Source organism: Poromitra crassiceps (genome assembly GCF_964638095.1).
Source record: "Poromitra crassiceps genome assembly, chromosome: 9".
NCBI classification, from domain to species: Eukaryota; Metazoa; Chordata; class Actinopteri; order Beryciformes; family Melamphaidae; genus Poromitra; species Poromitra crassiceps.
Window position 1 is genome coordinate 44,129,629 of NC_139630.1, and position 72,089 is coordinate 44,201,717.

The window sequence follows — 72,089 nt, forward strand, 5'->3', positions numbered from 1 at the left end:
ACTCTATAGTGTGAAAATGTCACTGTGTTCCTGCCAGCTGAGAACTTGCTGGAAACCGACTGGAGGGCTTAATGTTAACCCAAGGGAGCCATTTTCATGTGCATGAGCCACAGAAATAAGACAATACACCTTTGCATACATTTTTTTAAATGCCAATTTCCCAGTACTTTGTGTATATTATACAAAATAGATCCATTTTGAAAAGCATTGTATGACACAGCAAAATGTGCATAATAAAGGTTGGGTGAATACCTTTTACAAATGATTTCAAGTGATGCCCTTTGAAAATTCTTACCATAATGCAATCAATGTCATCACTGTCTGGTAACTATTCTTCCCTCCGCACCGACATGACTGGCAAAAGCTGCTTACATACGGTTTACATATGGCTTTGATAAACATGCTTAAATAAAGACAAACAAAACAATGCTTCTTAATAACAGCACAGATGTATGCCTTATTTCCCCCCAAAACAAAGGTATTGTGAAATGCACTAATGTAATTAAACAGGGCATCGCACACTACTGCATTGATTAATGATCACAGTCACAGACAATGGATGTGAATCTGTAGATGAACTGTAAGTAATGGATAACATAACAGCAATAGCTTTTACAATCTTTATTATTAAAATGTCTACCAACATAGTAAAATAAGTTATACATCTGGCCATCAAATTACACATTTCATTTACAGTCCATTCTGAAGCAACAGCTTTGGGAGAATGGTAGATATGGTATTCCTGAAATGCTAGAACCCAATCCTCCCTCCATTTTAAAATAATTTCCACAGGAAATGACATTTAAAAACAAAAAAACGTTGCCCCTTAAAAAAAAATCAATGCTATTTTTTTTTATCCTAAAAAGAACTGAAAATCCTCAGGCATAATAAAATTGTTATTGCACAATAAGCTGTTTTTCAAAGTGGCAATCCTTGCTACTCTTCACCATTTCAATTTCAGACACGTAATTGATTTATGGTGCTTTAAAGTAAGGACATGTTTAATAAACTTTCATTGCACAGGTTTTCTTTAATTGAAATATGAAAAAATAATCATGAATTATAGTTGCATCTGGGTTGTTATTGTGGTGGTTAGGGTAAGGGGTTGTTCAAGTCCTCTGTCGTGTTTTTTTTAAGGCTCGGCCATGGCTGGCCTGACTGAGTCCTGAGGGGCTGGCTCTTGCTTCGTGGACAAGTCCTGCCCCTGTGCGGGGCCGGGGTGGGGGCCCACAGAGTTTTGGAGGGCGCCAGGTGGAGCCTGAACAAAAGCATCGCCGTGATGAGGATGGAGTGGGGCGCCTCCTGGAAGCAGGTGTGCTGGTGGGTAGGCGTGGTCACGTGGTCCTGGGAAGCGCACATCAGGAGGGAATGGTGGGCGTGGTCCCATGGGGCCACGGATACCTAGACGGGACAATTGTAGAGGGGACATGACATGAGGTAACGCATGCTGAAAAGCCTGCAAAGTGGTCAGTGACAGTGCATAAATGATGAATGTAAAGACTGGCTTGAACTAGGTAATAGTTCCCATACCGTGTGGTGGAGGCATCGGTCCAAAATGATGAGGTGGAGGGGGACGGAAGTGTGGGGGCGGCGGACCCCGAGGATCCAGCGGAAGGCCAGGGCCCAGCCTGGGGCGAAAAGCGTGTCCGTTGGATGGACGATGTGAAAAGTCTCCTGCCATGAGTCCAGGTGGGGCCATACCTGGGTGTCCGTTGGCTGGTAGCGGAGGCCCATGAGGAGGTACATTGGGAGGAAGGGGGCCGTGGGGGTGGTGGTAGAGGGGGCCGTGGGGTCCCAGGCCAGTTCGCGGGGGCCTGGGAGGCCCAGGAGGTGGCAGACGGCCATGGGGTCCAGGAGGCGGCAGAGGGTCATGAGGGGGGCCTTGAGGACCAGGGACAGGTGGGGGTCCTGGGACCATGGAGGCAGGCGAGTCCCTGATTGGAGAGGCTATGAAGGATCCGGGGCCCTGAAAAGTCCACCAAGGCAGATTGTGAGACATCTACACCAGTCAGAGACATTAGCGTTAGGGGTGCACCGATCGATCGGCAAGCAATCTGTATCGGCCGATTTTGACCTCAAATATGCGATCGGCTGATTGCCGATATTTCTTTATATTTTTTATTTTTTTATAAAAAAAAGCCCTATCACTAATCAGGCTTTCCAACGATATAAAATACAATGCCAATTGGTATTATTAAAGGGGAGAAATAATCGACTGAAATAACATTTCCAAACTTTTTTTGAGGAGTTTATATATCGGTGATCGGTAATCGGTCGATGATCGGTTGGGCAGATATTTCCCATAGGCGATCGGCGATCGGTGGCAAAAAACGTGATCGGTGCACCCCTAATTAGCGTGCTGCGTTTGATTGTGGCTCATGAGCAGTCACCAGCGACATGAGATGCAATAAAAGTTTAGTCATGCAATGAGAAAAAACACACGCAATGAGAAAAAACACACACGCAATGAGAAAAAACTCCCAGCAAAATGTACAGTTAGCCAAGGGTCAATCACATTACCAACAACCACACACCGTGATCTTTTTAGAATAAAAAAAAATCAAACCGCCTCCACAAATCCTTTCAATCATGATCTGGTTCAGTGCTGTGAGCACAGGTGAAACCACACATTCAGACAGAAAAGTTTAGTCAAACAGTGAAGCAAAATGGCATTGATCTCTCCCCAAGTCCATATCCAGCTTTAGGGAGGAGGGGGTGCAATGTGCACAGACACCTTCACACCAGAGGGGGTGCAATGCGCACAGACACCTTCACACCTAGCACCTAGACTGGACAGCCCAGCCTCTTTACTCACTGGCTCTGGACTCTCAGTGGAGGCCTCAGCCTGTGTCTCTGCTTGTGTCTGTGAATCTACTGGTGCTGTCTGTTTCAGAGCAAGGACATACACAAGGGACATGAGGGTAGGAGCTCTAGACCTACAGACGGAATGACAGAAGCTGTAGTATCAAATCTGATTTAGAACAGACTTACAGATACGTCCATATTGGCAGGTGATGAAGTACGGGGGGCCATCATGTCTAAAAGAGGAGAGAACAGCAAAGTATTTACAGGCAGGTTGACAGTTTAAGAAGCAAACATGAGCCCTTTGATGAAGTTGAATCTCGACGTACCGATCCCGGAGGGGTGTTTGTTTTCAGCGTAGCGGCCATGTGGGTCTGACGGAGGCCGCGGTCCTGAGGGGAAAAACACAAGACAACAAATCATCAAATTCCTGAAAGATGCTGCCTGCACGACTTTCTCATCAAGACATTGCTGTGAAGCCAGTAATTAGGACACACTGTAATGATAGCAAGAAGCCAAAAGCCTCTACAAGCAGCAGAATTGATGATGTGAATTGTGCTTTCATTGCTTCATCCCATTCCTGTATACTCAAATGTGCTTAATGCCTATTAACAATGTAATAAGCATGAGAGAATACTTGGAAGTTTACAGCAAATACTCAACACAACTCGTTCATAATCACAATGATTCCTTTGAAGGAAAATACAAATGTATTTCATTTTTCTTTTCTTCAAACCTATACTTTACATCGTCCCCACTCCCCAGATTATTGTGTTATTGCATTATGTTTGTTGCTGCCAATAGCACCAAACCAGCATAAATAAGAAGCAAAGACAGAAGACCAAGTATTACAAAAGCATAGCTAGGTAATCCGTACTCCATGAAGAGACCAGTCAGAGGAATGGAGGAGAGACCAGTCAGAGGAATGGAGGAGACACCAGTCAGAGGAATGGAGCATTGTGGATTTGTTTCTGCCACATAAAGGTGGGGTGAAGCAGGCTTGAACAGGTGCAAAATAGTTCCACCACAAACGGAAATGTGTGTATGGTTGAACTGAAAAGGAAGAGAACAGGAGGAGGAAATGGAGAGTTGAGGACACAAAGGAAGAGACTCAGAGTCAGACCCAGCAGGTACCAAGGAGATGCGGGATGAGATACGCACTGGAAAGAAAAAAGGAAAGAAACTGGAGGAGGTGAAAGCGGTGAAAAGAATCAGGTGAGGCGTGCAAGAGGAGCGGGGGGGACGCAAGTTTGGAACCGAGGGCTGAGGTGCAACCGCTCGGCCAATCAGCGAAGGGGAAGTCATCCACTGGGACTCACCATACGGGTCAATTCTTCGCCCCACAGGGGCAGAGGGGGGCCGCCTGGGACCCTCTATCATTGGAGGGGGGGATGGTGCACCCCCACTCACAGGAGAGGGCCCATATGAATCACCTGTTATGATCAAACCATCCATTTCAACGATGGAAAACACAGCCAATTATTGCACAAGTGTTCATCTAATTAAATCAATTAATTATTGAAGTGATATATATATACAATCAAACCAATCAGAAAATGAATCCACGTATTAAAAGATGCCTTGTATGACCCCCACCTGTGGAAAGTAACTACCCAAGCTGGCCTGGGATGTATTCCCAGCCTTCCTACTGTGTAAAAAAAGAAAATATAGTATACAGTACTATGATGTGGAGTGGACTGCTCATTGTCCTGGGGATGGGGGGGATGGGGGGGGGGACCCAGGGTCTTCTTGCAAATGCAACCCAATCTACTGCTCTTTGGGACGGGCACTGTCCCAAGCTACGGCAACATAACAGCAGGGAAGGAGTGGGAGGGGCTTACCTTGACGAGGGCCCAGCGGTTGTCCAGAGTTGGGTCTGAAGAGGGGGGCACGACGCTCGTTTAGCTGGGAGGTGAGCACAGCCAGTCTGCAGGGGTCAAATAATCATTAGTGAACATAGGGAAGTGAAATTCTGATATTTACTTTAAACTGTAAAACAACCACCACCAAAACACTTTACTGATATTTACTTTAAACTGTAAAACAACCACCACCAAAACACTTTACTGATATTTACTTTAAACTGTAAAACAACCACCACCAAAAACACTTTACTGATATTTACTTTAAACTGTAAAACAACAACCACCACCAAAACACTTTACTGATATTTACTTTAAACTGTAAAACAACAACCACCAAAACACTTTACTGATATTTACTTTAAACTGTAAAACAACAACCACCACCAAAACACTTTACTGATATTTACTTTAAACTGTAAAACAACAACAACCACCAAAACACTTTACTGATATTTACTTTAAACTGTAAAACAACCACCACCAAAACACTTTACTGATATTTACTTTAAACTGTAAAACAACCACCACCAAAACACTTTACTGATATTTACTTTAAACTGTAAAACAACCACCACCAAAACACTTTACTGATATTTACTTTAAAGTGTAAAACAACAACCACCAAAACACTCTACTGATATTTACTTTAAACTGTAAAACAACCACCACCAAAACACTCTACTGATATTTACTTTAAAGTGTAAAACAACCACCACCAAAACACTTTACTGATATTTACTTTAAACTGTAAAACAACCACCACCAAAACATTTTACTGATATTTACTTTAAAGTGTAAAACAACCACCAAAACACTTTACTGATATTTACTTTAAACTGTAAAACAACAACAACCACCAAAACACTTTACTGATATTTACTTTAAAGTGTAAAACAACAACAACCACCAAAACACTTTACTGATATTTACTTTAAACTGTAAAACAACAACAACCACCAAAACACTTTACTGATATTTACTTTAAACTGTAAAACAACAACAACCACCAAAACACTTTACTGATATTTACTTTAAACTGTAAAACAACAACAACCACCAAAACACTTTACTGGCCTTGCTTACTTTTCACGGAGCTTTGATGTTTCCACCTTCTCTTGATTCAGAGCCCGCTCTGCATTTCGAGCATTCACCTGGAGACACCATGGAACCCCCAAATATTCATCATAATGCTTGCAGAGAATTAGGCTTATATATTAATTTAATATACTACAAAATTATGTTAAATATCAGACACTCTGCAGCATACCCAGTTTGAGTGAGTTTTATTTTCCTGTTCTTTTATCTAGAAGAAAGAGAAAAAATATCATTGAGGGTACAGTAAACATTTTTCACTGATTGTTAAAAAAAATAAAGCTGGCATGTACTGACCTGCTCTTTATAGACCCCCTCAGTCTTCTTCATCTGATCCTCCATTTCATTAATGCGTTGCCTTAAGACTTTGACCTGCTCCTCGGCCTCCAGAGCTTTCCCTCCCACCTCAGACAGCAGACTCTCCTTGCTGCGGCGCTCCAACTCCTCCTTGGTTAATCTCCTGTGAGGCCACAGAAACAACACACTCCTTTCAACAACAGTAACTCCCAGTTTTCCCCATTTGAAAATGAAAAGGGAAAACAGGCCAGCACACAAAATGTCCTTTCAAAATTGTATTGGCATCTGGGACAGACGGCCCAGTTTGGTCAGTGTTTAAGTAGTGTCAAGAAAATATGATACTAGATGTTGGCTTAATTGGATTCTTCCACAATTACCATTGTGAAATGACAGCAAGTCTACAACTAGGGGTGCATTCGGAAATAGCACTCCGAGCGCACACTGTAATGTACCGTACCTTCGCGCTCTCATTTCAGTGTAGAGCGTCAGAGTGGATTTACGAACACACCCTAGATAAGATGCACAGTCAGTTTTTACACCAGTTGTTTTCCCCATACTTCTGCAATTGCAAAACTTCCCAAACGCTTGAAATGATCAGAATTGTCCCAGCAGTTCCCAACCTTTTCCCACTCATGGCCCACCTGAAAATCTAAAAAAGAAATTGCGGCCTACATCTGACAAACAGTGTGGACTCGGAGGCCAAATAATGTGTTCTGAGAGCACTTTTCTTAATGATGAAAGGAGCTGTCCCTCAGCACCACACAGAAATCAAAAATTAAAAGTGAGGGGCTGTCTGCAATAGGCTAATTAACAAACCACTAATTACAAATTAAATAACGGGATCATTCAACAATGGAGAAATGCATTCTCATACATACTAATAATAAAAATTCATTTTTTCTCACTATGATCGTAATGTTTTGCAAATGGTTTGGCGCCCCACTTGCAACATCTTCGCGGCCCACAGGTTGGGAATGGCTGGTCCATACAATTCAAGACTTCCAACAGTGAAGGAAAAGAACATTCATGTACTGGAAGGTCCACTTACTGCTGCAGAGCATTTTCCTTCTGTTGGTACATCTCAGTCATGATTTCATTCTTCTGCTGGAGGATCTTAAATTGGTTTTCAACATGGCTCTTATCACTTTTTAGGGTTGCGATGGCATGCTCAAGATCCTGGTGTTGTTCTGTAGCAAAGCACAATTGTACGTTTAGAGAGAGGGAGAGAGGTAGTCATCTTCAAAGGTTACATGCTTACCTACTGTATCTGCTGGAGGGTAAAGATAAAATAGTAGATTTTCAATGCTGCACATATCATTGTGCAACTTTTTTTTAAATCTTTCAGCAGTCAAGCTAAATGCTGACCTACTTTGTAATATTTTGTGAAAACAAACATGACCAACATACCCTCCATTGTCTTCCTAGCCTTTTCCTCATTCAGTAGTTTGGTCATGAAGCGATCACGCTCTTCTTCTACCACTATGAGCGTGGTCTGGACCTAGAAGCAAACAAGTGGATGACCAGTTATTGGAGAAGTCCACTTTCCTGGACTTTGTATTTCTATTCTTAACATTTGCCTTTCAGGCAGAAGCAGAGTGATCTTTATTAATTTGGTTGGCATCTTACTCGAGAAACATCCATCATTTGTTTAACCCTGTTCTTAATGGCAGTCTTCTTATCTGGAAAAGAAAATGGAAAGCCCATGAAATACTTTGTGTCAGGGAGTGAATGTGGCAGCCCTTTGAAGACTGCTGCACGTGTGTTGAAGTCTCTTGATGTCGTGATAGAGGCCAGGAGCAAAAGCAGTAGTCAAGCAATATGTGCCACAATTCATTTTGTACAAGTAACAAATATCAAAGAGTAGTCTAATGAATCCTGAATCTATTTGCATTTGTTCATCTGCTCAAACCATTAAAAAAAGTGTACTATTGCTTTCACCAAACTACTGACAGAGTTGGACTTACCGGTGGCCACCTCACCATTGGCTAAAACTCTGCCGTCACTTTTTTGCAAATCACAAGCGTCTAGGTCTGCCAGAAGATCAGACAGCACCTGCCAGGAGGAATTTTGAGGTGGAGTACGTCAACAATTTGATGCAAACCAAAGTTGAACGACTGTTTGCAAGGTAAGGACTAGGTATGAACAGTTGATTATGATCACTAAGAAAAATTGTGATTTTAAATTAAAAAAAATCAACTGACCTCCACATTGTGATCTTTGATAACCAAAATCAACTGACCTCCACATTGTGATCTTTGAGAACCACAGAGTCCTCCAGCTCTTTCTGGGACTTCTGGTAGATTTTGATCTGCTCGTTCAGTTCCTTATGTTTGGCCTCCCATCCCTTAGTGGTGGTCTTGAGCTGCAAGAATCGGTGGGATGATCAGGACAGTGTTTCAGGAAAATGGATTGAGTTTGCTGAAATTATCTGATTTGTGTGAACCTCTTCCATTGATCCAAACTCTACTCAAAGGAATCAGTTAGCAGGTGCAGTGACAGGCAGGAGAGACCGGTGCTCATATGTGTAATATATGATATATCAGAATAATGGCAGGATCTGAGACTTCAAATATCCACCAAGTTAGACCATTTTTAGGAAATCGACCTTAGTCATTAACAAAACACCCAAACAAGTTCAAATATTATCTTACCGTTTTGTTATCTTCTTTTAGTGCTGCATAATCCTTCTCAAGACACTTGTGCTGGACATTTCGAGCATCCTCACGAATCTTGGCCTCGTCCAGAAGAACAGTGGTCTGTGGCAGATCATTGCAGTTTAGAGTTATATGGAGCTGTTTGGTTACAACACTTAACAGACGCAAACAATGCACAAATCATTGCAAGAGGACGTGGGAGTAAATGACATTCACCTTAGCAAGCGCTTCCTGAGTCTTCTTCCTGCTGAGCTGCAGCTTATCATTCGACTTCTCCAACTTTTCAATCTGTGAAAGAAACCATTCAGCATCGTGAATTTAAGAAAACAAATAATGGAGTTAAGATACAAACGCAAGAGAATTCAACATACCCGGGTTTCATTTTTAAGATAATTTGCCCGCTCCTCTTCAAGGAGCCTTGCATATTTGTTCTTTTCCTCAGCAATCTGTCGATTCTGTGTTTCTGCCTGCAAAACCTTACGCTGCAAAGATAAGAAAATACAGGGTTAACCAACAGCCCCTTATCAAATGAAAAATATGCACAGCCATTGGACTTTCTTTCCCAATTAAAGATAAAATCCATAATCCCAACATACAATGGTAAGCGGCCATTATCAAATGCCAACACCAAAATATGACTGGAGTCTTGTCCTCATTCTTAAATTGTCCGAAGGCGGTCTTCAAATACAAACACTCAACATAAGGTGCGCTAAAGACAGCATGTAGCACCAAGCTAATAATATACCAGGGACACATGTACGGGTTCGGGGGTCTGCATTGTCAGTCAAGTTGACCAATCTCCCAAAGACGTGGTGTTGTGTTCATATAAGAAACAATCTACAGCTGCATCTGTGTCTTCATTCAACATTTTCTAGTTGTCAATCTACAGGTCAGACTCAACTAGACAAACAGAACATCTCAAAACAAGAGGGCACTCGGTAGAGTGCAAACCTCCACCAACATTTCTACAAAGTTTAATGGCGTTACGCCAGTGCCAGTGGGCGTGGAAAGTTAATCAGGTTTAAGTTGGCCCATGACCTATTTTTCTACAAAGTTTTGTGCAAATCTGTTCATAACTTTTTGAGAGATCCTGCCGAAAACAGACAGACAGGCAGGCAGACAGACAGACAGGCAGACAGACAGGCAGGCAGACAGACAGACAGGCAGGCAGGCAGGCAGACAGACAGACAGACAGACAGTCAGACAGGCAGACAGCCGGGGCGAAAACATGACCTCCCGGTCAGACAGCTCCATTGCTGGAGGTAAAAAGTCCTCATTTCCTTAGTACTTACTTCCAGGTCTTGGTTCCTTTTCAGGGCACAACTATTTGTTTCCACAGACTGTTTTTGCTTTTCTTTCAGTTCTTCAGTCTAAAAAACAGACAAAACAAAAAACTAAAGTTTCATTGACTGGTAAAGAAGATACCGGTACTTCTAAATTTGATAGAACTGAAAAATGTATCTTACCTGTTGCTGGAGTTCAGACATCTTTGAGACAGCATCGTTCTTTTCTTTTTTGAATGCCTCCATTTGGTGCTTGAGTACTTTTTCATCCACTGAACAGACAAAGCACAGTGCACAATCAGACAGTTATGATGATATATTTACACAATCTGTTTTTTGTTTGTCATGTGAAAAAGGAGATGAAAAACTTACCAAGGTATTCTCGCTTTTTTACCTACAGAAAAAACAGGTTTAAAAAGAGAATCAAGAATCATACATTTGACTACATTATCAGCATTGTTTGGCCATATGATTTCCACAATGCAGAAAATACGGACAGCATCATGGAATTTAGTAATAAAAATCTACTGCAAAAAATGGAATATTGTAGAATTTTCCATAATTTGGCTGAAATGGGGGGGGGGTCCAAAAGTGGGCATAATTATTGTAGTAACCTCAACTATTGCATTGTAAAATATGCGTAGAGAATTCGGTTTTTGATTTGGGTGTTTCGGGGGGGGGGGGGGGGGACCCTTACGTCAACTTGGTTCTCACTTTGAGAAACATGTTGAAGAGGCTGTCTGTGAGAGGGCCAAGTCATCAAACAAACAACACAAAGTGTCACGACTCACAACAGGATAGACATTATGCTATAGTTGTATTGCGTTACAAATAGTTTTTTAATAACGATGTGTTCAACTGTTATTCAGATGAGGACTAGAATATTAAATATATTGCTTTTCTTTTTCTACTGGCAAATAACACAGAATATGAGGCGGGATGAAAGCAGCAACATCACAAAGCTTACTGCCAATATGGTCCTCCAGAAGAAGAGAGTGAATGTGAATACTCCAACCAGTGCAGTGATGACAACAGCTTGCAAGGGAAAGCCAAACACTGTTTCCCCTGGCTTCCACTCTTCTGGCAGAAGGGAAATCATCTTAGGACACACAAACGCACTGTCAGGGATATGATCACGAATGCAAAAAAGCTGGGAAAAAGGTTAACAATCATAATGTTAATCAATCATGGATGTGAGTTGTTTGTCAGAAAAATAATGTACTGAGCGATAGAGAGGGATAGATACACCATTGTCTCTATTCAAATTTAATTACTGTACTAGACCTTGTGAGGGCAGCTGGATTCACGCGAGATCATGAGATCACAATCACACGACAAATCCATCTCGCCACGCTCCAATCTATTGGTATGAATCTGAACCACCAGTGGTTGGCACCATCAGAGTTACTATTTGAAAAGTATTGTTATGTCAAAAGTACTACAGTCAGCGAGTATCACAAGAGCTTAGTGTCTTGGTACTTTAGTGCAGGATAGGACTAACTTTTACATCCACCTACCACTTTAGGAAATTGTATCATTTAGGTCAAATTTAGGATGTGTGATTATTATTTTTTTTACAATTAAAAAGAACCTTTAAACAATCATTGGTTACTGCAAAAAGACTGGTTGAATGGATAAACTTATCATGAAGTCAACATTGACCAGCATTCGACTGCTGCAGTAATGTTAAAATAGTGTGTGCACTGTGCAGTCATAGAAGAGATCTGCGTATCAGACCAACCAAAACGAAACCTTTGAACTGAGCTTGTGGCAGCAAAAACAAGAACAAACATACAGCCTATGGCTCCTAATGAAAATAACTGACAACCTATAGCATCAAATAACCTTGAGAATATGGACATTATGTGTTGGGTGGCCTTGTCTGGATTGACACTGCATGTGCCCTTTAAGCCCAGTGCAAACCAACAAATTGGTAATCGATTTATGGGTCCATTCATAAATTATATTGCACACAGCAAAAAGATCACCGTGGAACTTAGTGGAAGTGAGTGATCTTGTTTCTGAACACAGAAGGGGAAAGATCAGCGGCAACTGTTACCACAGACAAGTCTGGTGAGTAGACTTCTGGAGCAACGTTAAAGTCAACGAACTTCATCCACCATAATGTTCAATCTACCCTTTACCTGCAGGCCATGTAACGTTAGCTTGGCAGCTAGACACCGGCATATAAATAAAGGACAGAAAGACTAATTTCCCACTTACATGTTGCAGCTTCTTCAGAAAAAGCAGATACATGTGATCCAATTCCAATACAGGCCGATATGTATCACCATCCATGACAGTCTCTGGCACTGACTAGATTGCAAAAACAGGAACGGAGCGCTAGCCAATGCTAGTTTGACAGATGTTGATAACGCGTTAGCTAGCCCCCAAGCAAACTGCACTGATACAGTTAGCTAAGGCTGGGGGGAGTTCAACGACAACAAATACACGTTATAAATCCTGACAACGTTAGATAATTAAGACAGTTGTTGACTCACTGACAATAATTATAACTTGACAACGATAGCTGACTAACGTTAAATGAAATTGAGTCGTCGGTCGTTCGAACCCCTTTCACAATAAAAAAAAAAAAACACAACAAGCTGGCTAACGTCGCTAGCAGAGCTGGAACCTTGACTGCGGATAGCGATATTTGTGACATAAACGAGCAAGAAGCCAAATGGATTGACGGCAACATACGTTAGCTAACACGATACAACAAATGTGTCTTATCATAACTGTTTTCCTTATCAATCTTAGGCCCCGGCTAGCCAGTAGCCAGCTCACCACGGCACCGGTTGTGTTGAACTTCAGCCTACTACACTGGAACACGTCAACAGAAGAGAGTAGGGGTGCATTCAAGTCAACTCGGAAATTGTAAACACGTTACTTTACTGAAGACGCATTGCAGCAGTGGCCTGGGTGGGTGAGTAGTAACCTGGTAGTAACCTGTCTAACGATCATATGGGTGGGCAATTATTTTTCCTGGGGGGGCCACATGAGAAGCCCAGATTGTTGCCAGGGGCAAAGAAATTGTTGTCATGCCATAACCTCTAATATTATCACTAGATTAAACTCTAGAAAACATACTGTGCACTTATTCTTCAGCATTTATTATATTGAAAATCACTCTAAACAGCCAATTTAATTCATCTCATTTGATGTTTTAGCCTCATAAGTAAACTGGTGTGGTTTGTCTTAGACCTCCCATGCCAGGCAGAACCATCATGAGGGCTGGTTCTGGCCCCCGGGCCGTATGATGCCCAGGTCTGATATACAGTATATTAATTTACTACATTAAAGACATTTAGGTGATAGTTGAAGAAGCAGAACAAATATTCAGTGAAAATGATACCTACATTTGTCATTATCATGAATTTGGGTGACAAGGCTATAATTTATTTGCAAATGTATTCTTAGACTTACCACAATGGTCCACTCTGCAATTTTAGTCCTGATCATGGCAAGAACGCAGACTGTGTATAACATTCCGGTTGAGAATAAACCCAATTCTTCCTCATGAATATCAGACACTGGTTCCATTGAGTCCAGCGATCCTGGATGAACAAAAATGTGGAAACGATTATGAAAAGATTATGGGAGAGCTTGCAAAGGCAAACAGCTCAATCAACACCTGTTTTCTGCCAAAAGCCAGAGAACCAAACTAATCTAATCCATGATGTTCCATGAAAACTTCAAGTTGCTCAACTAGCAATGGGTTATGAGACCAATTTGTAGACTCTAATAATGAGCTTTTAAACCCAAATTAGCTATACTTTTTCTAGTCCTAACAGGTACAGAAAGTGTACCATTGTCAAATAAAGAGTTTAACATTTTCTGATGAAGCCACGATGTAACAGACTTTCTTTTATTGTAAAATAAATAAAAAATAAAAATGTTGAACTCTGGTGACACTACAGTTCGGGATCAGGTTAGGTTCACAATCAACTTTTTAGATGAAAATTATGATTTCTGATTTAGTAGCTTAACAAAGAAAAAACAACCCATAGTGTAAGACAATAGAGCAGCTCGTTTCAAATTTTAGGAGAATTGCTTACGTGGACCAAAAAAAAAAAAAAAAAGGAAAAAGAAATCTGAGATCATAGACATAAGTGAATTCTGTTTTGAGTTCAACTTCAAGGTGTTGATATCATCAACCTATTTCCCATGTAAGGTCGCTGAAGGTTCATATTTCCACTGTATTTTTGTTTGCCCTGCTATTCATGACTTCTGGGTCAAAGTGTGTAAAGAAGTTGATACCATATTCGGGAAAAAAATTACACTTGACCCTATCTCCTGCATTCTGGGACTACATACAGCAGCATTAAACCTTGTCTCCTCTTCATTGAAGCTGCTCAAAGTGCTTCTCTATATGTGTTCTTCTTCAGTGGATCTCAGACTCAGCCCCAACAGTTTCGCAGTGGATTCTGAGTGTTATGGAACTTCTCCCTCTGGAAGCTATCAGCTTTTGGCATTCACATTTTTTAAAATCTGGATCCCCTTTCTGGACTATATTGGAGAGGATAGAGCCCGGGCCCTTCGGAGTGTTCTCTGCGGACTGGCATGGTCTGACATATGACATGTGGTGGGCCTTTATCTATTTATTGTGTCTGCATACCCCTGCTGTACTACTTTCTACAGTGTTAACCTTCTGCCTACTGTAGATGCTCTGTGCGTTTGTTTTTGTTTGTGTGTTTGGTTTTATGTTTTGCTGTTATTATTTTTGTGGAGATTGTGTGTGTTGTGTTGTGGGTGACTGGGGACGGAGGGCATATTATTTGTTATCGCATTCTTCACTGACTGTTTGCCCCTCCGATAACTAAAAAATGAATAAACATACTTTAAAAAAAAAACATATTTCCCATAGTTTTATAAAGCTTCTAGACTGCCAACCTGAGGATGAGTGCTCCATCTCCACACCAAGGCCCATGTCAAAGGGATTTTCCAGGGTGGCTTGCGGGACTTTCTGCAGTTCCTCTGGTGCACTGAAACTTGGCTGATTGTCTTTGTTTTTGTTGAAGTGCTCTCCATCCTCCTCCACACTGACATCTGGTCCCCTTTGCACTTCATCCACGACGACTTGCTCCTCTTCCTTTTCTGCTGGCCTTTCCACTGGATCTGTTACTGTGAGGTCATCATGCCCGTCAGGATCTGTTACTGTGATGTCATCATGCCCGTCAGGATCTGTTACTGTGAGGTCATCATGTGCGTCAGGATGTGTTACTGTGAGGTCATCATGCCTGTCAGGATCTGTTACTGTGAGGTCACCACCCCCGTCAGACCCACGGAGGATATCTTCATGTTTTTCTTCAGCTGTGTGCTGGAGCACTTCTTCATCTTTAACGTTCAATTCATGGTCATCTACAATGAAAACATTGAAAAACACAGAGCAATAAGGCATTAATAAAGGAAGTTTCTTTACAGGTACTGTATAATTCAAGATTTCTGGTCAGAAAATCCCATATTCCTACCTATTAGAAATCTGTTTTTCAGCTAGGTGTGCACACGTTCAAATCTCTGGCTCACACTGTAACAATGTAACTGATCTGGTGACAGAAGGTGTGGTCTCTCATGCTCAAGAGATCACTATTTGCCAAGCAGGAGCTTTGTGTGACTACTTCTTAACTCTAGGCTTCTTAACTGAAAGGCTATTGTAAGACTATGGCAGCGCTGCAAATGTTAGTGCCTGTATCACTATAAACTAGGGCCAAACTATTCTAACCAATGATTTTTAACACTGTAATATCCATAACTGGGCTGGAGACTGGATGAAAACTGTCAATAAATGTATTTCTTAAATATGTAAACAATAGACAATACCTTTTTAAAAGTGGCCACTAGTTAGTTAGAAGTTAATGTAAATGTTTAAATGTACCTGTCTGTCTTAGCCTGTGCATAACCACCCCCCCCCCCCCCCCCCCCACCCGAGTACATTGTGAGCAACGTAAGCCAGAGTCAAATTCCTTGTATGTACATACTTGACCAATAAAGCGGATTCTGATGAATGCCAAGTATAATTGTTAACACAGGGCTGCTATCACTAATGGTTATACACCTGTTGTGCGATATCAAGTTCTGCCTTAATGTTATTAGTGGAATGTGAGCTCATGCAATACATGGATCTCTGAAAAGCCCATATCAGTGGATAACACTGGTGCACTGTTACATCTGCCTGACTTTGCCAATTACAGAAGAGCCATCAACCCTCCTATTACAAAAGTCAAAGTTAAAACAAAAATACCTCGGTCAGTATTTGATGCTGTGTCGTCTGTTGCCAAAGGTGTGCTATCGCTGGCCGCTGAATACTTCTGTCGCAGGTTGAATGCAAGCTCCTGGAAGGCATCCAATATTTCAGCTTCCTCTACCTCTGCCATACTGTTGTCCCTTTGTTGGACGTCACCGTGTTTTAGGTTTAGACTATCCAGCATCTTCTCGGTCTCATCCAGGATGGTGTTCTCAGAGACTTCCAAAATGCCCTCGAGTGCCTTTTCGATGTCTTCAGTAGTGCCTACATATGAGCGACGGGCAGACTGCAACTCCACGTCCAGGTCAGAGAACATGGCCTCCACTTTGAAGAGATTATTCAGACCTAAAAGCTTTTGGAAGCGGACCATGTCCTCCTCCGTGAGGTGGTCTCGCAGCAGAGTCAGTCTCAGGACGCTGTCGCTGTATTCTGGCTCTGAGGGCGTTGGCAGACTTGATTCTTGTGAGGGTTTGTCAACATCAGTGAGTGATGTGTGTGACTGGGTGAAAGAGATGGCATTTTCGTCTTCAAGCAATTCTTCTTTCTCCCCCCCCTCTATCCTTGTGTGTTTTGATGGCGCTTCGTCCCCCTTCTCACTTAGCCGCTCTCCCTCGGCAGATAATTCTGAGGAGCTATGCTTTTTTCTAGCCTTTTCTAAATTTCTAGCTGTATAGTCTTGGAATTTCTTAAATAGGCTGTCATATGCTGTGTTTTCATCAAGATCTTTGACTTGTGAATCCTGTGATTTCTTCTCCTCAATAGGCAAGTCCTCTTTTGGTTCAATTTCCATAATGGGTTCTTGATGGGTCAAGGTTTTGTTTTCTTCTAACGTAGTGTCTAAATCCTCTCTATAATCATGAGAAGTGTTATAGTCCTGTACATATGCAGTATCTTGACCCTCTGAATCTTCTGACACCTCCTCCTCCTGAGTGGGTTCATCTAGTGTTTGAGGCTGGGGGTCACCTGATGTGTTGTCTTTTGATATAGGACTCACTGGTGCCATACTCTCTTCTGTTGTTTGATGGGATCTCTGCTCACCAGTGGGAACGACTATTTCATCCTGGGCTTTTTCATGCCTGGTCATTTCTCCATCGCTCTCATCAGCTAAATCAGGCTCAGAGTCCGTATGGGTTTCTTCATTTCTTGCTTCTATGGAACTGGATGTAGGAGGATCTTTAGGAACTAGCTCTTTGTCTTCTGGCTGCTTCAGTGATTCCACAGATAGCAACTGAACCTCTTCTTTATTTGCATCCTCAGTACTTGGAGGGCTTTTTGAGATTTCTTCGACGTCTCCTTCATCGTCGTCTTCCTCAGTAGTTGCAGGGGATGTTGAGGTGATCTCTTCCACATCCCCTTCGTCGTCATCCTCCTCAGTACTTGGAGGGATTTGAGAGACGATTTCTTCCACATCACCTTCGTCGTCATCTTCCTCAGTACTTGGAGGGATTTGAGAGACGATTTCTTCCACATCACCTTCGTCGTCATCTTCCTCCGAACTCGAAATATCCGTTGTCGTCTCTCCACCGCTGACTATTGCAAAAACTCTATCTCCAAGTGATGTCCACATGTTCTTATCCTCTGCAGTCTGTTGCTCATCATCATGTGTTGTTGGCAGACTTTCCTCCTCATTTAGAGGATCGCGTTCTGGAGCGTTTCCTCTTTCCTCAAAGAAAGACAGCAATGGCGTTTCTTTTTTGACATCACTGTCATCATCATTATGATATTCCAATTCTTTGCTTTCTTCCTCTTCGTCTTCATATGGCGTAACTTTCCAAGTGTCTTCATCATCGGTGGTGACAGCATCAAACGTTGTTCCAAGAGTAGTTTTTAACTCGGGGATTTGCATCCCTGCAGAAACCGGGGCAGATTCACTTTCTAAATCAGGATCATCTTTGGCCAGAACTTCAGTTTTTGCAGGGGTATCTTTGGTTTCACTCTTCTCTGAATCAACACTTTCCAGAATAGAGTCTCCTGTGGTTTGCTGCTCCTGCTCTGCATCTTCTGCAGCGGTCTCAGTAGCATCAGGTGCAGCTCCTGTATCAGACTCCACTGTTTCTGCAAGTGATCCAGTTGCCATGTCAGATGGAGGCAAAGAGGCACTTAAATCATCTGGGACCCTATCAAGATCCTCAGTGTGTTGTTCATGCTGGTCATTTTCATTTTCACTCTCAGTTGTCTCATCTGTTGATGGCTTTGTTTCTTCATCTGAGCCCTCCGCCGTTTTGATTTGGTCAGGTGTGTGTGTATTTTCACTATCATTCTCCTCCGTTAACACAGCAGAGCCCAACAGTAAATCTACATCGTAATTGTGAAACTGATCAAATCCTGTGTCAAAACAGACAAAATCTGTTTCCTGAAAGATGAGAAACAATTAAATGAAATTAAAATATATATCCTTTACATTTTCAATTCATGCACAGGAACACAAACTGGCAAACTGGTGGGGGTGGGGGGCAGCTTTTTGCATGCCTACCAAATTACATAGGACCACACAATACATATAAATTACATGACTTTATGGTGTTATTCTAATATGCGCCATGCTTTTTTTAGATTGTGTTTTAACTTGTCAAATCATTTAAAACCAGCAACTCATTTCAATACCTCTGCGTTTATTTCCAGTTCTTTTTCAGCATATATATGGTTGAGTGCAAGAAGGTCCTTTGGGAAATAGCCAAAGCGGTTAGCAACCTATTGAGAAAGGAGACATCACATTGACGATTACAACTTAGGCAAAACTAGATGCTGTCCAGTAACGATTAATTATTAACCACAGTATACTTACACTCCCCGCCCATAGGTCTGTTCTTCTGCCTGCCAATTTGTAGTATACATAGATAGTTTCAGATTTTTTGAAGGACAGGAACCGACAATCTGGTCCTGAGAAATCGCTCACTGCTTTTCCCCGACACAGGAGCACTGTGAATGCAAATGTGCAGAATTACAAATACATCCAAGAGGTAGGCTAAATCTGTTATATTTCCTATACAATAGATAAGAGATAATTAAAGGAAAGTCAAGGATCCAAAAGGCAACCTGCCAGTAACTTTCCAAGTCTTAGTATCGGGAAAAATAACGGTATAATGGTTCAACAATAACTAAGGCTTGCCCGCAATTGCACAGGGCAAGTACAATGCCATGTCAGGCTAGTAAATGTAGAGGCACCACTCCTGGTGCCTTGCCTGCCTGACAGGTCAGGCAGGCAAGGCACAAGGAGTGGCCAAGTGCAAAAGTGTTGATCAAAGCCCTGCCCCAGGTCCAACATAGCAAGGTATGGGCAGACTCATAATCCCACTATTCACCTGTGCTTCAGTGTCATGGAGTGCATTAAAACAGATTGGCGGAGCAGCTTCTCAGTTGAAATGCTGTGGAAACTGTTAGACATTAGCATTGAAGGGCAAGCAGGTGCCAATTTCGATGCTGAGAGCAGCATGTTGTATAAAGATGGTTGTCAGCAGGGCAGAGAGCATGTCATGTTTTATTAGGCTTTTGGATGTGAATTATCTGCTATAGCCTGTACTTTCACTCACTGTTAACAAGTCCATCTCTGGGGAGAAGGAGAAAGGCTGGGTCATACCATTTTCAATATGCAAGAATGTGTGTTGCTTTGCATCTATGACAATCTGTGTCCTGTTCTATTTCTAACGATTTAACATATGACAGTTAACTTTAGTCTTCTTTGTTGTTTGATAACAGCGAATACATAAAACAATTCGCATAGGTGCAAGTAGATTTCTGACAACAAAAACATTAACTTTGAACCTTCTTGCAACCACAACAAAATATTAAAACGTGTATTGGATAATTCCACAATATTGCCGTTTTTGCAAAAAGGGAACGCATGAAAACTGATCCTATAGGACGGCAAACAAGACAAGAACTCAGCTTCAAGTATCAGCACTCTTTCTTAGGTGCTGCTGCATCTAAACAGTTAAGTTAAGTTGAGTTAAGTTAAGTTATGGTTAGGTTTAAAATTATTTCTGGAACTCTGGAAAATGAATGAACCAACATATTAACCTATTTCTGTCCAAATTGCCATATTGGTTTGTTGCTTTGACCAAGGTTATTTGATCTACTGTGTCTCTGATCTAGATCCAAATAAGTTTCCCTTTCCAACACTTTTGCTCACCAAACCTTGACATCGGGTTTAACATCTATGTTAACATCACTTAAAATTCTGTAGAATTTCGTTATTGTAACCATGTTATTATTGACACATTGGCTTTCAAAGACTTTGCTGGTTGGATTGGTGGTAGCCTGCCCTACAGTTTGTGAATAGAATCGTTTGTTTTTGTTGTTAGTAGCCACTAGCCAGGAGGTGAGAAGTAACAATTAACTTTATATAACAGTTCCAGCTTACACTTAGGCTAACCAGTAACCACCTAAAATAGAGATAACGTGGGTAACGTTTAGTAACTTAGCCAACGGTGGCTACAGATATATATCTTTTTTTTTGCCAAAGGAAGGTCGGGATACAACACCGGCCGCTATTAGCGGCTAATGTTAGCTAAAGCTATGCATCCAGTCCAGCAAATGGTTACAGTAGCTAGGCAGGCCGGGGCTGCCAGTCAACACAGGCTTCGCGTGAAAGAACCTACCAATGTACAGACTGATAGTTGTCTGCCCCATTTTTTTTTCAAGGTGTAGCACATAAGCATCACTACAACAACCATAGGATGTTATCCAGTTGGAAAATATCGACTGGCAACAGGTCAAAGATAAGGCGCAGTTTATGGCTAGCTGGAAGCAGGCTGGGGAAGCATCATGATGAGCCAGTAAAACAATCCACAACTTACTGCTGCACTCCTCGTCCGCGCATCTTTTAAAGTCAGAGAATGTTTTATCCAATGCTGTAGCTGAAATGAAATTAAATAGCAGTAATAGAAAGCCTTTTCTGTAAAAGAGCTTTGCTGCCATGCTGGCAGTTTTGTAAATTGGGTTGGATCTGCTTGAGCAGGAGCACTGGGTGGGCAGAAGAAGCCGACACGTCAGCAGATCCTGTTGGCTGTGGGGTGTAGCTTACATCAGGATACGGTTCGGGTTTGGCTCGTTTGGCTGGAGGTGTCCGTGTAGGGAAACAAGTTAACTGCTGTAACGATAAGACAGAATCTATACAAGTAGCTATACAATGCACTGAAAGATTAAAAACAAGTTTCCTTCGTCATGACAATTCTTAAAGCGTTTTTTGATTGGTAGGCCTCCATGAAAAATCAGCTTCCCTCCACCCCATACCCAGCATGGATCACCAGCCACTCAACTTCTAAAGAGTTTGTTAAGAGTGATAGAGCAATAACATTTTGTTACTTAATAAAAATAACAGTTTGGGTGGAACAATTTCTTATCAAAATAAATCAAAATAATTATTTTTATATGACCATGGAAAGTCATCTTATACGAGGGATCAGCGTGACGTCACTTGCCACCCAGAAATGCGGAGGCCCGCGGCAGTATGAGTTGTGCCAAACAAATTATTATCTCAAAAACTATAGATCACATCGCTTATATTTTGACATTCTGAGTGAGAGGAGAAGTAGCTCAAGAGTTTGATGTATAAATTATATGCATGATGTCATGTTAAAGTTGTGTGAACTGTCGCAGTTTTTAAAATGTAAACAGAGTTAACTGGCTAGAGTCAGACACTCCACCACTTGTGCTCCATTGGGTTCCATTGCCGTTGCCGTTGCCACCCAGTGAAGCGGTTTGTTTACCAAAATGCTGCTTGGCTGATCCCTCATATAGCCTAGGCCTACAGCAAAAAAAATAAAGGTAGGCCTAAACAAGATAATGTACAGCCTACAATATGCTTCAGTAACCGCACCGACTTATTAGTATATCCCAGTGGTTCTCAAAGTTACCATTTCACATCCAACTCAATGGTTCTCAAAGTGGGGTCCGGGTCCACCAAAACCTTTACCACAGACTGAGCAATTAAATTGTTTATCTCCTGTGTGGATTATCATGTGTCTCTTAAAATTTCCTTTTTGACCAAAACCTTTACCAAAGACTGAGCAATCGAGAAATTGTTGCTCACCTGTGTGGATTATCATGCGTTTTCAAGCTTGATTTATAACCAAAACTTTACCACAGTTTGAGCAATTACATTGTTTCTCTCTTGTGTGGATTATCATGTGTCTCTTAAGTAGCCTATCTCTCTCTCTTTTTTGTTACCAAATCTTGCCACAAACTGAGCAGCTGAAGTGTTTCTTCCCAATAACGTTGTTGTTTTTCTGAGTCTAAACCTGACCGAGGAGCACTAGTTCCATCCATTCATCATCACTTTCTTCAGTCTCAGGTTCAGAAGTCTGGAGTCTTGTCACTGGTTGGTTGTACATGACTAGTTGGATCGTGCGTTCCTTTATTGCAATATAACAGGGAGTTCCTGGCTGGTTCTGATACGCCACAGTCCGCTCCATCAGCTTCTGTTTTCATCTGTTCAGTTGAGCTGCTGGCTAGAGGCTCGAGGCTACAGATCACGTGATCTGTAACTGTGCTGCTTTTCTTGGCCAGGTCATTTGAAAAATAGATTGTTAATCTCAATTAAAGTAAATAAAGTAATAAAATAAAGCTGAAGCACCAACAAAGATAATGTAGAAACTGATAAGTGTGGTTGACTTTTAGCCTCAGCAAGTGGGACACCGATCAGAGTGAAGAGGACCAGAGGAACAGTTTCAAGGGTGTTTATTTGAGTTCAAATCCCTTGAAACTGTTCCTCTGGTCCTCTTCACTCTGATCGGTGTCCCACTTGCTGAGGCTAAAAGTCAACCACACTTATCAGTTTCTATGTGGTCCTTCAAGCCGGATGGGCCTCAGCAAGTGGGAATGGACCAGAGGAACCAGCAGCAAGTAGGGGGAAGAAGGTGGGCACCTCCATACCTCCAGTTGTGGGGATATCATCCACCATCGCACCCCCCCCCCCACAACAATACCATCCCCATGTGGTTGGGCCTACACCTGAGCGGCAGCATGGCCAACCTGCACAAGACACCTTTGACTATTTGAGACACCTCTTGAGGAGGCGTGATGCGGTAGAGGCATGCTTGTACTCAAGGAAAGCGTTCCCTGTGCCTCACCCAGTCCAGGCACTCACTGCACCACCTTCTCCGCCTCAGGTGCTCCCTGCACCTCCTCAGCCTCAGGTGTTCCCTGTGCCTCACCCAGTCCAGGCGCACCCTGTGCCTCACCCAGTCCAGGCGCACCCTGTGCCTCACCCAGTCCAGGCACTCACTGCACCGCCTCAGGTGTTCCCTACACCTCCTCTGCCTCAGGTGCTCCCTGCACCTCCTCCGCCTCAGGTGTTCCAGGCGCCTCCTCCTCAGCCTCAGGTGCTCCCTGCACCTCCTCCTCAGCCTCGGGTGCTCCCTGCGCCTCCTCCTCAGCCTCAGGTGCTCCCTTCGCCTCCTCCTCAGCGTCAGTCTCAGGTGCTCCATGCGCCACCTCCTCCGCCTCAGGTGTTCCAGGCGCCTCCTCCTCCAGTCCAGGCGCTCCCTGTGCCTCACCCAGTCCAGGCGCTCCCTGTGCCTCACCCAGTCCAGGCGCTCCCTGTGCCTCACCCAGTCCAGGCGCTCCCTGTGCCTCACCCAGTCCAGGTGCTCCCTGTGCCTCACCCAGTCCAGGCGCTCCCTGTGCCTCACCCAGTCCAGGTGCTCCCTGTGCCTCACCCAGTCCAGGCGCTCCCTGTGCCTCACCCAGTCCAGGCGCTCCCTGTGCCTCACCCAGTCCCGGTGCCCCCCGCACCGCCAGTTCCGGTGCCCCTCGCACCGCCAGTCCCGGTGCTCCCCGCACTGCCAGTTCCGGTGCCCCCCGCACCGCCAGTCCCGGTGGCCCCCCTGGCTCCAGTCCCAGTGCCCCCCGCACCACCAGTCCCATTGCCCCCGCACTGCCAGTCCCAGTGCCCCCCGCACTGCCAGTTCCGGTGCCCCCTGCACTGCCAGTTCTGGTGCCCCCTGCACCGCCAGTCCTGGTGGCCCCCCTGGCTCCAGTCCTAGTGCCCCCCGCACTGCCAGTTCCGGTGCCCCCCGCACCGCCAGTCCCAGTGGCCCCCCTGGCTCCAGTCCCAGTGCCCCCTGCACTGCCAGTCCCGGTGCCTCCTGCACCACCAGTCCCAGTGCCCCCCGCACTGCCAGTCCTGGTGCCTCCTGCACCACCAGTCCCAGGGTTTGAAAGTCATTGATATAAAAAACTATACATATTGTAGGGTAGAGTGTTTTGCTCTTGGAAAAGAGCCCATGAAAAACGGAGTGGTGATGTTGACGTGGACACGTTTGAGGATGTAGACAGTGTGTTTGAGGCAAGACGATTGACAAGGTTTGTAGAAGGTAAGAAGGAGAACAGTCTGTGTGTTTGACTTTTAAAGCAGGAGTTCCCGAAAGAGTCTTTGTAGATTGTGTGAGCTAGGGTGAGGCCGTTTGAGAGAGTGCCTCTTCGGTGCTTTTGTTGTCAAGGATATGGTCATGTAGCAGTAGCTGCAGTGTGCAGAAGAGATAAAATATGTGGGAGATGTGGGAAAGATGAATGCGAAGTTGAGGGGTGTAAAGGGCAGGTTAAATGCCTACATTGTGGGGGGTCGCATCATGCAGGGTCAAAACAGTGTCCAAAAAGGATTAGAGAGGTGAAAGTGAACAAGGTAAGAGAAGAGAAAGGAATATCTTATGCTGAGGCAGTTAAAAGTATGGAAAGGAAACATGAGATAGTGGAAATACGAAAGGAACAGGAGAAGAGTGGTGCTGGTGAATCTGGAAACAATTTTTGTGTGGACAAGAAAGCCTTTTTGGCTTTCGTGGCGATGGTGATCAACTGTGCTCTGGAGATAGAAAGCAAGTCAGAGAGGATCAAGATGGTGGTGGACGCTGCCAGGAAATTTTTGGATATTGAGGACATTTCGGGAGATGATTTGACGAAAACGCTGCATGAAGCGTTCGCTTCGGCCTAGACAACTGGTCTGGGCCACAGTATGGATATTGGGGTGAATGGGCGCATTTTGGGTGGACATTTTTTATTGATATTGTATTTGCACTATAGTTTTAGCAATACAGTAGGTGGCGGTAAGGCACCATTTAAGGATGCCAACTGCCATAAAACTCCATAGAAGAAGAAGAACGTTAAAGTACATACAAAGAGCGTGGAAGGAAAGAGACGACATTCCGGCCATTTTTGGAAACAGAATGCGCCTCGCAGTGGTCAGCTGCGGTAGCGCTGGCCCCTATAATCAGCCTCTCTAAACAGTAACTCAACGGGAGTTGAGCCTCGGGTCCTTTTCATTAGGTATTTATCTTGAAAAAACTAAACAAAGAAAACGAAAAATTTGGCTTAGTTTCCACAATATGGTTGTTGTTTTACATCCCTGCACTACACCACTTCAATCAAGATTTGCAGTACGCCCGGAAAAGATGTGAATCCCCAAAGTTTAGAGTGTTCTCCCGTTGAGTTACTGTTTAGAGAGGCTGATTATAGGGGCCAGCGCTACCGCAGCTGACCACTGCGAGCCTGTGCGAGGTTCTTTTGGCGCTGTCACGCTTCCAAAAATAAAAAATGGCGGAGGCTGCTGGGCGCTGATGTTGCAATGGGGCAATATGGAGCTGTCATTTCTTTCCATAAAAGTTCCTTGACAACGTACTGTGTCTGACTAACATGCCATTTTACCATATTTCTACCCACCAACCTTGTGTCACTAATGTCGGTCTCTAGTACTGTTGCTGCTGTCGTCGTCGTCAGCCCTCCCCTTTGGAGCTAGCACTACTTGAACATTAATTTTGTGGATTATAATTAAATTATTTTTCTGCTGGTGGGTGTCTTGAAAATGCTGGCCGGTCAACCGCCACAGAAGAAGAAGAGATGTTTGGCCCGCCTCTTCCGGATTCATCAACCAATGATTACATTGCTTTTCCTGCTGTTACCCTTTGCTACACAACGTGGAAACGGATTTTATTGAAGTCGGCAAAATAATGATGCGCAATGCTCGGTAATAACAGTTTATTTGACTGACTACCTACTGCAGGCGTAGATACCCCATTCAGCGATAGTGTTGACATTAAGAGTTACCTTACAAGAACAAAGTAACGTTGCTAGCTTGTTAGCCTCAACGCGAGACTCAGCATTCATTCGTTGAGGCTACTAGCTAGCTTGTTAGCAGGACTTCTACAAGCCGAAATCGGCTCCCAACACTAGGTTTGTAATGGCGTGTATTTGAGCTACCAAACAGACAGACAGAGCCCTACCTCCCATTGATGATGATGATGATGACTACAAGAAAGTCATCTTTATATTTCTGAATATTACTGTTGTGGTTGTTTTCCCATTACGTTTTGTTCAACATCAACACTTGTATGTGCGTAGAGTTACCTGATGAACACATTTTTTTTTCTCTTCCCACAGGTAGGAGTCACACATGACTGATCTGGCCCAGTGATACACAGCAGCAGTCGTCTTTGAATCTAACTCATTATGGATGACTTGGAAACCGAGTTCAGGTCCCACGAAAAGTTTGTTCAAGATGATTCCTCCTCAGACAGTAACTCTATGAAGCCAAGTCAAAAGCTACACCCCATACAAAAGGCACACCCCATATTTAAAGGTGAGGTATATCTTGAATACCTTGAATGTTATGTTTACTGTAGGGCTTATTTTTGGTCACAGACACAGAAATGTTTATGTGCATTTAGTAATCCATCTCCTACCTCGGTTCTTTAGAGACACCTATGGAAACTGGGTTTCATAAGAGCACAAGGATTTGTTTGGAGCGGATCAGAGAAGCCATGTTGCATCATAGGTGGCAAGAGGCAGCAGAATATATGGCCAGTTATGCCCAGGTGTTGGAGGACACAACTGTGAGACCTGGAGGCACATCACCGCATCTTACAGAGGTGGGGTCATGCATAGGCCAGTTTGAAGAAGTACTGCATAAAGTTACATTTCCATATTCTTGGTTTAAACACTCTTTATACAAATATACTCTTTATATAAATCCTACCCCAGAATATTTGGAGAATCGGCACTGAGATCCTACACCACCATCCCAATTCAAAGATGGACGACTATAACAACTTCTATGAACGGATGAAACACGCAGGGGTTAGGCACTACTTGATGGTATGGTTACTTTACTTTATACATCTGGCTGCACAATGCGCTTTTCATAATGGTTCAATGTCGAAGCACTGTTTTAGTCCTATGGTTCATTGTGCACTGGCATCTTACATGTTGTGTTTTCTAGATCTCTCTAGAACATTCTTTCCACCTGCTGCTGAATGGCCAGATTGAGGATGCAAAGCGCCAGCTGTCTATGGCTGAAGGTTGGAGATATGGGAAGGAGTCGGCAGGACAGTCTCAGAGGATTAAACTGGTCCATGCCTACAGGAGCTTGCTGGATTATGTCAACTGGTGTGACAAAAGGTTCACACACTGCAACAGTGGTAAGGGGATACAAGACAAAACAAAGCAACCCAAACCATCTATTATTAATTTGTGTCAGAAACACTGGGGCAGCTCAAGCGTATGTGTTATGTTGCAGTGCCACTTACAGGTCAGACACTGTAACTGCTATATGCAATACATGGGGTTCAGATGGGCCCTAGTTAGACTTGATATTTTGATATTGTATCATGAAGATTACATTTTATGAGATCACATCAGTGACATCACTGTGCATCCTCCACACCTGGCCTGAAATGACTCGTTATCTCTCCCATGCCATTATTTAAAAAGGTACAGTACAGACAAACCCCCGTCTTTATTAGTCACAATGCACCAATGCATGCACATACGCATTACACACACATGCTTAGAGGCGCTGTGAAATTTACCTACCGCATTTTTCCCATACTGGCTCGTCCTCCACGGGCTGGCCAGGAGCGGTGGGCAGCTGCAGTGAATCCCCCTGGGACCAACTTCTCCCGACCACCACTGGTCAGACGACAATCTTCTGCATGTTTTTAGTGGGGGTCCCTATTGATGTTGTATGGAGGAAACCCCAGGGGAGCACGGGGAGAACATGCAAACTCCACACAGAAAGGCCCTTTTCACGAGATAGCCCACCTGGGCACTACTAGGCACCGAGGGCATGGGGAGACATACCCCCAGTGCCAACAGCTTCCCAAGTAAGAATCAAACCCAGGACCTTCTTGCTGTGTGCAAGGCAAGAAGGCTACCACTGTGCCACCGTGCCCCCTACTTAGATTGAAAACACCTACTTGACACTGTTAATATATGTCAATATACTGTTAATATACAATACATTGTGACTGGATTGTGCTGTGTAGTCTATGTAGAAATCCAAACACAACGTGAGCCATTTCCAAATCTGCTTTAAAAGAACTGCAAAAAAAAGTGTCCAGACCTGCTGTGATTGGATGCTAAAATCCATTTCTGTATTATATGGCTATAGTCAATTTGAGCTGCTCCCTTTTTGTGGCAAACCATTTCAGATGATCCTGATGCTGCTGGTGACAACCAAGAGATGCACACCTACTTCAGACAGTCCTCTGTGAACCTGAAGGAGATTTTGAAACATCCAGGCGTCTGGGATCCCTTCATACTCAGTTACACTGATGTAAGTACTCATTCCTCCAATCTAATGAAAATATGGTTGTAGGCTTAAAGAAAGATTGATTGTTTAGTTGACAAAATAAAGTGCAATATACCACAAAGTAATTAGTTCTTTAGTGATTACTGAGTTGTATGACTTGTTTCCATTGTGATCTTTGGAGGAAAGGCATAAAAATCTCACTGATTCACAAAAGTAAACATAATGAAACAGAACAGGGTGTACATACATCTAACCATATATTCACCATTAATACAATGGAATTTGATTTAATTTGTTCCACTCTTCTGCCCTTGTCTGCTTTGTACTTGTGCTTTTGAAACGCCACGGCCTGTCCAAACTGGCTATTATTCTATGTCCGGCCCTAATCAAGTTCAGTAGCCCTACTTATAAACATGTTTGTTTTGGCAGATGCTGGAATTCTATGGGGATCATGAGGAGGTTTTGAAGGTTCTGAAAGACTACGCATATGACAACTCTTTCCCCCCCAATCCTAATGCACATGTCTACCTGTACCAACACTTAAAGAAGCACAACGCTCCGGACAGGAAACTGATCAAAGTGTTGAAGGTATAACGGCTCATTTGTAGCTCAACATTTTAGGAACGTTTTTGTTCAATGTTCATGCATAATATTGGCATTACTCATTTGTTTGTGTATGGTCAGGATAGGGTCAGATAAATGACAGACAACATAATTTTATATGATAACTAAGCCATATGATTACTCAGAATTATCAGATTTGTTGTTTTGTAGTGTGTGTGTGTGTGTGTGTTACTTGTGTTAGAGAGAAAAAGATTAAAGTTGAGTGATCTGATCCACACCAGTTACTACATTTACAGGTAAGCACACAAACTACACCCAGAGGCTAATGCACACTTAACATCTTTCCTTCCCTATGTTCTAGATCCTCCATGCATTAGTCCCAAGTCATGAGTTGATGCTGGAATACTGCTCCCTACTGCTTCAGTCAGGTAATGTCAGCTTGTAATTGCAGACTTTAAAACCAAAATGACATGTCTCCCCCCTTTTTTTTTTTTTTTTTTTTTCTCTTTTTGGGGGGGGGGGGGGGGGGGGTATACCAATAATAATAATAATAATAATAATTTAGCCACTACTGTTACAAAATGATGGATGGTACACAAACTTTAAATGGATTGATATTATCTCAACAACACTTAAATTATGCCCTTGGATGAACAAATGGTTGGCTAACTCTTTTGCAAACTGCATACTATATATCTTAGAGATATTGAATGATGAACTTCAGGTTGCTTATTGTTTGATGTGATCAAAATCGATATATATTATTTTGGAAAACGGGTCATTATTTGACTGTCTAGCATTCTTTTAAAAAATTGTATGTCTTTGTTGTATTATGTCCCAATACCTTTTTTCTGTTCCATAATATCCCATATGTGTTCTTGCAGAAAAAGAAGGTGATATTCAGAAGGCTTTAGGAGTCGCTTTAGATATGCTGGACTACGCCTGTTGGAAGAGCAACTTGGACGCCTGGAACTGTTTGAAGACCATTATTCACAAATTAAAGTTACAGTACGTATAAGACGTTTAATTTGTCTTGATTTCAAAATAATTTGTACAGACGCAATCTAGAGCGTAGCTTATTTGAGAGACATCGTCCAGCAACAACAGGATGATGTATATCAGCCTATGAACGTCCTTGTATCATAGAAAACACATTTAATCAAAATGTTGAAGTTGATTGCCGTTTTTACTGTATGTCATCGCTGTTTCTGAAGCCTTTCTGTCTGTATATTTCTGTATAGGAATGGAGGAGATTGGAAGGACATTGTGTCTGAGAAAATGGCAGCAAGGAAAGGCTGGTGGCCTGCACTGCACTTCACAAGCTTCCATGCCAGTAAAGACTCTGAGGAGAACCCGGAGCTGATGGAAGTGAAGGCCTCACTGAAAACCGTCCTTTGTCCAGGTAAGCAGGTGCACATGTTGCACTTTAAGCCTTCGATTTGGTAACGGCCGCATTTATTATGTATTTTACAACAGCTCGTCACTCAACTATTCAGAACTGAGGACTGTTAGTATCTGTTTTAGGGATGTTCATTTTGCAAATTTTCCAAAATCGATAATCGGTGAAAATTAACGATCAATTATCGATTATCGATCATATTAATACTTAGAAAATTTTCAATATTTTCAATATTCTTTTTTTTTTTTTTTTTTTTTTTTTTTTTTTACAAAATGAATGCCTATGGCAGAAAATACGTAAGACAACGTGTTCTCCTCAATGAACTCTTTATTTCAATGTGTCTCCTCTCCAACACTGCTGTCCCCGGCGCATGCCGGTGTGAATTTCCCATGTTTAAAACAGTTTTGTGGGCACAAAGGCCCGTGCCCAGCCAGAAAACTAGAGACTATATCTCCACCTCAAGTTAGTCGGCTGTGCAATGGAGTGGGGCGAGGAGGAACGAATTCCACCCAAACCTAGTCAAAAAAAAAAAAAATTTTTTTTTTTATAATTAAAAAATCGATCCAAATGCCACAGGATCGATTCCAATCCTTAACTCATTGAGTGCCAGCCACTTTTGGAGAACGGATGCTCCCAGTGCCAGAGTTTTCAGAGCGTTTTCAGTGATTTCTCGAGGCCCACAGAATATTGTGTGATATTACTATGTAAACACCGAACACGCACAAGAACGAGCTGGCTCTATTGTATCATCAGCAAAAAAAAGTTTATTGATACCATTTTCCGTTCTTTAGTTATGAGCCGGAGAAGATAGGTTGTTTTCAGCGTTTTCAGGCTTTTCAAATTATTAGCTGAGATAATCCGCCTTTTGTGAAATGCAGCATTTCAAGCACATTCACTGAGTCTGAAGATAATATTTTCTGATGTAGTGACGTAGTTGTTGTGTGATGCCCTGCGTGCACCACCCCCCTCCCCCCCTCCCCCCGTAAACTCCTCCCCACACTGCACACAGCCTCACGCAACCATTATATTTTCGGAGTGCTGCGTTTGTGTGCTGCTGTCGGCTCTCAGCGCCACAGCAGGGAAGAGCCAACCCGGATTGCTGAATGGTTTGGCGTCAGGGGCTGCTTTCCTGGCTGCTAATCGGGTGGAGAAACTATACAGACAGACAGACAGACAGACAGACAGGGACAGAGGGGCTCAGTTGTGAGCGCGGATTGACTCCTGTTCGGAGCCAATGTCAGCTCCCGCGACAGAGCAAATGGCTCTGGGAGCATGCATCGGTTTGTCTTTGATCCACGGCTTTTAGGCTGTTTCTCGGACCTGTCTCTAATCTGGACTGCACCGAGCAAGCACTGTCGCCACCTAATGAGTCCGTAAAATAGGTTATACACCTTCAATACCTCCAATAATTGTACAGGAGATGCAGGAGGCTTTGATCGACGCCCCACCGTCAAAAAACGCATTGGACGTCGAAGGACGTCCGTGGCACTCTACGTCACTATTTAATTGGACGTCGAAGGACGTCCATGGCATTCAATGAGTTAACGATCAATTATCGATTTTCGATAATTGATGAACATCCCTAATCTGTTTTGTAATCGATGGTGTCCAAGCCAGATGCTTAAAACAGCTTAATATTGCAAGGACGTGTTCCATAAGTATAGCATATTGGTAAATATTCAGTTGCATCAAAGCAGCATACTTCATCATATTTGCCTGTCTGCTTCCATAAATGCCTGCAATTTGCTATGTGAGGTACTTATTGCTCAGGTATTAAGAATCCATTTGTGCACACAGTCAGGCTCCCATTGACTGCAATGGAGATTCAACAGTGCTCAAATTGAAAAAAAGAAAATTGTGTTGCAATTACATGACGATAAAAGTTTTGCTTCTGAGATCGTGCAACATAATGAGCAGTGCTGCAAACATTTGTTTTTGTCTATCGGCCAAAGTGGCAGATCGACTCCAAAACCCACCATCCCCTGCCTCCATTTTACCATCCAACTATGATTTTCTACTAGATTAGAATATCTGCTGTTTACCTGACAATGTGGCCAGCGGGCAGTCTTACCTGCCACAGACAAAACTGGATAGTATCATTAAATGATGACGCTTAGCTATTAGCAATCACTAATTTTGTTTATGGTGGAAGTAGGATTAAGCCTTGGATCAGCATCCATGCTTTGCTTAGACACAAATGTCAAAACCGTCCTCCTATTAGTACTTTGAGTGTTATGGGAGCCATCCCAAATTCTGTTTGCTCAAACCACGAAGGACTGAGCATCTTAGACACAGCTATGAGCCATGTCAGCTTCAACTCTAACCCTGTGCTCACTATACAAGCAACTTCGTACGTAGATGGGTCGCTTTATTTTGACCAAATGGTCCGATCAATGGATGGTTTAATGCAGCTACAAAGGTCGTTTTTCTGGCATATTTTGCCTTTATTAGAGGAAAGTGAAGAGACAGAAAAGATCGGGAGACAAAGAGGGATGACATGCAACAAAGGTCTTGGACTGAATACAAATCCAGGAAGGAAGTCGTGATCACATGGTATGTGCCTTAGATCGCTGAGCCAGGAGAACACCCGCAGATACATAGTTTGGACCAAGAACATAAGATGAACTCTCCATTGTCCTTTAGATTTTCTCTTTATTTCTTGGACATCTTACTGGATGACTGAAATGAATTTTCACAGACAATAGGCTCTGTAATTATAAAAGTCATGTATTTTTTGCTGCTTTATTATTCTCTGTAAGATGACATTGTTTTGGTGTGTTAACATAGCTAGCTAGCAAGCTCTAACTAGGTAGCATTAGGTTGTTGAACAGGAGGCCAGTCTCACAAAAATGCGCCTTTAATGTCTCTCAGTGAGAACACGAATCCAATGGTTTGAGAGAATATTGCTTAGTTACATTGGAAATAATGGGAACTTTGTTTCATTTGGCCTTTGTGGCGTAATTGTAGGCAGTGAGCTAGTCTGAAAACAGCAAGAAATGGGTTTTAAATTGAATGTGTCGGTGGCCCTTGCACAATTTTGCTGTCCAGTTCATTGTTCTCTTTCTTTCTACAGAGCAAGTTCTTAACTACACTGCTGGAAAGGCTATCAGTGGAGAGTGAACTTTAAAGAAGAACATCAAAGAAAATATCAAAGCGTGGCTTCAAACTATCAAGAGAACACTTGGAATACTGTCAGGAATTGTGTCAATAACCTTGGCAAAGACTTCTTGATAAAGAGCACGAGTCGAACTGGCAGATGTGAGCTTTGTACAGTCTTCATAATAACGGCACGGATGGAATGAGAATCATGTATTTTGTTTTTGTTTGTTCTTACAGTTTGGTGAATTGCACTTTTGAGCTTTATATCATCATGGTATTCTACACTGTCCACTAGGTGGAGCTCTTGATATTTATTTTTATAATGAGTAGCTGGATGAGGATATGACTCGTTCATTTTGACAGAAACTACATAACTCTGTGCCTCAGATCATGATGGTAATGTTTCAATAAATATTTGAGCAAAAGCCCAGTCTCGCTCTGTCCTCAGCTGAACGTTGACTGCTCTGCAGATGGGCGATAAGGTCACTAGTGATTGTACACTACACACAGCCTAAGGTATACAGTATATACGAGATACAGTAGTTGCTTTTAACTATGCGTTTGCTGATGCATATTCTGTGTCCGTTTTCAACATGAATTTCAGTAGGATGTGCACAACCAATGCTCCAAATGAACGCGGGATATGCACATGGATATAAAAGCAAGTATATCTCCGGCCTAAGAGGTTTTCTGTCTGTCAACTCTTTTGCCATGTTAAAGTGCTCAACACTGCATGCTATATAAATGTGCCCAAGGTTTTTGTTTTTTAAATTCTGTTACCATTGCTGGTCATACAGTACAAAATCAAGACTGAGCAACTACAAAATGTTGATCAGTCATAGAAAAAAAAACTATAGAATTAAAACATAAATAAAATCAATAACAAAAAAGAGTCTGAGGTCTAATCAGAAGGTTTTGGTAAACACTCAAATGTGCTGCTTTGACCGGGAGGCACTGTCAGGGATGTGAGGAACACAGAAAAAAACAAGAAAGCAGTAATCGTCTATTAGAAATGAATGGGACGTGTGTCCATAAACCTGAACTCCTGGAAAAACAACCCCTTGAAAAAGCACAACATTCTTTTTGTTTGGTGATGGTGTGATAATCTTAGTCCTTGCTGTTATTGGGCAGGTAGCAAGGAGTTATACAGCCATAGAGGCAAAACATTAGGGGCACATGTGGCTTGCCTCTGCAATCTTTAGTTACTTATGACTATAGCAAGTTTCTCACGGCATGGAGTCTAGAACAGGGTTTCTCTCTGTATGTCTGTGACATCATCAGTGATGTCATACACATAGCAGTGTGAACTGTGATTGGTCTTTTGAGGGGACAGACATACACTGTTCTTACATTCTGCTGCACACAATTGCTCACAACCAAATTGAGCCAATCAACTGCCACTGGTCATACAGTATATTGTGACCTCATTAGTGATGTCATAAATCCTTCCATGCTGAGGCTATAAATAGGACTGTGCTCATTCTCCTGAGTCCTTTCCCTCAGTGTTGAGCATGCAGTGTCAGGTGTATGTGTGTTGCCTCAGTGTTGAGCATGCAGTGTCAGGCGTATGTGTTGCCTCAGTGTTGAGCATGCAGTGTCAGGCGTATAGTGTCAGTGTGTTGCAAAGCCTAAATCACACATGTCATTTTGGGAGATGTATGTGACCAGGTTAAGTTTTGGGAGATGTATGTGACCAGGTTAAGTTTTGGGAGATGTATGTGACCAGGTTAAGTTTTGGGAGATGTGATGAGATTTGAAGTTCAAAACACGAGACATTTTTTATCTTACCAAAGGTACATATGCTATAGTGTGGCTTAATGCTTTTGTGTGAACAAGGACCTGGCATGTTTGGGGTTTGTTTTGTCCCCGCTGGTAGTCAGGGAATTAAACTGTATATATGTTGCATTATCCTGCTGGAGAACTGTCACCGTGGCCAGCCTCAGAGGTAGATATAATCACCTATGACGGATCGCAGAAAGTCACGCACAACAGGTCGCGGGGACTGTCCTCAGTGGAGGACACTGACTACTGTCAGCACGTGGCCTAGTTGCTAGTAAGGCTGTGGTTTAACTGGAAGGTTGCAGGTTTTAGTCCCCACAGCATCCACATGTCCTTTTTATTTTTTATTTATGTAGCCTTTATTCATCCAGGAAGGTCTAAAGGAAGGATAAAAGATCTCTTCTTGTAGGAAGTCCTGATCCTCAGTCATTGTGGATGGAATATTTAAATGAACTGAATTTGTTGTGTGCAGGAGATTGTCTCTGCATCATGAGGTACAGATGACGTACATTAAGGCCAGGGTGATGTTCCAGTACATGTAATACCGGTATGCATAATGTGGACAACCAGACATTATAACATACAGTACATACAAACACAATGCATTACATAGAAGACCAAGTACATCACCATTATCTTCTCTTTGCGAGTTTGCGTACCCTTTGTGGAGCTTAGCCAGTATTTTTCTCAAAATGGCAAAAGTAAAATAAGTTGACTAAGAACACTTTTTTTTACAGCAGTGACCTGGGAGAGTAATTGCAGGAGGGAGGGAGGGTTGCACATTCACAAGTTGCTGAGTACAATCAGTCTTGTACTACTGGTCACTGAACAGCTCCAGTGGTTCCACTGGCTTGATTGGGGATCAGTAGGCTAGGCCAGCGGTTCTCAAAGTGGGGTCTGGGGACCCCCAGGGGTCCTTGAGGGAGTTCCAGGGGGTCCCCAGCATACGGGAATAATTTATTTTCACTACAATTCCATCCATAAGTAACACAATTACAGAATGTATGACTACTTTGGTCATGGGTTTCATACACATACATTTTTCTGCAAAAAATGGCAAATGGCCTGCATTTATATACCCATTCACACACCGATGGCGGCAAGCTACCACGCAGGGTCGGGAGCAATTTGGGGTACAGTATCTTGCCCAAGGACACTTCGACATGCAGACTGGAGGAGGCGGGGATCGAACCACCGACCTCTTTTATCCAAAGTGATTAGTGGACGACCCCGCTCTACCTCCTGAGTTACAGCCGCCCCGTTTACCATTTGTAAAATCCAGATCCTAGCCCTTTAACTGGGAATGCACCCCGAGGCTGTTGGGTCCCATAATAGAGGCTACTGTCAAATCGATCAATTATGTCTTCTCTTCTCCCACGAACATCTAACGACTCTAACAGGCCGTGTTCAAGCTGTTCTAGCTCAGGGAGGAATCTGCTGATGTCTCTGCCCTATCCCACTGTGAATTGACAGGCATAATAATGTGGTCTAATTAATCACTGCATTGACAGGCATAATAATGTGGTGTAATTAATCACTGGTGCAGGTTGCAGACTGAATCTATTTGCTCCCAAGGAGAAAAAACAACAACAACACACAAATAATGCAGGGAGAGATGTTTTAATTTAATGCCTGGTGTGGTAAGGCCCAGACATTTCTTTGTTGTTTGAAGCTGGCTTTAATTGAGTTTCCCCCTCTCTTACTGTTTCTCTCCCTCTCACTGCCCTCCCCGCGCGCACCCACAAACTGCAGTGAGTGACTCAGGCTCTCGCTTGACTTGGTCCGCAGGACTCTGTGGATTTGTAACCTAAAATCCAGACTTACAGTGTAACATCTTGGTGTACCTCTGCAGGACATATAAAGTCTCGTATGGTTGGAGAGGGGAAAAGAGAGATGGAGGGAGGAGAGTGTGATACGGTCATTCAGCTGTATGTCATTTGATGTGTTCGCCAGTGCTGCGTGCTACAAGCAGAGAGGAGATCAAACTGGAAAACTCGTGGCTGGAGCCAGAGTCGGAATTATCTTCACTCTAACTGAAGATCAAAATGGAGGGTGGGGGGGGGGATCAAACTCATGAATGAAAATCTCACTGTCAGGTGGGTGCTACACAGTGGTGGTGGTGGTGGATGAGTTTAGTTCCCTCACCCTCCCTCCCCTGATATGTGAAGCACTTTGAGTATCTAGAAATGCACTATATAAATCCAATCAATTATTAATTATTATTATTAAGTCTTAATTATGTTGCTTTGAAAAATGACCAACTTATAATCGGTGTATTCCAAACCTATGATGGCACTTTTGAACACTATGATAACAAAAGGCTTCCACCGCGCTTGAGATACTGGGAGATGTGAAGACAAAAATTGCTTGTCTTGCAACTAACAAAGAGAGGAAAAAAGCAAAACGTATTCCCAAAATATCTTCTCGTTCTGTCTGTGAAGTTGAAAGTGACAACTACAATATAATGTACCTTTGTTCTTGGAGTGCAGCTGCAAAAATAGCTTTCAATAGTGTATTATAGAATAGACTGTGGGCTGATTTCTGGGGAGACGGGGCTCAGCTCTGCCTGTGTGCCAAGACCACAGGGCTTTCTCTGCTGTGCCCTGACAGAAAAAATCAAGCTGGGGATACAAACTCATCCCCTTGACTTCCAAAATTGCTCTACAGCGTGGATCAAAACCCTGGGAGGGGACACAAACTCATCCCTTTGACTTCCAAGATTGCTCTACAGTGTGGAACAAAACCCTGGGGACACAAACTCATCCTTTCAACATTGCTCCACAGCGTGGAACAAAACCCTGGGGGGACACACTCATCTCCTTGACTTCCAACATTGCTCTACAGCGTGGAACAAAACCCAACCAAAAACCTGTGAAAGACCAACCCGCTCACAAGCTTCCAGGACACAACTATGGGTTTAACGCAATACTATAAAATAATGAATCCACCAGATTCTGTTGATGCCATTTTGCAACAAATTATATGGTTTAATTCTAATATCTTAAGTGATAGATTACCCATTTTTTGGGAACAATTTGTTCAAAAGGGCATCATCTTTATAAATGATATAATTGATGTGAACGGTAATGTTTATTCCTACAAGTTATTTTGTGAAATATTTGGTCATTTTTGTTCAGAATTTAGATATTTTCAGTTAGTAGCTGCCATGCCTTCGGCCTGGAAGAAAAAAGTGAAGGGTGCTGGTAAAAAACTTCTTGTGTGTAAGCCTTCAATGAAGAACTGTCTTTGGCTGAAAAGACAAAAGATAAATGCTTATATGTATAATTTTTTTTTGAGTGCATATGATTTGAATGCAAAGCCAGAAATATTTCAATTGTATTGGGAGGGGATTTTTGATATTCCGTTACCATGGAGACAGGTGTATAAGTTAATTTATGACTCTATTATAGACACAAAGTCACAGTATTTTCAATTAAAAATTCTATACAAAATACTGCCAACAAGAAAAATGCTTTTTATTTGGGGTTTGGAAAATGATCAAAATTGTCGCTTTTGTAATTCTGAAATTGAAGATATTTTGCATTTATTTTGGTTCTGTCCTCATGTGGTGACCTTTTGGTTGGAAATTAAGAGATGGCTAGTATCCCATTTACTTTTGTTGGCTATGTGCCCTCAAACAATTATACTTGGTGATTTAAGGAGTGGAGCTCCAGTTATTTTAAATACTGTTATATTATTGGGTAAGAGATTTATTTTTGAACTGAAGGGAAAAGAACAACTAGCAATCCCTCGTTTTCTTTCTTTTCTTAAGCATTATTTTATGTTAGAAGGCATTATTGCAAATAGACAGGGAACAACGAAAGATTATGATGATAAATGGAACAGATTAAAGCCAGCCTTAGCAGAATGATAATGATGATTAACACTTTTTGTTTCGTTTAATGTTTGTTTTATGTATGTATGTATTTGTATTATCTTGTTTGTCCTGTAATTTGTTTTTTGTTTTTTAATTGCTCAATCGCTCAATCATGTGCTTATTGTATGTTGGCGGTGCGGGACGTGGTAGTGGACTGTGATGTATTGTTTGTTTTATTGTAATAAAAAAATAAAAAAAAAAATGAATTTAGTTCCTGCAGCAACGCACATGCGCAACTTGTACTTCGTCGCTACTAGCTGTGACTGACTAGACCAAAGCAAGTCTGCACCGGTCTGCACCAAGTGCGGAACGAGGTGTTCTGGGCACGCTACGTTATTGTAACAGACTGTATACAGGCTCTGTGTAAGTTAACCTCTGAAGCCGTACAGCCTACAGTACAGACTATAGACGCACACACACAACATAATTTTAGTCTGTTACATAATATAATAGTCTCGTACACATCACATAAAATAACCTGTCCTCCCAATCGTTGAGCCTATGGTATCATACAATCATGTAGTCTACAAGTTGTGTGCGAGATAGAGTATATATGTGCCCGGCTCCTTACATATTAAGTAAATATATAGCTCAGTCCGTAGAGCAGAGCGTGGGAGAACGTGGTTTGAATCCCGCGTGCGGTGCTGAATTTTTAATTTAAGATCCTGGTGAAATATGGTCTAAATGTGAACGTTTAATCAACGTCTGCAAATAGTCGGTGAAAAAACTTTCACTCTTGAACCTTTCTTGCGCGTTTTTTCAACGTTGACCCTAAACGTTTTTTAAACGTCTTTTCAACCTAAAAATGCTTGCTGGGGATGTTGGTATACATGCATGCATCTAATTTAGAAATGTGATACGCAGTGTATGCATATCACGTTTGCATATCATCATGTATTTTGGGTTCAGAAACGTTGATATTCTACATATCTATGGATTGCAGAAATGTAGCAATGCCGACGTTTTATTCTGGAAACATGCAATAGACCTACATCTGATTTAATATCTTCTTTCTTAGCTCACAAAGGCAATTACTGGGGATCAGTGACTTATTTCCCCAAGATGTTGGTCAGTCATACAGCAGTTAGGACAGCTGCTGCCCCCTGTAGGCAGAAGACAAGCGGCGTAGAACGGCAATGGGTAACACTTTACAATAACGTACACAAATACTATAGTAGTTACTAGTAAACTAACCATTAACTAATAGCCAGTTAATGAGTAGCTAATGAAAAATTTGGCATTAGTCAATCACTAGTTAATCATAGTTAATGAGTAGGTAGTCATTAGTTAATGATTAGTATCTAATTTCCTGAGTAGAGTAGTTAATCATTACCTAATGATTACTAAATGTCAGCTCGTGAATAGAGTAGTTAATCATTACTTAATGATTCCAAAATGTCAGTGCGTGAATGTATTAGTTAATCATTAGTTCATCATTAGTTAAGGTCACATTGTGAGTATAGTAGTTAATCATTAGTTCATGATTAGTTGTTAGTTCCTTAGTAGAGTAATTACTAATGGTTAATGGTTAGTCAATGGTCAGTTTGGGAGTATATAGTTAATTGTTAGTTATTCATTACTTAATTACTTAATTATTACCTGTCCATTAGTTAGTCTTTTTGTGTACCCTATTGTAAAGTGGTGCATCATACTCAGTAGTTTATGAATACTGAATCATTACTTAATTATTATCTGTCTATTAGTTAGTCTTTTTGTGTACCCTATTGTAAAGTGGTGCATCATACTCAGTAGTTTATGAATACTGAATCATTACTTAATTATTACCTGTCCATTAGTTACTCTTTTCGTGTACCCTATTGTAAAGTGGTGCATCATACTCTGTAGTTTATGAGTACTGGATCATTACCTGTCCATTTGTTACTCTTTTCGCACCCTAATATAAAGTGAAAGATATCCCTATCAAATAAACACCCCCTCCAGGTGAGATTCAAACCCTAAACCCCAAGATTGTTAAATTGTAAGTCTGGTTCTCTACCATCTGAGCTAACCAGCCTGTTATTTGGTAGAGCCATACTATAGGTCTGTTGAGTCAGAGACTAAGTATTATGTCCTATCCACATACTACTTTCTGTTCAAGTACTTATAGTTTTTAAGATATATTCCACCCAAATACAACCTTCTCTGCAAATACTTATAGTTTTAAAGGTATATTCCATCCAAATACTACTTCATGTCCAAGTACTTAGGTATGTTTCAGCCAAATACTACTTATGTCTAAGTACTTGTAAGTACTTGGACAGAAAGTAGTATTTGGGTGGAATATACCTTTAAACTATAATACTTGGTCTCTGGCTCTACATTCGATAGTATGGCTCTAACAAGCAACAGGCTGGTTAGCTCAGATGGTAGAGAACCAGACTTACAATTTGACAATCTTGGGGTTCAGGGTTCGAATTGCACCTGGAGGGAGTGTTTATTTGATAAGGTTATCTTTCACTTTATATTAGGGTGCAAAAAGAGTAACAAATGGACAGGTAATGATTCAGTACTCATAAACTACAGAGTATGATGCACCACTTTACAATAGGGTACACAAAAAGAGTAACTAATGGACAGGTAATAATTAAGTAATGATTCAGTATTCATAAACTACTGAGTATGATGCACCACTTTACAATAGGGTACACAAAAAGAGTAACTAATAGACAGATAATAATTAAGTAATGATTCAGTATTCATAAACTACTGAGTATGATGCACCACTTTACAATAGGGTACACAAAAAGAGTAACTAATGGACAGGTAATAATTAAGTAATTAAGTAATGAATAACTAACAATTAACTATATACTCCCAAACTGACCATTGACTAACCATTAACTAATGAGTAATTACTCTACTAAGGAACTAACAACTAATCATGAACTAATGATTAACTACTATACTCACAATGTGACCTTAACTAATGATGAACTAATGATTAACTAATACATTCACGCACTGACATTTTGGAATCATTAAGTAATGATTAACTACTCTATTCACGAGCTGACATTTAGTAATCATTAGGTAATGATTAACTACTCTACTCAGGAAATTAGATACTAATCATTAACTAATGACTACCTACTCATTAACTATGATTAACTAGTGATTGACTAATGCCAAATTTTTCATTAGCTACTCATTAACTGGCTATTAGTTAATGGTTAGTTTACTAGTAACTACTATAGTATTTGTGTATGTTATTGTAAAGTGTTACCCTGTAAGGTAATGACACTGAAATGTGAAGTGCCTTGACCGATGGAGCGGTCACCTGAGACTACAGACGTTTAATTTCTTGCGTGCCTGAGTGTGATAAGGGGAAAATCCAAATGTCACTTTCCTTCAAGTTCTGGCAAGGCCAACCGACTGGAGCAGGGGAGGGGAAGAAATATGGAATGGTTTGCAATGTGAAGAAGGAAGAGGCATAGATTTCCAGGCAGACATCAATTATTAAGACAGGCGAGACAGCCGTGACATGATCGACAAATGACCCCCTTGACTTGACAGTTGCTTGGGTAGTTTGACTGTGAATAAGATATAATTGTGTCTAGAATAGAATATTTTGACAAAGGCAAGTGACATTATTCCCTGGGGCTACAACAGACTCCCGTGTAGAGCCTACATGATACCCCTTTTCCTGCAGGGGGCACTCCAGCTTCCTGCAAGATCTACTATCTCTATGCACTCTTATCTCAATCATATCAGGTTTGGGCCTTAAGCGGTGGGATAAAGTGTTATGCCGAAGCGTCTGGACGTATATAGAGCTTCTGGAAGATCACTTTTTTTATTTTTTTTCATCTGTTTTCTGTGGGCCCACATGATGTAACCTTTTCATTTCTGTGATTCCTTTGTCGTAAAACTGGTTCTTGTTATCGGCCATCGATGATAATGCCTCTATTTTAAAGAGTTAAAAGGATAGTTCACCCAAAAATGAAAATTCTGTCATCATCTACTCCCCATCATGCCAGTTGAAACACAGGTGAAGTTTGTCCATAAATGAGTTTTTACAGTATTTTGAATCGTGTATTCACAAAGGTATTGTTTGGAAACATTGAAATATAGAATGGCCTGGGCTTTGACGGTGAGATTGGAAAGATGTGAAAAGATTCTCTCCATCAGAAATTCTTAACATTCATGAAACCATAATTGGTATACAAAAAAAAATCAGGATTGGCTTGATTAAAATTAAATAAGAAGTTACTCCAATTGATATAAAATCCAAACAATGAGTTAATCACTCCAAGCTGTGTAACCTCCGCTGAATCTGTCCACGAGTAGATTTTCATTGCCTGACCTCACTCAAAACAGTTTCTTCTTTTGTATTCAAAAAGCGGTGATGGTGTATTACAGGCCGACAGTTTGCCGCTGACCTTTTTTCTCTGAGCGGCCTTTAAAATGCCTTGTTTGTGTGTCTTTGTCCTGTGTTAAACTGTGTGTTAGGTCAGATTAACAAACGGTTGGCCCGGTGGCAGGCTGAATAACAGCATTAACCAGGGGACAATGGCAGAGTGGGACTAAGCCCTTTCACAACCTGTCTGACAGCCTGTAGGGTTGATGTCATCCTCTGACTCAGGCTACATATACCACCACCACCAACACCACCACTGGATACATGACATCACCAAATGACACATATCACTCTCCAATACTGTCTCACTCTTATTCCTCCCTGTCTCCATCTCTGCCTCCCGTCGCCACTGATTTGCACACTCATCAGTTTTCCACCATAGGAGGCTTCCACTTAGATTGTGAGAAAGCAGAAATAAAGCATGAAAGGAAGTAATTTGGTTGGGCAGGACTCAGGAGCCGAGGAGACGGAGATAAGGCCATAGAAAGTATGAGAACAAAGCAAACACAGTGTAAAGGATTGTTTTAGCAGTTCCACTAGACTGCAGATCGCAGAATAACAAAAAGAACGTCAACGTGCCTTGGTTCACTATAGGAATAACAATGCATTTGATGGCGAAAAATAGATGTACAGTGTTTATAATGTCACATGCTATTCCTTTCAATTATGAGTGCATGAAACTGTTTCTAGCTTTCCCACTATTTTAGCCATTCTTTTTTTTATTATTTTAGCCAACAGCAGGTGAATATAATAATAGTAATACTAGCAATAATAATAACTGTTCTACTTTTCATAACAACATTACTGTAGGCAACTTTGCATGTTGGCAGCTCTAAATGGCAGCGGAGGTAGCCTACTTCTGTTTGAACAAGACGGGAAAATATGGCTGGACTGTGTTCCGGCCGGGGCAGGGCTAAATGCCCTCTCTGGGTGTACATCCCCATACTGTAAGCCATCTAACCCAAACCATAACCAAGTTGTTTTACTTGCCTAACCATAACCGTAACAACCAACCTTTGGGATGTAATCAGGCGGCAAGCTCGATGTTTGACAGAGAAAGCCACGGAAGTGATACTGAAAGCTGTAGTTCCTCGAATGGCCACTACTTGAGGCGGGCTCCAAAAGGGAGTCGTTCCCAGTCTACCCCCATGTTAAAATGCCTGACTTTAAACAGGATTAATTAAGCATCTTTACAGGGTTCAAAACAGTTTTGGTCTATATAGCTAGTTTCACCTTTCATAACAACTGTAAGGTACACCGCACCTTACAGTTGTGGTGTGTGTGTGTGTGTGTGGGGGGGGTTATATAACACCCCTTTAGAATACAACGGAGTGCCGCAGGGATGACATATTTGTTTAGGCTTACCCACAAATCCCTGCCATGCTGGTTCGTAGGGGGAAATGGCAATGGCGTAACTTCATCACTCACTCAGCGACTCAGTCAGTCAGCGACATTCACATGTAGCGCTGGCCCCTTCACATGTAGGGCTGGCCCCGCTAGTGCAGTCCAGCCAAAAATATGAACTGTATGGTGATATCAGTAAACCGCACACAGCCGCTCATGTCTGTGATGCTTTATACCAAAAGACACCAAACGACAAGAGGCACAATCACATACAGTAGGCTACACAGCAGCTGGAACTCTATGAGTCTGATGGCAACATGATATGCTGTTTGATGATATGTATTTCAGTGTCTGACCCAGGAAGAAATCCCCTGGACACGACATCATTTTCAAATATAGCAGTGGTATAACCTGCACCCTCAAAGAGCAGGACCTTGGCGGGCTTCCTCATCCTCCTATTTTACACTTGGGGAGGCAATGCAGAATTCACTTGACTTTCCATGTATGCTGTGTATTCACATTACAGTGCACTGCTCTTATAGTGATCACCTTGGGACCGAGCAAATTGATCACTATAAGCAGATGATCATTATAACCGAATTGTTTTCTTTTTCTTTATTTCCCATGCAGATTACCATCTAATTGACATTTGTGTATTACATGAATACAGTACATATAAAGTAAAGGAATGCTATTGACTTTAAAAATCCATGCAGTAAGTTAGGCCTCCAGCTGTTTCAAACACAGCAGTCTCGCATCTCTCCACAGACAGAGATGCTGTGATCTCTCCATATACAGACAGACATGCACCGAGTATCGCTGCTGTATCTCGTTGGCTCATTTTTGGCAGTTTGTAAGGAAAAGAAAATACGAAAATTACAGTAGTTAAAAGAAATCCATTGTTCTCAGGTGGGACAAGGCCAAAAATGATCACTGTAAGCGGAGTATTGATCACTATAAGTGAATTTTTTAAACGGCATGTGTATAGGAATGATTCGGGACCAAGCTTTTTGATCAATATAAGCGGTTGATCACTATTATGTTCTTGAAGCGTTTGAGTTGGTGGTGGAGAATAAGCTTTTGGAAACTGTATTAACCCATCGGAAGTGAAAATGCAGCTTTAGTTCGGGGCCAGTAGTGGGGTGACAATGTTTCAGTAGGGGACACCACACCGCAGGTTCAGACTGTGCCTTTAGCCGGCATGACAAATATCCCTCTCCCTATACATTGTCCCTGGTGAATTTTCAGCGTTTGTATTACAGCGATAGTCTGCAGTCATCCATTCCCCATGGCAGGGAGACAGCTGCTAACGGGGGCTAAAGCATGGGGGGGGGGCCCTCTGGGACAGCCACGCTGAGCTAAAAGGCCCTGGCTTCCACCCAGCCTTGCAGCAGGTGACCCCCTGTCCTAGAAACAGTTGCTGTTTAGACGTGATTAGCGACGGGTGCAGAGAGAGTCATTGTTATTTATACTGCGCCGGCCGCGTACAGCGCCCGGCCAACAACCCTGTGTTTTGTTTCAGCCTCCGCCCCAAGAGAGGTTATGAGGAACGAGGACTTCTAAGTCGCTCCACTCAAGGGTCACCGCTGCCAGCTTTATAACCCCCAAGAACCACTCAAGGGTCACCGCTGCCAGCTTTATAACCCCCAAGAACCACTCAAGGGTCACCGCTGCCAGCTTTATAACCCCCAAGAAGACACCACCATTTAATACACAGAGACTCACTGTGGGCAATGGGTATAAATAACGAGGACATCATCTAATACCCTCGGTCGTGTAAATCCATCCATGTGGAAGATACACTGCCATTTTGGGATAAGGTCAGAATTAAATTGGTCTCCCCCTGCAGGCAGAATGACAATATTTGCTATTCTTGCGATCGTTATCTCACATTTCACCGTAGCATGAGGTCAAACAATATTGCAAGCTAGGCAGTCATTCTAGATATCAGCTGCTAGATCAAGGTCAGTGATGTTGCATGATCGAGTCTGTGCACTATAATGTGCGTGTGCATACGTGAGAGCAAGGGGGACGAGCGTTTGCGTTTTTTTTTATTGTTAACTAAACAATATTTTGCAGTTGCTAAGTGACTGTGAGGATGATTCACCCCCTCGCCGGGCTGAGGGACATGCCAACTTGAATGAATAATACTGAGCAGACTAGCCCAACTCAGGGAGAGCAGGGTTGTTATGAATTCAGTGATGGAGCTGTTATGGTTAGATGTAAACCATACTCGTCCTGGTCATCTGTCATGGCCACTGGCCCGCCTAATTTCAGCAGTTCTCAGGCCCAGGCTGGAACTCCCCTTGTGGTTGAGAGGGGGAGGGTTTCGCAATGTGATATAATAAATCTATTCCCAATATACACATTTATTATCAGATTTACAATATTTGTGATGAATGACGTTCTTATTGTTAGAAAATGAGTGGTTGCAGCCTTCCAGTCTTACTTCAATGCCCAAACAAGTCAAATTCCAGGAAAAGGAAAATACACATCAGCACTTTTTAAATGTACTTGTTTGTGCCTACGAGGATTCACAAGTTGGTGTGACTTCATTTACCTGAAACCGTTGAGAAGCACTTTCTTATCTCACAAGGTGATGACGATGATGACAAAGCATGGCTTATCTGCCTAAAGATAGACTTATTATATATGATCTATATTCTGGGTATATTCACTCATGTGCTGTTGGAAGAGCTGAGCCTGGAATGAACTTTGCCTGACGGCTGCAGCAGTAGAAGGGCCAGAGAGAGAGATCATTCTAGTGAATAGGAATCAAGCGCGCAAGATGCCTAGTTAGTATATATAAATTTGGCAATGTGGGCAATGTTTAAATTTTGCGTCCCGGTTGTCCCGTGTCCCAGAAGTGATGTGATTCAACCGCCCCTGGCTCCCATGCCGCCCCCGGCTCTCAGGGGCCTTACCTCATTTTGTATTTCCGATTCTTCTGAGGATTCATTAAATGGGCCCTATCATACACCTGGCGCAAGGGCAAGCATTGCCATTGCTAGTTTCTAGCACTCAAAATCTCCCTTTTTTCTTTTAAATACCACTGAGTCACTGAAACATGTCCTCTGATGTACAGTAGTGAAACACGTCCTCTGATGTACAGTAGTGACCCAGTGGAACACGTCCTCTGATGTACAGTAGTAACCCAGTGGTATCTGATGTACAGTAGTGAAACACGTCCTCTGATGTACAGTAGTGACCCAGTGGTATCTGATGTACAGTAGTGACCCAGTGGTATCTGATGTACAGTAGTGAAACACGTCCTCTGATGTACAGTAGTGACCCAGTGGTACTAATTAAAAGGGGGAAATTGAGATTTTGAGTGCTAGAAACTAGCAATGACAACACTTGCCCTTGCACCACGTGTAAGATAGGGCCCATTATCTTCCCTGTCTGTTCCTGTATTTCTCTCCCCGGGTACTTTACTTTCTCTTGAGTGTCTACCAGGATACTGGTTCTCTGTGTGGCTACCACTTTAGCCACATATAGTCTACTAGAGTCTTGGCTTTTATTTCCATGTATTTGTTTCTTTGAAGGTGGGCTCTTAACAACACATGTGTTTCCCCTGAATTCTCCATGTCTCCACGATTCCCTGCAGGCTGTTTGTGAGCGTGTGGGTCACGGCAGCCTGGGGGGGCTGTGGTGGCTCTGTGCCTCTGCTAGTAGGCATGGATTGCTCCTGTGACTTTCCCTCCCACCTTTCAGAGCAGATAGAACCCTCCCCAGGCTTTAAGGCTGTGGTGTTCAGTGTTAGGATGATGTCATCATTCCTACTGTGATGTCATAGTTCACTCACTGATGATGTCATAACACAAGGTGATGTCATATTCGGGACCTATAAAGGTTTGGTTCCGCAGGTCCTCTGGAGTTGTTCATAGATTCATCTCGCGACAACACTCTGCAACAGTTCCCAACCTTCGAACCTTGCAGACTCAGCTATCAAGTGCTTCAGCGTTCCTAGTTATCGAGACTTCAGTTACCAAGTTTGTCTTGGCCATCAACTATCCGCACGTAAATCAGAAATGGGTTTAGCGGATAAGGTTCCACCGATCAAGGAGGAAGACCCTGAGACGCCAGTTTTCCCGCCGGCCGCTTCAGGTGGCCCACCAGGCGAATCAACGAGATGTCTTGTCACCGTGGAGACCTTACAAACAGCGCTGACAGCGGTGCAGACCCTGCAGACGCACACCACGAACATTCTTTCTGGCCTGCTTGACACCCAGAGGGATCTGGCTTCTGAGGTCGTTGGTCAGCTCGCCCTCCTGGCGAACCGGCTAGATCGGCTCGACGACTGGCACGCCCGGCCCGAGGGGGGTGTCTTTCCGCACTCTTCCACTCCCCCTCCTCCTGAGCAGATCGTTGCCCCAACCCAAACACTGGAGGTTTCCAGAGCAGCCATGCCCCTTGCTCCCACTGTGCCTGCTTCGCAGCAGCTGGTTGTACCACAGCACGTACCCCTGCTAGGTGCTGCTGAGTATGGAGACGATTTCAAGGAGAGGCTCACAGGTTTTCTGCGGGCCGAAGGCATGACGGTGGATGACCTCCGAAGGTTATTCCCTACTGCCCCAGTACCACCTATTCCTTCTGCCACGGCATCTGTTGTCCCGGGAGTTTCCAGGGCGGCCATGCTCCCTGCTGCCCCCACGCCTGAACCCCACATTCCCTCACACACTAAGTATTCTGGGGACCCCAATTCTTGCCGTCAGTTCCTAACCCAGTGCCAGTTGGCGTTTAGCGCTCAACCTATACGATATGCCACTGAAGGGGCGAAGATGGCGTTCCTGGCCAACCTGTTGGAGGGTCCTCCGCTCAGGTTGTTTAATGCTCTCTTCAAGCAAGGCTCCCCGCTTGCCTTGTCTTTTGCTGCTTGCTCTGGCGAACTCAGGAGAGTTTACGATCTTCCGGTGCGAGGCCAGGCCGGTCAGCAGCTTATAAAGCTCCGTCAGGGAGGACTTTCAGTCCGTGAGTTTGTCAGCCAGTTTCGTAGCTTGGCAGTAGAGTCAGGTTGGAATGATAGCGCCCTGGCCACGGCTTTTCAAAATGGGTTGAACAGTGAGGTTGGGAGGGAGATGGCTCTCCGGGGTGGTTTACTTTCCTTGGACGGGGTGATAGATTTGGCCATCGGAATTGCGGACCAAATCTCTCTGTGGCGAGCCAGTGCTCCATCTCATTTTCGATGTCCCGCTACCGTGCCTCGTCTTGCGCCCCCAAGTGTCACTGTCCCTCCTACTGTCCCGGTCTCTCAGCTGCTTCCAGGTTTGAGTGCTGTGCAAACGGAGAAACCACAAACGGGCAGGTCCCACATCTCCCCTGAGGAGAGGCAGCGCCGTAACCGCCTCGGGCTCTGCAGGTATTGTGGCAAGGATGACCATTTGATCGCCGCCTGCCCCACCAAACCAAAATACTGGGCTCAGTAGCAGTAGGGGAGGTGCTGCTGAGCCAAGCCGACTGCCCTCCTTCCCCATCTTGCTGTTTGATTCCACCCTACTATGGCAGAACCAGTCCGTTGACCTCCCAGCCTTCGTTGACTCGGGGGCAGAGGGGTGCTTCTTGGACCACGGGATTGTTGCTCGGTTGGCCGTGGGGACCGTTCCGCTCTCCCCCGCCCTTGAGGCCATAACACTCGGAGGCCAGCGCTTCGCCTGTGTTACTGAGAGAACCGTGCCGGTTGTTCTTCGCTTGTCTGGGAATCATCAGGAGAAAGTTTGCTTCCACGTAACTGACTGCCCCAATACTCCTGTGGCCTTGGGCGCCCTTGGTTAGACCTGCACAGGCCCCTCCTCCACTGGTCCCCCGACAAGGGCAGAGTGGTTTCGTGGAGTCCCTTTTGCCATGCGAATTGCCTTGTCGCCGCGCTTACTCCAGCTTCCCCCGTACTGGTGCCTGCTGTGGTTCCTCCGGATCTGTCATCTGTTCCCCTGGTTTACCATGATTTAGGCCCGATGTTCGGTAAGGAGCACACCTTGTCCCTTCCACCCCACCGACCTTTTGATTGCGCTATCAATCTTAGGTCTGGAACGACCCATCCCCGCAGCCGCTGTACAACCTCTCCCGTCCTGAGCAGGAGTCAATGAGGGACTACATCCGCTGCGGGCATCATTAGGCCCTCATCGTCCCCGATGGGCGCCGGGTTTTTCTTTGTGGGGAAGGAGGATGGGACCCTCAGGCCGTGTATTGATTTCCGGGGTTTGAACGACATCACAGTGAAGAACACGTACCCTCTGCCACGTATTAGTTCTGCCTTCCCGCCTCTTCATGGTTCCATTTTGAGTACTTGGTTATGCCTTTCGGGCTCACAAACGCCCCCGTCGTCTTCCAGGGTCTCGTTAATGGTCCGCCTGGTTCTTCAACAGTTGTTGGAGAACAGGCTTTTCGTTAAAGCCGAGAGGTGTGAATGTCATGCTTCCACTGTGTCATTTCTATTATGTTATAGCCGAGGGAGAGCTAAGCATGGATCCCGCCAAGGTCTCTGTTGTGGCAGATTGGCCTACACCCTCCACCTTGAAGCAGCTACAGCGTTCCTAGTTGACCCCAGTTTACCAAGTGTGCCTGGGCCATCAAGTATCCGCACGTAAATCCACCAGTCTCACAGTATGCCTAACAGTATGAACAACTCAGAAACGGATTTAGCGGATACATTTCCACCAATCATGGAGGCCTTACAAACAATACTTGAGCTGATTGCCCACCAGGAAAAAGCAATCCAGGCTCTGGCTTCCAAGGCCGATGATCGGCACGCCCTCTTGATTGGCCGGCTAGATCGTCTCGACGGGCTAGGCCCCCAGGGTGTCATTCCGCAGTCTCCTGCTCCTCCTGCCCCAGCTTCCGAGCGCACCGTCATTCCGGAGGTTTCCAGACCTGCTGCCCCCCAGCTACCGCGGCCGTTGCTACTAGCCCTGCTTCTCGGCCGCCTCCAGCTCCTAAGCGCATACTCTGGGGGGAGTTTGTGTCATCCCAAAGCAAAGGCAGCCACATCTGAACACCAGCAGCCATCTGTACCGTGATCAGACCGGCAGGGTTCGCATCACACCAGAGGAGAGGCAGCGCCGTTTGGACACCCGGAGCTGCCGGTACTGTGGTCGAGCCGGGCATCACCTCTCCTCCTGCTCCCGGCGTCCAGTAAGTGGGTCCACCACTCGCCGGCCCGTGAGACTCTCAGCGGGTCAAGGCTCTAAGAGTTCAGCCCCGAAACCCGTACGGTTGGGCAGCGTTCACGTGACCCAGGAGTGGCAGTGTGTCTCCAAGAGGGTTGAGGGGGTGGAGAGGGCTGTCGATCGTCTCACTGAGAGGTTCAACCTCTGCCTACAGACCAGCTCCGTCCCCCCGCAGGGGGCCTCCCAGTCTGCTGGCCCTGAGGCCCAACCTGTGGGCCTTCCCCTCGCCGAGTCTGGACCCGAACCTCAGCAGCAGCCAATTCCAGTTCTTGACCCACACGTGGGTGTCCTACCCAAACTACAGGTCGGGAGGGTAGGCCTCGCTGAGTCGGAGCCCGGCCCTCAGCAGCAGTCTAAATGCAGGTCTAAGCATCGACGTTCGGGTCCTGCTCAACCCTGGGACTGTTATCGGGCCTTGGAGGAATTTGGTTCTCCTGCCGGCCTTTTGCCTAGGCCGCCATCCCCCGGGGGAGAGCCCCCCGTGGCTCTGCCTTCGGAGACGGCGGCCCCTGCAGTTCCTTTGGATCCTTCTTCCAAGTTTGGGGCCCCACCTTCAGAGCCCGCGGAGTTTGAGGTGTTGCGTCAGGAGAACTGTGGGTGTCCTTCTTGTTGGTCCCCACCGAGCCCGGAACAGTGGGAGTCGGAGTCGGAGTCCGCAGCATTTCGGTTGTTGCGTCAGAGAGACCATCGGATGATCATTGGACACCAGGTGGTGTCCGTAGAGGGGGGGTACTGTTAGGATGATGTCCTCATTCCTACTGTGATGTCATAGTTCACTCACTGATGATGTCATAACACAAGGTGATGTCATATTCGGGACCTATAAAGGTTCGGTTCCGCAGGTCCTCTGGAGTTGTTCATAGACTAAACTAATCTCACGACAACACTCTGCAACAGTTCCCAACTTCGAACCTTGCAGACCCAGCTATCAAGTTCCACAGCGTTCCTACTTATCGAGACTTCAGTTACCAAGTTTGTCTTGGCCATCAACTATCCGCACGTAAATCCACCAGTCTCACAGCATGCCTGACATTCAGGACCTGCAGGGCCTCATTCTGCATACTCCCACCACCCTCCTGACCTCTGCATACTCCCACCACCCTCCTGACCTCTGCATACTCGCACCTGCACACTCCCCCCACCCTCCTGACCTCTGCATACTCCCACCTGCATACTCCCCCCACCCTCCTGACCTCTGCATACTCCCACCTGCATACTCCCCCCACCCTCCTGACCTCTGCATACTCCCCCCACCCTCCTGACCTCTGCATACTCCCACAACCCTCCTGACCTCTGCACACTCCCCCCACCCTCCTGACCTCTGCATACTCGCACCTGCACACTCCCCCACCCTCCTGACCTCTGCATACTCTCACCTGCATACTCCCCCAACCCTCCTGACCTCTGCACACTCCCCCCACCCTCCTGACCTCTGCATACTCGCACCTGCACACTCCCCCACCCTCCTGACCTCTGCATACTCTCACCTGCACACTCCCCCACCCTCCTGACCTCTGCATACTCTCACCTGCATACTCCCCCACCCTCCTGACCTCTGCATACTCTCACCTGCACACTCCCCCACCCTCCTGACCTCTGCATACTCTCACCTGCATACTCCCCCACCCTCCTGACCTCTGCATACTCCCACCTGCATACTTCCCCCACCCTCCTGACCTCTGCATACTCCCACCTGCATACTCCCCCCACCCTCCTGACCTCTGCACACTCCCACCAACCTCCTGACCTCTGAACCCCATTCTGAGGAGTCTGAACACAAGTGTAAATGCAATGTGTCCTCTCAATCTGGATACAGCAACTTTATGCGGATTGAGAGGACACCCATTTATGCCATAAGATTGCAATCAATCTGATGGCAGAAAACGCATGTTAATGTCGCCTGTTGCAACAATAAAATCTCCTGGACTTCAAATAATCACAACAACCAATAGAGTTACGGTACAAAAATATACAATGTTTTATTCAACAGATAAAATACAAAAATAAATCTATCGTAGTCAATTATCAGATCACATAGGCACTTGCAATTTCAAATATCTATGTTAGCTTTCCTGGTCGATTTAGGCCCTCCGAGGACGTGTGTCATGAACAGATCTCACACAACACAGCACACAGATTCCCAGCAACAGGAATTAACATTTCACACTCCACTGCAAAGTCAGACATTTCATCTGGATACCACTGCACACCAATATATTACGGCAGACACACTGCATAAGAATATTATTTCACCCTGTTATATTATGGCAGGCAACTGCAAAAGACCACTTCAAACAGCACAGCAAACTGGACACAGCATTAACAGAGGGGCGATCTTAGGACGGGCAATCCCATAGATATTGAGTTACAGTGTCACGTGACCGACAATGAACACGAGCTACATTAGCAGCGTTGAGCAGAAGGAGAAAATAAACGAACAACGAAAAGAGAAAAGGTTTAAAATGTCCGTCCCAACTCACGACGTTCACTCTGTTCCTTCGGTGAGTTGGGAATAATATGAACGGTAAGAGTACTTATCAGAGCATAGTAGGCAGGCTGGATATCGCCCCGACAATGGACCCCAGCTCAGTAGGCTGGAGCAACGGCGGGCAGATGGAACAGGCCCGGGCGCGATGGCGGCGGGGGTCGAGGCGGAGAACGTCCACACGGCCACAGGTAACAGGCGGGCGGAGGGCGGCCAACAAGCAGGCAGCAGGCAGACAGAGGACGGCAAGCAGGTAGGGATCCGGCAATCTGGCGGGGACCGTCGGCCACACCAGCGTAGATCGGAGTCACTTAAAAACACAGAGCAGGCACACTCAGCAACGGGTTGTGCCTATGACACGCCACACACTCACTGAGGAATAGGTCAGACCGTCCCTTTGTTGCGGGATTAGCGAGCGTTGTGTATGGGTGTCGGTCGTCTTGTAGAGCAGCACAGCAGTCTCAGCGCAGCAGTAGTTCGGTGTCGATCTGGTCCGGCCGGCTCCTCACGTTCACTAAGAGACACAGAGCAGGAGCACTCAATAACACAGTTGCGTCCAAGACACGCCACACACTCCCTGAGAATAGGTCAGACCGTCCCTTTGTGGCGGGCTTAGCGAGCGTTGTGTGTGGGTTTCGTCCCGATGCGGCCAGCTCCTCCAGTCTGCTCTCCCCGTCGTCCCTTTCTTCCTGGGTTCTGTCTTTTTCGTGGATGGTCGGCGTCCTCCTTATAAGGGCAGGCTGATCACTCGCTTCCCGGGGCAGAGGGCGGATCACCTGAGAATCACGTCAGTGAGAGAATACAGTGCCCCCCTGGACAATAATATACACCACACACCAAACAAATGTTTCTGGCTGCAGGAGCCCAATCTCAGAGTCATAAACCACAGTTCCACTCGCGACATTTTCCCCCAGGTTTGTGGGTGGTCGTCCCGGACACCAATCTACCGATAGCGACTCGGTGGTATCCCAATGTTGTCACGCTGGGATCGGCGGGGTTGAGACTCTGGTGACGGATGGTTGGCCCCTTCCCTCTGATCACCCCCCATGTCCCACTCCAGCACCCCCGCATCGGGCATTCTACCTGGGCAAACCAACTCGGTGCGCATTTCAGAGGAGAGCTCAGGAAGGTGCAAACCAACAGGACTATTGGGCGGAACTACAGGAGAAGGGGGACTAATGGGCGCAAGGGCAATGTCAATAGGCACCTCGACAGTGGCTGGGCCACGGGCAGCAAAGTCAAAAGGGGCAGGGGTGTTAAAAGCAGGGAGGCCAAATGGAGCTGTAGGCAGGCTGGGAGGCAGTTTGAGACCAGCCGTAGACGTCTGCTGCGGAAACTTAATGTGGATTCCCGGTATAGGAAAAGACGGGGCGGGTGCGACTGGCTCGGGGGGCTCTATCTGTTCCTCCGGAACCGTAGGTTCAGCCATCAAATCACAGGGACGGATGTTATTACGATGTAGTGTACGAGTGGGCCCCTCTTTACCCTCTGGGCGAATAACATAGACCGGCTGCTCCGGCCTTGGTTGGGACACCACCACAAAGGGAGAGGGCACCCACCTCGGAGCCAGTTTACCTTGGGCCCGTCTCCGAAAATTCCTCAGTAAGACTCGCTCTCCAGGCAGGAGGGGCAAGTCCTTAGCTGACCGGTTGTACCTCTGCTGGTCCCACGTCTGACGACGCTCTACGTTAGCCTGGACTCGAGTGTAAGCATCCAACAGCATACGGTGGTGCTGGTAGGCCCATCCCTCCAAGGCCTCCCTCGGCTGTGGCGGGCTGACATCATGCAGCAGGTCCACTGGCAAACGAGCATGTCGTCCGAAAACCACGAAATGGGGGGTCATGCCTGTACTAGAATGGACAGAGTTATTATACGCCTGCAGCAAGGCAGGAAGCTTGACGTGCCATTGGCTCTGACTGCTCACCTCCAGGGAACCCAGCAACCCCAGAAGGGTCTGATTAAAGCGTTCACAAGACCCATTACCTTGAGGGTGGTAGGGGGTAGTCCGGGTCTTCTTACAGCCATACGTCTCACATAGTTGTCGCATGAGGGAGGACTCAAACGCGGCACCCTGATCTGTCAGGATGCGTTCAGGACACCCAAACGGCTGAATCAGGGCTGTCGTCAGGGCCTTCACGGTAGTCACGGCGGTCTGGTCACGGGTCGGCACTGCCAAAGCATAGCGAGAAAACAGATCAGTTATCACTAGAATGTAGGGGAATGAATCAGCGGGCCGGCCCAGGGAGAGATAATCTAATCCCACTACTTCAAACGGGTAGCTACACTTAATGGAGTGTAGTGGGGCTCGAAACTTGGGCCCAGCTTTACTCACCACGCAGGTAGAGCATGCAGATGTCCATATTTTTATGTCTTTTGTCATACCTAGCCAGAAAAATCTTCGTCGCAGAACAGACAAAACCTTCTCTGCCCCAGCATGGCCCAGGGCTTGGTGATAGGCTCTCCAGACTTCCTGTGAATGAGACTGTGGGAGGACAAGTTGCTCGCCCAGTATCCCCGTATCTGGCTCCTTCAGCTGTCTGACCAAAACCCCGCCCACCAGCCGCAGATGATCCCATTCGTTTAACAGCTGCCGCAGCTGACGAGAGACGGAGGACTTGACGTCGAGAGTTGGCCGCTCACCTGTCTGGACCCAAGAGCTTAGCAGACTGAGATCTGGGTCTTGGCGCTGCCATGCTCTGCCCTCATTGTCCAACTGGCCAAGTGAGTCCCCCTCTGGAGCCCCGGGGTCGTTGCACTGCTCTCCGGTAGTCTGCTGGACTTTAGCAGCCACTACTTCTGGGTTCCTGGACAATAAATCAGCATTGCGGTTACTGGTACCAGGGCGATATTTAATGTCAAAAGTATAATTGGCAAGCTGGGCTGCCCAGCGTTGCTCAACAGCCCCCAATTTAGCAGTGTCCAAATGAACGAGGGGATTATTATCAGTGTACACCGTGAAAGTAGCCCCCCAGAGATAGTCCTTAAACTTCTCAGTCACTGCCCATTTGAGCCCCAGCAATTCTAATTTAAACGAGCTATAGTTTTGATCGTTTCGCTCGGTCGGGATAAGACTGCGGCTACCATAAGCGATGACACGCTCCTGGCCATGCTGCTCTTGAGACAGCACAGCACCCAGACCCTCCAGACTGGCATCCACATACAGTCTGAATGGCTGGGTGAAGTCGGCATAGGCCAGGATCGGGGCGTTAAGGAGTGAGTGCTTCAATTGCTCAAATGCAGTGTCACATTCGGGGAGCCAGGTGACTGGGGCCGTACTGTTACCGCTGGTACCATGCGTAAGATGATTTAATGGAATAGCAATTTTTGAAAAGCCTTTTATAAACCTCCGATAATAACCGGCAAAACCCAAAAAAGACTTAACTTCCCTTACGGTGCGGGGGATGGGCCAATTCTGGACGGCAGAGGTTTTACTGGGGTCAGTAGCAATGCCCTCCCCACTAACGACATGTCCAAGATATATCACTTGCCGCTTAAAGAACTGGCACTTCTTCGGCTGTAGTTTGAGACCATGACTGTGAAGGCGCTGAAAGACTTGTTCCAAGTGGTGAAGGTGAGTCTCGAAGTCTGAGGAATAGATAATCACATCATCCAGGTAGATCAATAAATGATCGTGTACCTTATCGCCCAGGCAGCGCTGCATCAGTCTTTGGAAAGTCGCTGGAGCATTGCATAATCCAAAGGGCATCCTTGTGAACTCATACAGGCCCACCGGTGTGGTAAACGCCGTCTTCTCCCGGTCAGCGGGGGCCACCTCGACCTGCCAGTAGCCGCAGGCCAAATCCAAGGTAGAATACCACTCCGCCCGTTGCAGCCCTGTCAAGGACTCTTCTATCCTGGGTAAAGGAAAAGAGTCTTTATGAGTTACAGCATTCAATCTGCGATAATCGACACAAAATCTCCATGTTCCATCTTTTTTCTTGACCAGAACCACTGGAGCCGCCCAAGGGCTCGAACTCTCCTGCACCACTCCATTTGCCAACATACCTTGTAGTAGGCTACGCAGTTCGGAGTATAAAGTGGGAGGCACCGGCCGGTACCTCTCTCTGCTGGGTGGTGCAGCTCCAGTGTGGATCCGATGCTGCACGAGCCCTGTACAGCCAAAATCCTCTTCATCAGCCGCGAAAACATTTCGCCACCTTGACAACATAGCGGAGAAACCATTGGATTGTTCCATTGTAAGTCCCTCACACTTGGGCTCCCAAGGCGGCAGATCAGCGTGCGCCTCCGTCTGCACTGACCGCACATTCACCTCCACCACATCGGGAGCGGTGTGGTCCAGAGTCAATTCTGTTTTTCTGTCAACATCCCCGGGGTCGATCGGGGTCACCATGGCAAGCGCCCGCCTGGAGGGGAGGTACACAGGGAAGGGGTTGGGGTTACAAATACGTAAGGGGACCTTACCCCCTTGGACTAGGCTCAGTGTCCGCGCCACCCGCCAATCACACCCCTCCCGATGGGAATCCGTGGAAAGGTTCTCCACAAGTACAGGGCCCGCCGTAGAAGCCACGGATGGAGAGACGTGGGCCCAGATGATCATCTCTGTAGCAGCAGGTACAGTGATGGAGACTCTACGGGGCAGTTTTGCGGTGCCGGGGGCTGGGTCCGGGGACCCCTCTGCCTGGGCCCCCCTGCAGACGGCGAACGCCTTGGCCCACGCCTTCTGGACCGCCTTAGGCCACGTAGAGGTGAATGCTGTTACACCTGGATGATCACTGTGGGAGACACACTGCCAAACTTCGGAGATCACATTCATTCCAAGCAGACCATGTCTGGTGCTCATACAATCGTCTTTTACAATCAATACTCCCTTCTTAATTACCTCAAGGCCTCCCGTCGCAAAATCCAAAACTGCATAGCCTATGTAGGGAATTTGGAGGCCGTTTGCTGCCTTGAGGGTGAGCCAGGGCACCTCAGCGGGGTCCCCCATCTGGTTCTCGCCAAAACAGCGCTGGAAAAGGGAATAACTCAACAAGGTTACTTGGGAGCCAGTGTCTAAAACGAATGGAATCTTGACTCCACTCACCATCATCTCCACTTCCGGACACTGGCCAACAAAAGAGGGCTTATCTGGGACACCTGGAGTCTCCCTACTACCGGTCACTCGCCCTGCAGCGACCGGCGAGCTGGAAAACCCGCGGCGTTGGGTCGCCGTCGAGGGCAGTAGCGTTGTATGTGCCCCGCTTCACCACAGTCCCGACAGACGGGGCGGCCCTGCTCGTCCCACTGGAAGGGCTGTGCACCCCTAGTGGCTGATTGTCTAGGCTGGAACAATAGACTTGCCTGCGGAGTGGGGGCTGGGGCTGGCAGCATGGCTGGCAGTTGGGCACAGATCTCTTGCACAATTGTTTTTCCTAGTAGTGTCACTTGGTCCTTCACCTCCTGTTTTAGCTCGGCCCTTAGCGTCTCTTTAAGCTGTTGCCAGTCAGGGGGTGCCATCGCCTCCTGGGGGACCTGGCTAGCTGGTGGCGCCATATAGGAGCGGCAGGCCCATGCTTCCTTACGGTTTACCTCCTTCTCCAGGGCCTTAGCCTCCGTGCACAGACTGTCAAAGGCGGCATCTGAGGACCGGCGTAGGTATCGTTCCAGTTCTAGTTTAAGTATCCCATCCCGTAGGCCTTTGGTGAACTGTGCTTTTAAGACCTCATCCTTCGGTCCTGCGTTACCTGGGTCGTTCCTCTGCCACCTGGAAAATAACTCAGACAGACGGAGAATGAACGTGTCTACCCCCTCCCCCATCTCTTGTTTGCAGTCAAAGAATTCAGACCTCAAACCCGCTGGGGTTTTTCGGTCTCCATAAAGTCTCGTCAGTTCTTCCAGAATAGTCACTTGTGATTGCCTTCTAGTAGGGGACAGCAACATCATTTGTCTATGAGCTCGCCCCTCTACTGCATCCAGCACGAAATCCACTGACTGTTGGGAGCTGAGGCCTTGTGCCCTCAGATATGAATCTACTTTGGCCCGCCATGTGCTAAATTCAACTCCTACCCCTTCTCCTGTGAATTTTGGTACCCATGATGCACTCATGAACCAAGGCATCATCACTGCATTCATCGTTTGTCCGCCACTATTATTTGTTTCACTAGTTTCTGCTTCACCGAGTTGGCTAGGCCCACTCTGGGATTGCCCGTCTATCGACATTGTTGTGATTTTTTGAAAGTCCAGTCCTGCCGACTAACGCCAAAAAGTGTCGCCTGTTGCAACAATAAAATCTCCTGGACTTCAAATAATCACAACAACCAATAGAGTTACGGTACAAAAATATACAATGTTTTATTCAACAGATAAAATACAAAAATAAATCTATCGTAGTCAATTATCAGATCACATAGGCACTTGCAATTTCAAATATCTATGTTAGCTTTCCTGGTCGATTTAGGCCCTCCGAGGACGTGTGTCATGAACAGATCTCACACAACACAGCACACAGATTCCCAGCAACAGGAATTAACATTTCACACTCCACTGCAAAGTCAGACATTTCATCTGGATACCACTGCACACCAATATATTACGGCAGACACACTGCATAAGAATATTATTTCACCCTGTTATATTATGGCAGGCAACTGCAAAAGACCACTTCAAACAGCACAGCAAACTGGACACAGCATTAACAGAGGGGCGATCTTAGGACGGGCAATCCCATAGATATTGAGTTACAGTGTCACGTGACCGACAATGAACACGAGCTACATTAGCAGCGTTGAGCAGAAGGAGAAAATAAACGAACAACGAAAAGAGAAAAGGTTTAAAATGTCCGTCCCAACTCACGACGTTCACTCTGTTCCTTCGGTGAGTTGGGAATAATATGAACGGTAAGAGTACTTATCAGAGCATAGTAGGCAGGCTGGATATCGCCCCGACAATGGACCCCAGCTCAGTAGGCTGGAGCAACGGCGGGCAGATGGAACAGGCCCGGGCGCGATGGCGGCGGGGGTCGAGGCGGAGAACGTCCACACGGCCACAGGTAACAGGCGGGCGGAGGGCGGCCAACAAGCAGGCAGCAGGCAGACAGAGGACGGCAAGCAGGTAGGGATCCGGCAATCTGGCGGGGACCGTCGGCCACACCAGCGTAGATCGGAGTCACTTAAAAACACAGAGCAGGCACACTCAGCAACGGGTTGTGCCTATGACACGCCACACACTCACTGAGGAATAGGTCAGACCGTCCCTTTGTTGCGGGATTAGCGAGCGTTGTGTATGGGTGTCGGTCGTCTTGTAGAGCAGCACAGCAGTCTCAGCGCAGCAGTAGTTCGGTGTCGATCTGGTCCGGCCGGCTCCTCACGTTCACTAAGAGACACAGAGCAGGAGCACTCAATAACACAGTTGCGTCCAAGACACGCCACACACTCCCTGAGAATAGGTCAGACCGTCCCTTTGTGGCGGGCTTAGCGAGCGTTGTGTGTGGGTTTCGTCCCGATGCGGCCAGCTCCTCCAGTCTGCTCTCCCCGTCGTCCCTTTCTTCCTGGGTTCTGTCTTTTTCGTGGATGGTCGGCGTCCTCCTTATAAGGGCAGGCTGATCACTCGCTTCCCGGGGCAGAGGGCGGATCACCTGAGAATCACGTCAGTGAGAGAATACAGTGCCCCCCTGGACAATAATATACACCACACACCAAACAAATGTTTCTGGCTGCAGGAGCCCAATCTCAGAGTCATAAACCACAGTTCCACTCGCGACATTAACACCAGGTTTAAATTGAATCAGGTTAATGTGGTCAAGTACAATCTGATTGCAATCTGATGACAGAAAACGCATGTTATGCCAGGTGTAAATGGCCTCAAAGTGTCCTCCTAGGTCACATTGAAAGACTGCCTACTCAACTGACGTCCTCTGCATATGTGGATATGTACGGCGTCAGCGTCCTATAAACAAGAAGAAGAACCCGCCGTAAAACAAAACAGACAAGACTTCCGGCAGACTACGCAGGGTTTAGTGCAATGCTGCCTCCCACTGGTAAAAAAAACAAAAAAAACAACAACAACATTGTATTTGGTCTTTGCAAATGGCAATGATGTAGGCTACGTGTTTATTTGCATATAGAGCTGGGAAGTGAGATCCGATCACATTCAAGACCCATGTGGAGATGCATTCTAATGCCAGGTGTGAACTGACGTACTTAGAGCTGTTCACTTGTGATCTGATCACCCAAGGCCAAGATGCATGTTAATACCACGTCTGTACAGGGCCGTAGATTTAAAATGACAATAAAGAGGGATAATCACCCCTATCAGGTTTCAGGAGGTTAGCTGCATTTTGCCCTGTGCCACATTGTGGACGAACAGACAGGAAGCTGATATAATATGCAGAAAGTAAAGGGCCACAGTGTGGACTAACAGACAGGAAGCTGATATAATATGCAGAAAGTAAAGAGTCACACACTAACAGACTGGAAGCTGATATAATATGCAGAAAGTAAAGGGCCACAGTGTGGACTAACAGACAGGAAGCTGATATAATATGCAGAAAGTAAAGGGCCACAGTGTGGACTAACAGACAGGAAGCTGATATAATATGCAGAAAGTAAAGGGCCACAGTGTGGACTAACAGACAGGAAGCTGATATAATATGCAGAAAGTAAAGAGTCACACACTAACAGACTGGAAGCTGATATAATATGCAGAAAGTAAAGAGTCACACACTAACAGACTGGAAGCTGATATAATATGCAGAAAGTAAAGAGTCACAGTGTGGACTAACAGACAGGAAGCTGATATAATATGCAGAAAGTAAAGAGTCACACACTAACAGACTGGAAGCTGATATACTATGCAGAAACTAAAGAGTCACAGTGTGGACTAACAGACAGGAAGCTGATATAGCAGAAAGTAAAGAGTCACAGTGTGGACTAAGAGACAGGAAGCTGATATAATATGCAGAAAGTAAAGAGTCACAGTGTGGACTAACAGACAGGAAGCTGATATAATATGCAGAAAGTAAAGAGTCACAGTGTGGACTAACAGACAGGAAGCTGATATAATATGCAGAAAGTAAAGAGTCACACACTAACAGACTGGAAGCTGATATAATATGCAGAAAGTAAAGAGTCACAGTGTGGACTAACAGACAGGAAGCTGATATAGCAGAAAGTAAAGAGTCACAGTGTGGACTAAGAGACAGGAAGCTGATATAATATGCAGAAAGTAAAGAGTCACAGTGTGGACTAACAGACTGGAAGCTGATATAATATGCAGAAAGTAAAGAGTCACAGTGTGGACTAACAGACTGGAAGCTGATATAATATGCAGAAACTAAAGAGTCATAGGTCGACAGACTGTTGAATCGTTGGCAGTGTCCCTCGTTCCCATCATTGGACGTGTTGCTTGTCAAGCTGTTGAGTCTGCAGTATGCCCATCTGTGCCATTCCCTCTCACAAACCCTCAGCCACATAATATTTCCATCGCCTAAATCCTCAGCATTGCAGAAGAAACAAGGTGTGCTTATAGCCACATTTCCACCGCATAGTATCGCCTCGACTCTACTGGCTTTTGGTAGGTGGTTGGTTTTCCAATGCAGATAGTGCCCTCTCAATGTGCCCACCTCCCACAAGCGGTCGGTCACAGCGATGCTGCGAGTCGCACCTACAAGTCGTATCTACAAACTTTATCAGTCGGAAATCTAATGTCTCGTTAATGAAATGGCACCAAGTGATTCACTCTTCCGTTATAAAACATTATATTAGCTTCATTATCCCACTGCTGACACAAACTTTGGCTCAGCTTGCCAAACGTGTACCACCGGCACTGTGTTCAAACTGGACTATTTCAGTTATTACTTCTGATATTGTTTGACCAGACACACGGCTAGCCGCTCTGGGTTGTTTGAGGGGAAGAGCTGTCCAAGTGGGAGGGGGGATTTCAGAAGAGGCTGAAGGTGTGGAAAATCCTACACACAAGGGGGTAAGCTAAACTGGTAGCTACTATTAGCATTGACGATTCTCTCTGACCAATGAGTAGTTTGCTGTGTTTTCACGCCACCTTTTGCTATCGCCTCAGCTTGCTTGGAACCTCGATGGAGGCGGTACTAAAAAAAAGTATGGCCTCAGCGCGGTACTTGCCCAGTGGAAAAGCAAAAAAGGCGAGTAGAGTCATGGCAAGATGAGCCGGTACGAGGAGCCGGTACCATGAGGAGCCAGTACCATGCGGTGGAAATGCTTGACGGCCAGATGGGATGAAATAATGGGAGAGAGGGGGGTGGGGGTAGGCAGCAGCCTTTCTGCATATTAAAAACTGAATTGGTATTTATTGGCTCAGTATTTATACATGACAACTTGGTGAGGCCGATGACCTGAAAAGGACTCATTTGTAATTCAAACGCCATCTCCCGGGTCTTCACAAAATAAATGTATATATAGGCAGCAGGTTTCCAAGGTTACGTGAGGTGAAGTTCTTCCTGTGCTGCTCTGAATGTGACAATCTGAGCCTGTTACCTTGCTGAAGACAGGAAGTGGTTTGGGTCTATGTGGTTTGGCGCGCCGATGTCATACTTTCCATACACAGAGTAAGAGAAAAAAGGGGGGGGGGGGGGCTAACCACTTAACTGTGTTTAACATCAAAGTTTGACATTATCTTGTATCATGTGTGAGATCAGTAAACGGATACATGCCCTCGCTCTGTCATGCTTTCCACCGGCTGACATTAAGACAGGAAGCCGAGCATTCAGACCGAACAATAAAAGGCTTAGTTTCCCACTTCACTGTCACGATACAGTTAAAAATGTAGAGTTATTAACATATTCTTGGCATCTGTCCATTTTGATGCGACTAAAAAGACAAATCGCATCATGATGAGCAGCACAAAACAGCAAAAACAAACAGAAAACGATGAAAAAGATAGAAATGGAAAAGATCTCTCAAATTGATGACAGATACTCTTCATACAAGACCTGAGAGTAAATTACAGGGCAAACGTAGGCCTATTGGGTACTATGAGTCACAATTGTATTATAAAATGAGAGAAAAGCTCAGTTTTCTGCCCGTGATATTTGAAAAAAGAGTATTGATTTAACAAAATGATGGTGTAAATGAACAGTTTGAGAATGGACCTCATATTTGACCATGAGGTTTAATAGGTTGACCATCAACATGAGCGTGTTGTTCACTGTGGGGGATAAATAAGGCTGTTTTATCTTGCTTCAAAATCCTTCATCCAGAGTTGAATAAGCCGCTGGTCTATTCTAGGAAGCAGCTCGACAGGATATAAACTTATCAGCACCTGAATTTTGGTTTATTATTAGTGAGTGATGATCAGCGTAGTATGACTGATTGACATCCCATAACCTAAATTTAGTTTTTACAGATTCATATCAAAACAGTAAGCTCTTGTTATCTCCACCAGGAGGTTATGTTTTGGGCTACGTGGGTCTGTTGTCAGCAGGATTACAGAAAAACTACTGGGCTGATTTTCATGAAACTTGGTGCAAGGGTGTAGCCTGGGCCAAGGAAGAACCCGTTACGTTTTGTGAGCGGATCCGGATCCGACTCACGAACAAGCAATTGGCCTTGGTGGAGGTCTGCGCTCTCCGAGTGCCCTTCTAGTTCACTGTGTAATCCTCTTCCCCTGGAATATGATCCAGTCGCCATTGATCCACCACTGATGTTCACCTATCACTTCTCATGTGTTGGAAGGACTGCTTCAGTGTTAGTGCAGCTGACTCATGCAATATCTTGCAATCTCACCTAAAAGCGAACACACTTGAAAACACTTGCACATCTTGGACTCTTTAGGAACTTATCTGGAGACTGTCTCGCGATGGGATCACAGCAGCTGAGACGTCAAGTCCGTGTGTAGGCGATGGTGCAATGGAACATATGACATGAAAGAAGTCAAGCTGGGAACATGCTACAGCTTCAGCATTGCTGATGGCAGCTAGACCGATATACAGTATACTCCAACGTCAGCTTGACGAGGGGGTTGCAGGGGAGTCCCCAGCAAAATGATGAAATTGTGTGATTTCACTAGGATTTCAATGACTAGAAGTTAGCCCAAGGAGAGAATGCATATACTTGGACATAGCTTTCACTCTCTCCTGTTATCTCCCCATCTACATTATATACTTGTGGCGTTCACGTCAGCACATTTTCGGGGAGCTGCATGCTGGCTGCGCCGGCAGGCTCGCATTCGGCGAGGGCTTTGACACTGTTAGTGTAGCATGTTTTCTGCATAAGATTGGCTAAACAGGTGAACTGTGCAAGATTTATTATATGCCTAATTATCCTTCCATGGTCAATTTTAAACCTACGTTAGTATTGACATATGTATGGAATTGCAACTTAACCACACCCATCTTCGACCTCGGCCTTCATTGTGATCCCAACTACACACCTTTAGTTTCTTGACTGCATCTTGCACAGTTGTGATGCTATCACGTTGACAGGTGTATCCAGGACCACATTTAGCCATGATGACACACACACACACACACACACACACACACACACACACACACACACATTGCCTCCCATACTTTACGCCCCTGGCCCACATTTGTTTTAAACCGCGGACGTCACGGCTGGTGTGATCCAATCACAAGATGCTCTCTAGCTTTGTTTGTTTGGTGTGATCTCGGCATCATTGTGAGGGTCATGTGATCTCAGGATCATTGTGAGGGTCATGTGATCTCTGCATCATTGTGAGGGTCGTGTGATCTCTGCATCATTGTGAGGGTCGTGTGATCTCTGCATCATTGTGAGGGTCGTGTGATCTCGGCATCATTGTGAGGGTCGTGTGATCTCGGCATCCTTGTGAGGGTCATGTGATCTCGGCATCATTGTGAGGGTCATGTGATCTCAGGATCATTGTGAGGGTCATGTGATCTCGGCATCATTGTGAGGGTCATGTAATCTCAGGATCATTGTGAGGGTCATGTGATCTCAGGATAATTGTGAGGGTCATGTGATCTCGGCATCATGGTGAGGGTCACCCCTCATCCTAAAATTGAATAAATTTCTCATTTCTGTTGCGCAGAATCTTTTCTATGTCAGTGAAGCAGTAGACGGACAGCATGACGAACGTGTAGCAGACTCGCCACACAGGCTAAACCAGTTGAATTTACATAACTCAGTTGTGGCTGCATCCATTGTTTGAATCCCCAACGGATTAACGGCTGGGTCAAGAGATGTTGGATGTGGAAGAGATGTTGGATGTGTGGAAGAGATGTTGGATGTGTGAAGTGTTTTCTATTTGTTTTGGAGCACTCATCACCACCTCACATTTCTACCATGACTTTCTAAAGTAGCCTGCTGTATTACTATCACCATGTAGTTTCTTTGTATGATGTATAGTGTGATGTTACCATTGTGCTGCTAATTCCAGTACCCTTGGTATTCCTGAATAGTTAGTAGTAAAATTTTAAGTTCAGTATTATGTACATCTGTTCAAGTCACATGTGCTGTTCTGCCTTCAAAGGATCAACTTTACTCATTTAGATTTTACAGGAAGAAATGCTGATATTGATCTATCATAGATAGAATTTCAGTCTCAAGAATTACATCTTCATATTGAGGACACATTGACATTCACTCAAACCATCACAGGCGAGGGGGCACTTGTTCATTGACCCTTTATCACAAATGAAACAGGAGTAGCTGGGAATTCAATTTGGACAGGCTTTGATCAGCTGTGTCCATTTAGAAATCTCCCTCTGTGTGGCGGGCTAAGAATAGAAGCAATAATAAATGTCCTGCATTGTTCCAGGTTGCCAATGAGGAGAAATAGAGAGCTCACAGGAAGCCAGCGAGACCCTTTCACCGCGACATGGGCCCTGTCATATGGGGCTGCTGCAGGCGGCCAACTTGGCCCTGGCTCCGTGTCACTCCTGCCAAACACGCCTACTTATTAACACCATTAATGTTACCGCCCTTGCACGCAGCTACTACAGGACGCTTTTGTTGTTACACGAGCAAGTTACTTTGAATTTTGGCATTTTTTAAATTGACGTTAATATTTAATTAACTAGAGACCATCTTGCGATAAGATCACACCAGCCGAGATGCCTGCCTGAAACAAATGTGGGGAAGGGGCGTGAAGCGGGGGTGGGGGGTTAGTTCCGGCTCACTTGCTCAGACCACACCCATCTTTGGACTTGGCCTCACTTTACACCTGTAAAGTCTCGTGACTGCATCTTGCAGTTGTAGCGCTATGCGTTCACAAAATCTGTCCACAGACATATAAACGACTAAAGTACTGTATTACTATCACCATGTAGTTTCTTTGTATGATTTATAGTGTCTCATGACTGCATCTTCTTCCTCCTCTGGCCAGTCGGGGCGCCTGTTCGGTGCGGCTGGTGACTGCACATGTATCGGAGGAAGCATGTGGTAGTCTACGGCTCTCCTCAGATTGGTAGAGGGGGTGCAACAATGCCCGACCAGCGGGGGGAATTGGTCAAGTACAATTGGGGAGAAAATGGATCAAAAATAAGAAAAAACGTATAACATATATGAACGACACACACACACACACACACACACACACACACACACACACACACACACACACACACACACACACACACACACACACACACACACACACACACACACACACACACACACACACACAGACTCACAAGGTGAAAACAATACCAGCCACACGCTGTCACGGCTGGTAATAAAATGGCTTCAACTTTGAACTTAAATCAAGAGCCAGGTTAGAGTTTGGTCACTTGGTCTTTCAGTCACTTCTACCAGTGCCTTGTATAGAAAGATAAAAAAAAAAAGTGTGTAATTAAGTGAGGTAATGAAAGTCAGTCAGTCATACTGTACCTGACTAACTGCTAACTTCTGCTGCCTTCAAGTGCTGTCAGAAGTGTCGTAATACTCACTCCAACTTTGTACATTTTGTGTTGTTTGTTTAAATGTATATTAATGTTTGTTTATATCTCTAGTCTACTGTGTTTTTCACTGTTTGCCTTATGCCTTATTTACGTAGGCTACTTTTATACATATACGCATTTACTGTTGTGATTATGCACCTACTCCATCTACTCCAATCTCCTTGCTGTGCCAAAAACAAAGCTGGCCAACATGGGAGTCCGTGCCTTTTCATCACTGGGGCCACGTCTGTGGAACCAGCTCTCAGCAATAATTAGGGCATCAGACTCACTCGCTGCTTTTAAATCACAACTTAAAGGAACACTCTGCCCATTTTCAACCAGCTTTGTATCATTAGAACATCAGTAGTATATCAGAAAACTGTAAACTGTTTTGAAGTCTCTCATTTAATTTGACAGTTATTGAGTGTTAAAGTGTGGACCAGTGACATCATTGGTCCACACTAACTCAAATTAATAACTCATTCACTCAAATCAACTCTCAATAACTGTCAAACTAGATGAATGATGAATAGTTTAACAGTTATTGAGAGTTGATTTGAGTTAATGAGTTATTAATTTGAGTTAGTGTGGACCAGTGATGTCACTGGTCCACACTTTAACACTCAATAACTGTCAAATTAAATGACAGACTTCAAAACAGTTTACAGTTTTCTGATATACTCCTGATGTTCTAATGATACAAAGCTGGTTGAAAATGGGCGGAGTGTTCCTTTAAGACCCACCTGTCCCTCTCTGCTTTCTCCTAGGCCCAAGTTCTTAAGTCCTTTTCCTTTTCCAATTCTGTCACAAATGCTATGCATCATTTTAACCCTCATATGATTTGTGCTTATTATTGCCTATTTTATGGGTAATTGACCAGTTTTACCATGTTGTTATGATTGTTTTACTCTCTGTGAAGCAACTTGAGATTTCTTTGTATTTTAAAGTATGCTATATAAATAAAATACATTATTATTTTTATTGTTATTATTATTATTATTAATCTTAACTTGCACTGACCTGTAATGGAGCCCCATATCTTAAGAATGCCACACGTGCGTACTTGTACAACAGAGTGACAATAAATATCTTGAATCTGATGTACATGAAGAAGATGCCATAAGATGTCAGATCATTCATAAAGTGAAGCCTTAAGCATAATGTCCACCAGCTGCTGTACGGCTCCATGAGGCTCAGGTATGGCTGCCGGAACACACTCCCAACCATGTAATCTTGTCAGACGCAAGTAGACCCGGAAAAAATAGAGGTGCAGATTTTTCCGGATCCCCTTGCGTTGCGCAGCTATTACATGGGTGCGAGTCTGTTTCGGTGGTCGTACCACAGCTGGTGAACATTGGCCTTTATAATCGTGCATTCCATTTGCCTTGGAACTTGGAAGTCCCAGCTGTGAAGGACATCACACCCGAGTTGACCGTGTTCCAGTAAAAGAGTCGGAAAACCAGCAAGGGTTAGCTCTAGCCTCTAACCAGGCTATCCATTGTTAGCAATAGGCTAACCGTGTATAACAACACATTGCACGCTATTTTGAGCATACAAACACCCTACCAACATGTCCACAGATAGAAGTTAGGCAGTATTGTGTGTACGACTGATTTAATGAGACACAATTTAGACATTAGTCCTAATAAACAGTGTATTACTACAAATTTAACTACTGTTGATACGAGAGCTGCCATCTTGGATTTTGAGGTCGGGGTTGGTGAGGTTCCCCCGACTTTCGAAATACGAAATCCGAGTTCAGGTGGGTGGTTAACTGGACAATTCCCAGTTCCCAGTGCAAATGGAATGCTGAATTTACCACAAGATATTAGCACATTAAACACAAGCAATGAAAGGAAATGGAGACACTTTTCCATAACACAACATTTTAGACCAATTTCAGATGGCTGTGCACTAGCAATCCATGTGGTGGAAAGGTTTCCTTGCGCGCACTGGGGGTGAGGGGGTGCCGCTGTGTCCCGGCCTGGCCTTCTCTCCCATGCCTTATGTGTGTGGGGGCGGGGGCCGGGGTGGGGGGCATCGGTGCTCTCCATCACTGGTCGAGGACTGCCGGTATAGTTAGAATAGCTTACGTTAGACGATAGATTAGCTACAGACTAGAGTAGACAGATTGTCTGATTTTCTCCCCCCTTTTCCTGCTCTCTCCTCTCTCACACTCTAAACTTTAAGCATGCCACTCATTCTACTCTAAAGCATGGCATCCCCTCCTTTCCCTGTTCTCTCCACATACTCTCTCTCATACTGCCCCTGCTCTCCCTCCCCACCTCCTCCCCTTCCTGAACTCTCCCCCCCACTGTTCTAAAGGATGGCACCCATTCTATTCTAAAGCATGGCACCCATTCTCTTTCTCTTTCCCCCTTCCCCCTCCTTGTTCTCTCCTCCCCCACATTTCCCATCCCCCCCCACCTCCT

General features: G+C 44.8%; 2 protein-coding genes across 3 annotated transcripts; one reads left to right on the top strand and one right to left on the bottom strand.

The window, feature by feature from the left end:
- Window positions 1-606: 606 nt before the first annotated feature.
- mia3 (MIA SH3 domain ER export factor 3) lies at window positions 607-21,163 on the bottom strand (the record flags this gene model as incomplete). 2 transcript variants are annotated; one of them, XM_083642591.1, is made up of 28 exons in its annotated part: window positions 607-1,401; window positions 1,531-1,966; window positions 2,816-2,884; window positions 2,992-3,038; window positions 3,132-3,194; window positions 4,122-4,235; window positions 4,644-4,729; window positions 5,751-5,818; window positions 5,935-5,970; window positions 6,057-6,219; window positions 7,105-7,243; window positions 7,464-7,554; window positions 7,683-7,735; window positions 8,021-8,108; window positions 8,296-8,418; window positions 8,708-8,812; window positions 8,927-8,998; window positions 9,082-9,192; window positions 10,003-10,080; window positions 10,177-10,265; window positions 10,366-10,387; window positions 10,961-11,092; window positions 13,423-13,553; window positions 14,890-15,357; window positions 16,238-18,593; window positions 18,845-18,931; window positions 19,026-19,159; window positions 21,037-21,163. In XM_083642591.1, 28 exons carry the CDS (start codon window positions 21,155-21,157, stop codon window positions 1,133-1,135), a joined length of 5,751 nt encoding a protein of 1,916 aa, XP_083498717.1. In that variant the 3' UTR covers window positions 607-1,132. The 2 variants fall into 2 exon arrangements, with proteins under 2 accessions (XP_083498717.1, XP_083498716.1); XM_083642590.1 differs by lacking the exon at window positions 2,816-2,884 and having other exon boundaries at window positions 21,037-21,157.
- Window positions 21,164-26,134: 4,971 nt separating this feature from the next.
- On the top strand, window positions 26,135-34,177 carry taf1a (TATA box binding protein (TBP)-associated factor, RNA polymerase I, A). Its single transcript, XM_083642727.1, has 11 exons — window positions 26,135-26,198; window positions 26,612-26,810; window positions 26,927-27,099; window positions 27,212-27,325; window positions 27,450-27,648; window positions 28,660-28,784; window positions 29,190-29,348; window positions 29,686-29,752; window positions 30,209-30,332; window positions 30,566-30,726; window positions 33,797-34,177. The coding sequence occupies exons 2-11, from the start codon at window positions 26,681-26,683 to the stop codon at window positions 33,841-33,843; spliced, it is 1,299 nt and encodes a 432-aa protein (XP_083498853.1). The 5' UTR covers window positions 26,135-26,198; window positions 26,612-26,680; the 3' UTR covers window positions 33,844-34,177.
- The last annotated feature ends 37,912 nt before the right edge of the window (window positions 34,178-72,089 follow it).

Excerpts from the sequence above, each read along its gene's own strand:
- taf1a (XM_083642727.1), top strand. The coding sequence starts at position 26,681 with ATGGATGACTTGGAAACCGAGTTCAGGTCCCACGAAAAGTTTGTTCAA. Across the intron at positions 26,811-26,926 it reads GGCACACCCCATATTTAAAG|AGACACCTATGGAAACTGGG; the intron begins GTGAGGTATATC and ends TCGGTTCTTTAG. Across the intron at positions 30,333-30,565 it reads ATTCACAAATTAAAGTTACA|GAATGGAGGAGATTGGAAGG; the intron begins GTACGTATAAGA and ends ATTTCTGTATAG.